General features: G+C 33.6%; 2 protein-coding genes across 3 annotated transcripts; both read left to right on the top strand.

Moving 5' to 3' along the window:
* The first annotated feature begins 47,440 nt into the window (after positions 1-47,440).
* LOC132610814 (serine/threonine-protein kinase Nek2-like) lies at positions 47,441-53,522 on the top strand. 2 transcript variants are annotated; one of them, XM_060325222.1, is made up of 15 exons: positions 47,441-47,599; positions 48,374-48,545; positions 48,695-48,761; positions 49,123-49,188; positions 49,725-49,771; positions 49,941-49,986; positions 50,102-50,182; positions 50,273-50,315; positions 50,389-50,438; positions 50,519-50,600; positions 50,685-50,734; positions 51,656-51,729; positions 51,871-51,922; positions 52,062-52,517; positions 52,684-53,522. In XM_060325222.1, the coding sequence occupies exons 2-15, from the start codon at positions 48,460-48,462 to the stop codon at positions 53,320-53,322; spliced, it is 1,839 nt and encodes a 612-aa protein (XP_060181205.1). In that variant the 5' UTR covers positions 47,441-47,599; positions 48,374-48,459; the 3' UTR covers positions 53,323-53,522. The 2 variants fall into 2 exon arrangements, with proteins under 2 accessions (XP_060181205.1, XP_060181206.1); XM_060325223.1 differs by lacking the exon at positions 47,441-47,599 and adding an exon at positions 48,078-48,208.
* Positions 53,523-54,711: 1,189 nt separating this feature from the next.
* On the top strand, positions 54,712-60,876 carry LOC132610813 (uncharacterized). The gene is made up of 3 exons (XM_060325221.1): positions 54,712-55,073; positions 58,606-59,640; positions 59,759-60,876. Exons 1-2 carry the CDS (start codon positions 54,747-54,749, stop codon positions 59,638-59,640), a joined length of 1,362 nt encoding a protein of 453 aa, XP_060181204.1. The 5' UTR covers positions 54,712-54,746; the 3' UTR covers positions 59,759-60,876.
* The last annotated feature ends 11,213 nt before the right edge of the window (positions 60,877-72,089 follow it).

The following is a 72,089-nucleotide window of genomic DNA, read 5'->3' as shown; positions in this document are numbered from 1 at the left end:
TGGACTTAAAAGTTCTATATTACTTATACGACCACGAATACTTGCGTATGCGTTTGACTAGTTTGCTTGACATCGCATCTTGGCGCCGCTGCCGGGGACTTAGTAATATTACTGTTTTTCTAATTTGGATTTTTACATTTCTATTTAAGTTTTTATTTATTTATTATTTTATTTTATTTTTAATTTAATATTTTGGATAGTTTGCTTGACATCGCATCTTGGAGTAAAAATTGGTCAAATATTGGTTGTTCCTATTTTGGTGATCCTTGTGTGATTTGTGGAGGACCCCACTTGTGGCAACACTGTCAAAATATTTTCGTGAATGGGTTGTGTGCACCTTCCTAATCTTTTGAGTGGAATATTTGTAATATATGTGGTGGTCAAGACGGTTATTGGAATAGTTGTCCTAACTCTTACTCCCCATCCTCAGGTCCCTATTATGATTCTCCTGTTATTTGTGATGGTAACAGGAGTAACGAAGTGGAGGATGCAGAAAGTCTTGCTCGGGTTAGCTATATGATGAAACAAATAGGGGATCAAATGATGGAGCATGATGCATTAATGAGTGAACTGACCGCAGAAATGTGGAAAGCCATAGAGAGGATTCGTGCCAAACTCACAGAGATGCAGGCCGAGGTTCAAACTTGTAATGATCTGCAAGTTATAGACTTAGCTAATACTCAAGAAGAACCTCAAGTAGAAGAAGAGAATGAGTTCCTGTAAAGAGATAGCTTTAAAGAAACAGAGATAATGAGTTAATCTTGGCTAACAGAACAAACTCAACAAATGAAATTTCGTGGGTTTCTCCATGATGGTCTTACAAACATGGCTACACAGCTGATAGAAGGCAGAACTGAGCTCGGACAAGAGATAGACCGATTTGGCTCAGATATCCATGGCTTTCAGGCACAAATGAATAAAAAGGTTAAGACGTCTAATGCCCAAGTACATATTACCTTGGATAGTGGCCAGAATGTGGAGAAGATAGAGGAATTCCAACCATTCGATCAGATCTTTGTTGATGATGTCAATTTTAAGGAAATGTATAAAAGTGATGAGACAATTTTAGAGTTGGGGCGTGTTGGTCCTCATTCTAAACATTTTTCTACATTATGCGTGGTCGGCGACATGGAAATCGAGCGCTCTACGCCAATGAAGAAGTGTATAGATGAGGAACAAGAGCCTCACATCCTAAAATTTTCCATACCAAAAAGACAAAACGACATTCCTCACTTAAGGACCAAGAAGTGCAAGAAGCGAGATCTATCGCTTGGTTCCTTTATTTTCACACCACCGCCCCAGAAGCATGATAGAGAATTGGATGCAAAATTAGGGGTGAAATTCATAAGTTCGAGGTGGAAGAAAAAGTTGCTTCATGTCAAGCCACGTTGAATAAGGGAAGTCTGAGTACCTGAAGTTGAAGCTGAGGAGCATCCCAGAGTTTTAAGTGTGGGGTCATACACTCCTTGATGATGAGAGCATGTTGCTAGCTAGGCCCTAGTTGGCCCCAGGGAGTATTTCGTACCTTACTTGCTTTTAATTTTTCCATCTATATGCACTGATGGCATTGCATGATTTTAAGTGTGGGGTGAAAAATACGCCCTTGGTTTTGTAATAACATTTTGACGTTGCGAATGATGATTAGTGTGCCTTAGGATATTTTTTAGTAGTTTTGAGTCTTAGTGTCGAAAAAAATTGAAAAAGGAAAAAGAAATTGCAAAAAGATTTTAGGTTCTTTATTTTTCTTTAATAACCTTTTAAGTCTCTCATTAGTAGGCGTTTATCATCCACCCCCTTTGATTTTCTTATGGCCTCAGTTTTTTCTCGAGAGGGGGCCTTTAAATCAGGCGTAGGTAAAATTTCTTTTATAGCCATAAAAAGGGCTTTTCCTGATAACAGGTGGATGAAAATCTATTTGAGGAAAAATTAGTCCTTAGCATAGGCGTATTCAAATGCTAGGTACACGGGTTAGGTGATGTATTGGCATATGAGTGATCTTCAAAAAAAAAAAAAATTGTGAAAGCATGCCTTGAAATTATATCATTTTTTTAAAGCACTTGCAAATTGTTCTTGTTTGACTCGTTATGACCCACTTGGCATTGTCGATTTTTATTATTGTTTGATTCGAGGGACAACCGGATCCCTCTTGCTTTAATTATGTGCCATGTGTGTGTGAGGTGTTTGCATTCGATCCATGTTTGGTATTGACGTCTAGAACTTGTCCTGTGTGTTCACAAAGCGAAATGAAGTTCGGTTGAGCCTAGAAAATGATAGAGGCGTTTCTTTGATTAGTCACTAAAAAGCCTAAAATGTTTATCCTATCAACTTGCAAATAGCACTCTAGTTAACCCTTTTGAGCCTTTAGCTTTTTCGTTGATAGCAGTAATTATCCTTTACTCCTTCGTTCTATAAAACTTGATTTTTGATTCAAATACTCTATGAGCACTTTAATCATTGACATATATAATGGGAGTTGGGATGTGAATGAAAAAGGTGAAGTTGTTGTTAGTTGTAATCTAGGAAGACTATGGGAGCACAGAATGAAAAGAACTAATTCACTTGTTAGTTGGGAACTGAATTTTTTTTTTGTTGAAAAAGATAGAAAAAATGTAGCAAAATGCTTCCCTTCTAATTTGTGTGACTTTTAAAAGAGTGGTGCTTAAACAAAGAAAAATGGGTGAATTGGGAGAAATTTAAAGGTTGGTTGATGTTGAATACGGGCTAATGAAGAAATTGTGCAAGAATGATAGAAGTATATGTATTAAAGTACTTAGGGAGGTTAGTCACTATTATCCGAATAATTCCTACCCGTCCCTTAGCCTACATTACAACCCTCGAAGTCCTACTTGATTCTAGGTTCGTTTTACTTGTATTAGTGGAGTGGTTACACTACGGGCAAGCCTATGGTACGTTGTACTTTACATGTGATATTCTTTGTGAGAATGAGCATAATTATTGATTTTATGTCCATTGAATAAACAGATGTGATTCTTGAGAGATATGGACTACTTTATTTTGGTGAGGGCTAGTAATAGAGTGATGAAGTTTTGATTTCTTGATCATAAGGTTGCTTACATGATTTAAAGTGGTGTCGTTGGGTCAATTGATTTTAAAAGTGAAGTGTTTTCCAGGAAGGGGGTCATTGGTGCTAAAAATGAGGGTTTTAAATCTTTGGCATGACTTTCGTAACTTGGATAATTGTTTTGGTTTTGAAATCTTTCTTTTGAGATAGTCATACTAGCTGAATCCCATTGCAGACATGTTTGAATGAGTTGAGCTAGAAGTGTAGCTTGGTGTTGGTTTGTGTTTGCTCGAGAGCGAGCAAAGTCTAAGTGGGGGGTGGTGATATTTGGCACAAATATCTATGTCTCGTGTCATTTTACATCCTATTCTTATGATTCTTATCGCTTAATCTATGATGAAATCATCGAATTTGAGCATATATCGTTATATTTCATGTGTATAGGTACGACGAAGACAACTGATGGAAAATCGGGTTAAAGTGTTTGATTTTGGAGCATATGATGATTACACGAGATGACGAGTCGAAGACCACAAGTGATGAACTAAAAGAAAAAAATTAAACTGAGGTCCCGCTTTTCATCCGCATCGCGTGAAGATAGCGGACAAAACAATCATCTGACCAAAATTCACCATTAGGCTTTTCTTCCGCATGGCGGAAGAAAAGCGGAATCATGCTTGCGCTATCCATCTGCATCGCGGAAGGAAAGCGAGTTTCTGCACAACTTTTCCGATTCAACTGGGATTAGGTTTAATTATTTTTTGTTTTAACCCTAGAGTATATATAGATGTTTTATGAGCTATAAACGTGTGCTGGGATATTCTAAGACTTGTAAGCCGCCGTTTCACTCTCTCTCTCTCTAGGTTTTTTTTTTTTTTCATCTTTTCAACCCTAGTTTCTTCATGAATTCTTGTTGTTCATTAAGAATCATGAGTAGTTAAATTTCTTAATTCTAGGGTTGTGGCGAAAGACATGATAGTTGATTTGGCGACAATTTCTGTCAATTAAATTTTCATATTTTGGGTTGCTTATTTATTCTTGATCTTAATTGTTTGATTACCTGGCCAATAGTTGAACAATATCTGTGACGTGTGAATTGAACTAGGGATAGGGAATTTGCATGCGTAATAATAATAAATAGGGCTTGTTCGATATAATCGTTTCGCTAATTAGGATAGGAATATACCCTTTAGCCTTGCTTAGTTGAATACGGAGAAGTAAATGTGTTCTTGTTACCTCCGGCGACCATAGGGATATAGGCGTTATAGTAGCATCTACAGGCTTGTGAGCAATTTGGAAGATACTCATAAAGTTATGATTAACCCGTCAACTGGTAACCCAGGAAATAAGATAGGTAGAATTGTCAGAAGATCAACTGGATTGTCGAAAGCCATGACCTTGGAACTTTGTCTCATTTGATAAATCTTAAAGTCTTTGTCAAAATACTCTCAGTCACAAAAATACCCATCACAAATTGTTTACTTTTCAGTTTTAGTTTAGTTACAACAAACACCTTAATTTTCACCTTCTTGAATAGTTTTATTCGAATTTGAATTAGTTTAACAGTAGAATCTAAGTCTCTGTGGGATCGCTATCTGGACTTAAAAGTTTTATATTACTTATACGACCACGTATACTTGCGTGTGCACTTGGGAGCAACAACTCCTGAAGTTGTAAACATTTTGAAATCTACTCTCGAAATACTAATACTCTAAACTCTACTCTTGAAGTAGTAGAATTTTTGAATTTACTCCTAATGTAATAAAACTTTAAAATTTACTCCTGAAGTAGTAAAATATCTTAAAATTACTCCCGAAATGGTAAAACTTTAAACTTTACTCCTAAAGTAGTAAAATCCTAAAACTTTACTCCAGAAGCAGAAAGAATTAATAAATATCTAAGAATTATTTTGAAGCAACGTCTTCTTGTGCTTGAGCAAAATAAAGAGCTATTGATGAACGATGTATTTCAAGCACATCTGAATTATCCTGTTTCATTCCCTGAAGTGAATGAAGAAATACCACTTCCGGAGAGATGAAATAACAAGGGATATACATGTTATTTTTTGTTGTATGAAATTAAGGCATTACAACACGTACCTGTCGTATGTAGAAACATCTTGAATAATTTTATTAAAGTATCATTTTAAAAGCAAAAGGAGGCCGAGTATGCAAATGCTTTCTACTATAACCACATTGATACATTATGGTTAGTTGTTATTGATTTCCTTAAAGGAAATAAACATTAATGTATCCCTTCCTGAAGTATGTGACTACTATGTGGTTGCTGCTTTGATACATATTATTTCAGATGTTAATGGCTAATCTCCTTGAAGGAGATATTTGAAATACTGAAGTTTAGAGCTTAACGTTTACTTTTCGTAATTAATAGTTTAAAATTTTCTATAAATTTTCATTTGATTACTGTTTTCTTTCATGACACTAGTAGAGTCTAACCGAAATTCCTTTCATATACCAGAAGTATCCAAAAAATATTTTGTAGCAAAAACTAATCATCAAGGGCTCTAGAAGAAATGTTATTTATCTACAAACATCATGAACCAGCAATGTCCAAATAATATTTAATTATGTTAAATAAATTAAAGTCTCTCAAAGATATGATATATAGTACCATTCATCCTAAATCGTAATTGTTACGATTGGAAAATAAATTGTAGTAAACCTGAAGTTTGCTAGCGAGAAAAATGATTATCATATTCATACTACAAATGATTGGAAGATTGAATAAATCATGATAGGATCACATGTCACAATAAACCAAAAATTTATGACATAAAATCTCATGCAATAGTAAAACAGAAGTTTACTAAAATAAATAACACTCGTCATGGTAAATTTGAAGTTTACGGGTACAGATAATTTTATCAATTGACAATACAATTTTGGTCGTCCTGATTTAAATCTGATGTGCTAATTGAGTATTCAAAATATATTGAAGAATTAGAAAATTCTTCAAGAATTTATTTGTGTTGCTTCTTCTACAGCATGCACGGAGCATGGTAGACTAATCGGTTCCAAATATAATAATCCTTGAAAAAAGGGAGGAACAATAATCAAAATGATCATAATAAGAAGGCAATATGCTCTTGAAGAGCCTACGACATAACACTTCATGAAATCTTATGGGAGGTTCAGGTACCTAGAAATGATGAAGTGATGAGATCTGAGTAAGTTATGTCGAATTGCGAACTGATATAAAATGATATCTCGTCGACAATATCTTTGATACAATATGGGGTGCAATATTATATAAAACTGTGAGGATCTAAGTTCTATGTCTCTTAAAGCATGCTAACGTAGAAATAATTACCAAGTGATATGATATATCTTGGTAAGCATAAACTTTATTTGATCTACAGTCCAGGAATTACTAGTTCTTGGGGAACTGGTTCATAATCCTTATATGGATTAAATCAGGTAAGGTGAATGTGATTTAATCACCTTAGTGAATATTCATGTCACGACCCATTTAGCCTAGGCCGTGCAGGCACTTACCTTTCCACCTCGGCAAGCGAACCCTCATCCCAACAACAAATCAATACATAAATTGAAGGAAATTAAGTCGCTAAAATAACAGATACGTAAGTCTCAAGATATATATAGATAAATGGTAGTAAAAAGTGCGGAAGACAATAAATAACCCCAGGGTTTAGTCTGAATAATACAAGAGCATCTCGGGAGAATAAAACAATCTGGAAGTACTGATACATAATATCTATGTCTCTGGAATAAAAGCAAGAGATCAGCCACGGGTCAGAGAAGTAGATCCGACCTGGTACTCTGCATTCATAAAAGAATGTAGCAAGTACAGGTCAGTACAAACAACAGTACTGATAGGCATCATCAGCCGACTAAGCATAATTAACACAATTTAGAAAATAAAGCAGATAAGTAAATAAACCAACGAAGCAGAGACAATATAATCGCAACCGAGTATCCGTCATCACTATGCAAGATCTAAACCCAAATATGATAAGTCTGAGTGTATCCGATCCGAACTAATCGACAAGATAGAATCATGACAATCCAATCATCACAACAGAATCATCACAACATCTCAATCAAGTCATAATGCAATGCAGTGCAATAATGGTATGAATATGATGCCATGCAAATAAGGAGTACACATGTACTCCAAACGGAAATATCGACGTCTCGGTAGATACAGCGTGACTGGCGAAGCCTAAGTGCCACCAATCCCGGATCTTTGCCAAACAGACAGACGAGACTCTGGCTAATTGCTCACAGGGGGAGTCTCACCGACACCACCCTGGGGGACTCGCGGAGTCCATGCACTAACAACGATTTCGGGATAACATCAGAATCGGCCATGCAACAATGATGCCCGGAATAGCTCATCGGATATCGGCCAACTCACACTCACTCAAGTAAAAGAGTCTATCAAATATCAATTTCACACAGTCAACGATTTCGGAATTAAACCTTGGACATCGGCCTTCTCATAATCAATCAAGTAAAAGAGTTCATCAAAATATCAGTTTCATATAATCAACGATTCCGGAATGGATCTTCGAACATCGGTCTTTTCACAATCACTCAAGTAAAAGAGTTTATCAAATATTAGTTTCGCTCAATCAATGATATCGGATTATGATCGGGTATCGGCCATGCATGATGAATATGGGAGAATGCGTGCAATGCATATGTCAGTCATTAACAATCAAGTTCAATATCACAAGTACCATAACAAGGTACGCCAACAATGTATCCCATCACAATACCAACAGTTGGTATACCAACATATATCAATAACTCAAGTACCAACAGTGGGTACGCCAATAATATATCCAAGTACAAATACCAACAACGGGTATCTCAATTCTATCCAAATCAGGACAACAAAACAAGATTCGATATCTGCCAACTACACATGGCATCAAGCCAACACAATTGAACAATCAAGCACACATAACGGGGTGGCTAGTCCCAACACACATCAGGGCCCAACCTAAAGAAATATCTATCCCAAATTCATACCCGAAAGTTCACATGTTGTCTCCGACATTATAATCTAAATATGTTATTCGCTATACGAAGTTTCACCAAAGGTAAATCATGACCTACCTGGACTGCCGAACCGCAACACCAACAAGTCACTCTTTTGCCTTGCCCTTCCTCTGAAGCTCAAAACCAAAGTAGTCCAAGCATAATCAAACTCTCTATTAGAAATCATGAAGAATGATACTCATATTGCTATGATATTAACTAGGTTCATTTTAACCCTAGAAATTGGGAAAACAGGCCCACAAGGGCAAAACGGAAAATTCGGGAGAAAAATACCAAATTAAGGACTAGGTGATCATAACCTAGCCACTAATTGTTGATTTAACTGAAGAAATGGCCTAAATCTGATTTCAAGCAAAAAACCCCAAATTGGGTATAAACCCTAAGTCTCCAAATCCGAAAGTTAATGTTAGAAGGGAAAGATATATGCTTAATAAGACTAGATTAGTCAATATCTAACATGAACATCACCAATTTATCATTAGTAATTTAGGAAATATTCTTCCAAAACCCTCTCTCAAATTCCATCTCTAAGGGATTGTTAAGGGAAGGAGAAAATCTAAGATGATTGTAATTAAGGAAGAATAAAGGATTAGGCAAGTTTTACCTCCAAGAATTTCTTCAAATTACCTCCAAGAACAGTTTCCCCAAGCTCAAATATCGAGATGAGAAATAATGAGGGTTTAGGACTTATTTAAGACACATTTAATGACAAATAACTGCTCGTCACCACTGTAACGGTACCTGGACCCCAATGGCGTCGCCCCAGCGACCACTTGGCCGATTTAACGATAATGACTAGAAGTCATTGATCACTCCAGCAACAGGGCTACCGCTCCAGCGGTGCTGCTGCCACGGTGCTGGTGCCGCCAAAGCAGGCACCTGACACCAAAAACTTAACCCAAGATTTTCTTTTGAACAGATTTTCTGGCCAATTCTCGAGGCCATCTGCTCACTTACTAGACACATAGTCCTACATAAAAACGCGCTACGAACGTGCCTGTGGCCTCAGAATTCCTAACGAAGGTCTCATTGACCGAGTCAACTCCCGGTGCCTTAATTTCAAATATCCCTGTCAAGAAATGCACCAAGTGCATTAGGAACCGAACCCTTCTAAACGACCATCCGGACCTCTCGTAATTAACGGAATTTTGAAAAAGGTTCTTTGGCCAAAAATCAACTTTGCGTCAACCATTTTTCACTTTAAACCTACATTTTCATAAAAGTTGTTTGAATCCGGCCTAGACACCTCAGAAAGCATGTCAATGGTCCCCTCAGGTCAAAAGTGAGCTAATAAATGTTGGGGAATGGGTGGAAACATCAAAAAGACTATAAGGACCAAAGGGGTCGTTACAATTCATTGACGAAGGAAACAAAGATGATCATGTTTACCTTTATCTCTTTATGATAATCAAAACCTTTGATATTATTATGCAAGTTGATGACTTGAATATTATTAGAGCTCTTGAAAATTTTTCAAAGGCAGTAGATTATCTGCTAAAAGAAGTTGAAATAAGAAATTAGATTGGTCCTGAAGTACCATATATTTATGCAATTATTGCGTTTATCTATCTTGTTATAGCTATAAGCATGATAGAATCTCTCTCTTATATAGAGATGTTGAAATAGGATCAATTTCAAACGAAAGCCTTGACATGAATGTGTAATCCTAACAACAATTGTCAAGTTTTTGGGTATGCATGGCATTCATCTGATCGACGTAAGAGTTCAGTCCAGATATGTTATCTATTCCCATGAGAGATTACTGTCATACCATGTTGTTCTACATGACAAGTAAATTATACAAAGATAAGAGCTAAAGCAAGCTAGGAATGTACTTGACGTAATTCCAACAATATTATATCGTGATGATGCAACTCTATGTAAGGAATGAAGATGCAAATACAACTCTATCTAAGGAATGAAGATGCAAATATTAACCAATTCGTCAAATGATCATTGACAGATCTGATCACAAATGCACTGCCAACCTTAAGATATGATAAGTTGGTATTCAAGATCAGAGTACATCAACTTCAAGTATTATGTGATGCTTTAATCAGATCGCGTTGTACTTTTATTTATCTTAATCAAGGTTTTATCCCATTTGGATTTTCCTGGTAAGGTTTTTAATGAGGCAGTTAGCAATGCGTATTACTAAATATGTGTACTCTTTTTCCTTCACTGGGATTTTTTTCCCATTAGGTCTTTTCTAGTAAGGTTTTAACGAGGCACATTACCTATTAATGAACATCCAAGGGGAGTGTTATAAATACACGGTATTATGGATGTCCATTCAAATACACAATTTCCTAGATAAGCTTGCAATTGGATAAACTTGCAATCAAGCATGCAGCTTGCAAGTAGCTTATGCAGGTAGGTTGCAAGCAGCTCCTTGGAAAGCCTTGTGGCAGCTTCCTCAAGCTTGCAATCAAGCAGGTAGCTTGTCAGTAACTTCTGAAAAGTCCCATAGTTGCTTCCTGAAAAGCCTCGCAGCTACTTCTTTTCTTCTATAAATAGGAAGTCAATGTACATCAATTCAAAGTTAAATAATATATTAGTTTCTCTATATATATACTTGTCTCTGATATTTAGTTTAATTTGTAGTCTTTATTTTATAACAGGATGCATTTTATTGATATGTTAAATATGTTTTTGATTTGGAAAATTTAATCATGTGTTTAGTCTAGAGTATGCTAGGTGAAATTAGGTGACATTACTTTGAGAACATGATGACTTCAGCCGCATCACATACTTATTTTAGGATCCCAAATAAGTTAGAATCTTATCATAGATTTCACTACTTTTGTATCAAAGTACATATGATGCAGGCTCATCTGGGGTAGTAACAGGTATATACAAGTTGATAAGAGCTAAAAGAAACTCCGAGTTGGATGCATGACGTAAGAGAATAACAAAAGAGTGTGGTCATAAGACTCAACCTGATAACTTTAAATTGTACGTATATGGTAATAACTCTAGTAGGTGAACTACTAAATATTCCTTGCTTAAAATTTGTGGTCGTAATTAAAACATATTCTGCAATATCTACCATAATGGCCCAAATACTAGTGTTTACTATATTTTCTTATAAAAAATAAATTTCCAGGAACTAATACTACTATAGAGGAGATAGTCAAATGACCATCAAAATTAACTTAGAATACCAAAATGGAAAGAAAGGAATATCACTATACCAAATAAACTTCTTGACAATACAGTCAGACCTCTCTATAACTACACCCACATATAACAGCACCTCTCTAACAGCTAAGATTTTGCGGAACCGATTTTTTATGCTATATTTTACTTCTCTATAACAGCAACAACCAACTTTATAGCAGTAAACTATTTGTAGAATTACCCCCCATATAACAGTTATCTTCTTTTTTTGTAATATAATAATTAACTATCTTTATAAAAATAGAATATCTATGATTACCAAGAATAAGAGTAGAAATTTTGAACAAATATTTGATCATTTAATATACTATTTATGACAAAAAATAACGATTTTCCTTCGTTATACAAAGAGTGATTAAGTTTAGAATTCGAAAATTAAAAATGAAAATTAGATTTTATTCATTTTTTTTGCCCATAAAAGCGAAGTATTATTTAAATGTCAATGCTGTGTTATAGATGTATAACAGTAAAATTTCGGACCCAACCATCCTGTTATAGATAGGTTTGGCTGTATTACAATTTCTTTTTGTCAGAGTTATCGACCTAATTAGTAATTACTGATTTAGAACCATTGTCACCCTGAATCAAGCCGATTGTTACGAATAAGAGACAAGGGAGTATTGAAGTCATAATATTATTGAGTTGAATCTCAACTAATGACTTCGTTTAATTAGGATAACATAATTACTGATTTAGAACAATTGTTACCATGAATCAAGCCGATTGTTACGACTAAAAGACAAGGGACTATTGAAGTCATAATATCATTGAGTTGAATCTCAACTAATGACTTCGTTTAATTAGGATAACATAAAAGAAAAGGTCTTATTCTAACCAAGTTGTACTTTTTAGTGTTCACACTATAGATACATTTCCATATCGTCTCCATGCAGACAAAAGTTTTCATATTCATGCATATCTATATCTATATATATATATATATATATAAAAAAAAAAAGAGGTACAAGCAATGTGGTGAAGCCAAGTGGCAAGCTTAAAACAAGACACTTGGCAATTTTAAGACAAAGTTAATGAAAATTAAGACAAATTTAATAAGATTTTAAATAAAGAATTTTTAAATTTAAATGAAAAGATAAGAAATAAAAATTTGAATTCAAAATAAGGTTCTTTATCACTTTGCTTTTATTCATTATCTTTTGTCTCAGATCATCATTTAATAATAATAGTAATAATAATAATAATAATAATAATAATAATAATAAAAAATAAAAATAAATAAAAAAATAGTAGATCTCTTGCACATGATTACATATGAATCCGAAAAATATGGTGACCAATTATCGAAGTCATAATAACACCAGCTGCCACCTTTCACATATATATGAAATTGAAAATTTTACTCAATATGTTGTTTTGATTCTTTGTAAACCAAAACGCATGCCTAAAATAAAAATAACTGAAGATTAATTATTGAATCTTGAAATAACGAATTCCACTAGAGATATGATTTTGTAAGAATCTTGCAGAAAAGAATTCCACTAAAGATGTGACATTTTATAATTTTTCAATTGAGATAACCTTATGGAGTATGTTATAAATGACATTTTGAACACCAGCATATCTTTCAACAATTATTTATCTGTGACCTCTGATTTCAACAACTTTTATTTGCAGTTTGTCATAATCTTATCAAATAGATCATTTGAATTTTAATACCCATTTCAAATTATATTTAATTATATATTTGCAGCATATATTAAGTTCACTAGAATCCAATTGAAGATAAATATCTTCTTAATTCTGTATCAGAATCCTGCTTATCTGCAATCTGAATTCAATTTTTTTTTTTAAAAAAAAAAACTTATATGAATTTAGGTTGAAGATAAATAACTTTAAATTATTTAGCTTTATCGTACTACTTTCTAATCTGAATCCGAGTTGAAACATAATTCTTTTATGAATTCAAATTTAAAATGAACATCAATTCATTTCTTTTTCATCCTTATCTATTAGGAGTAGTTGAATTTGAATTGAAAATAAATCTTTTATCTGCAAACCTACACTTTTTCGCTACTATTTAAGAAAGAATTCCGTCTTCATTCTTAAACAATTTTTTTGTGAAAACTTGCTGGAAAAATTTATTAGACTAACACGTTTGTTTATGTGATTAGGCAAGTTTTCTTTTTGTGAAGACTTGCTGACACAAGTTTATTTATGTGATTAGGCATTATGGTTTGAGTTAATGCTTTTAACAAGTCAAAATTTACTGGCCATAATGTAATATTTAGTCAAAATTTTTGTGAAATTGTTCAAATTTATTTATATTGATCGGTGCTATTGCAAAGCTATTGTGTGGTGCCCGGATTGTGATACGATATTTGTAGCAGTTACAACGAATTATATATATTGTGTTTGGTTGCAGGAACTGGCCGAAACTATCAAGAGAACAAAGAGAAAACATTACACATTGAATCAAGTATGTACAATCTTCCTTTTGATTTTGGTTTAAAATTTAGAATATTGCAGAATCTCTCCTTTATAAGGCGTATGATTATAATTACTACTTTAATGCTCATTTGTGGCTTTCATGCAAAGGTATATATTACTGTACGTAGATAATTTATTTATTTTTCATTTACAATTTGTATTTACATATAAATGGAATTTGCAGGATTTGTTTAAGATTCTGTATAAAAACAAGTCATAGAGTTAGTAAAGACTATGTTTTTAGCCCATTGAATATGCGTGGAGCTGGATTCTAGATGTTCAGTTTGTTATCAACCAAGCAATCGATCCACTAATTGGAAATTGAGATGATATTCACTTGACACGAGACTTAAGAGAATCATTCAACCAATTTTAAATGATTTTATTCTTTATTTTATATTGATAAGACTTTTGATTGTCTTTTTTCATTTGATTTTGAAAATTTTGCTTCACTAAGAAACACAATGTAAATATGAAATAATTCAATAAGATGATAGTTTGCTGAAATGACTTGAATTTTATCAAGTTAACTTTTCACGTCGTTTCAGCAAATTATCATCTTATTGAATTATTTCATATTTACATTGTGGTTATTAGTGGATGTTTTTTTATGTTATTATCTGTAAATCTCTTTTTCTTCTCAATTCAAAGCACATTGGCATGATAACATATTTTTTCCCCTTTCTATGTGAACTTTTTGCTGAATTTCCAAAACATCAGGATCTCATTGGTCATCTCATTAGAATTGTTGAAGCATTTTAACTCTTTGTATGTAAGCTGCGATGATATTGAAATGTAAGCTGATAGAAAGTATATAGAAATGTAACAATATAAGTAATTAAACCAAAAACGGAATAAAATGCATATTCAGGAAATATATTAAAAATATAGGACTTATAATTCAGATCATCATGCAAAAAAGTCGCATGGTATACCAAATTGCTGAAATTTGAATAAAAAAATTGTAAAACAAAAATACTAAAAGGTGAAAGAATTCTGTTCAATAGAGTAAAAATGTAAATAGTCCCTTTGGGGACATCCGATTAAAAAAAAAGTAAAAATGTAAATATTAATTAAAATTTTCATATAATAAGTTTTAATTCTAAAAAAAACACATAATCCTCTCTATAATAAAAACAAAAGAGAAGGAAATTCTAATTGCTTATTCCATAGAATACAAAAAATAACAAAATTATTAATTTTTTTAACAAACTAATGAAAGGCTTCTCTCTTTATAATTTTGTATAATTAAAATCACTATTAATAAATATTATCTTATTATATTATTTTAATTATAAGTAAAATACTAAAAGTGAAAACTAATAAATGGCACAGTAGAAAAAAATGTAAATGTAGGGGGATAAAATTTGGATTAGTCCACCATTGAGGATGGAATTTACGTATAAAGCATTAAAAGCAAAAGTCTATTTCAACAAAAAATAGCAATTGTCAAATAACTTTCTACGGTAATTGAGGGAATTTCAATATTATGTATAGCTGAGTGTAGCTGTTAAGGAGGTGATTGATGGTGCACTTAGTGTTTAATTACACCAAATCATATTAATTTTTAATACGATTAAGTTATAAATTAAGGAGAGAATGTATTAGTATTTAGTAATATAAGAATGTTTATGAATTGTATCATACTTTTATTAATTCGATATAAACAATCTATAAGTTTTATCATCTTTGATTTCATAGGTTTTTGCTTTGGGAAACATTGCATAGGAAAAAATTACAATTCATTTAATATGCTCAAATAAACAAGATAATAATTTTACATAAATAATTTTTTTTAATATGTATCGCGCATCGCGCTGGTACGAATACTAATGGAGAAAAAAAGTCAGAACTCTGTATAGTCAATGAGATAGTATATGATTCAAATATTGCTTTGGTAATATGTTTCATCTATAACGACAAAACCCGACAGTATCTATTTTCAGTTCCAATTAAGCATTCTTTAACATGTTTTTTATTTGGCATTTTACGTGACGGAAAATTAAAGAGGCCGAAGTCGGCAAGGGAAACCTTATATATAATATAAATAAATAGGACAAATACTAATAACGTATACGTCTCAAAGATTCATATTCCATTGTTACTCTTTAGGTCAAACTTTATAATTTATTTTTTAATTGTATCTACAATCTATTCATTGTAGTTGATATAGAAGGAGTATTTTAAATGATTCAAATTATTCACAGCAATTAAAATCTTGAACTTTCCGAATTTAACCTTTTTTCCACATCGCAGAGATATAGAAAAGGATTCACATTCGCTAAACAGTATATGATGGAACACCGGCATACACAGCGGAAGCAAATACTCATGATGAACTTGCATGTAATATAGACAACACATAATTGAGATTTTAATATCAAATATAAAATCAGTACTTATCTGTGAATCGTAACCGCGATCGCAAATCAAACCTTCAAGCATCCACGCGATCTTCCTTCAATTCCACAGCCTGCAGTCTTCTGCTATGTAACCTAACTAGCCTTTGGATAGTGCGTGTGCGTGTGGGCAAGCATTACGGCTCAAGAAAGTGTTTTTATTTTTTCTTAGGGATGAAAAGTATTCGATTTATAATCACGCTTTAGGGTGTCAACCCTAGTCCAAAACGCGTAGACTACTTTTCCTCCAAGAAATTTATTTTCCAAGTCCATTAATTAATTAGGCATAGCAGGGACCACAAAATAAATAACGAAGCGTTCGATTGCGGCATTAATTTGAAATATGAGTGAATTAATCCTACCACAATAAATTACAGATTATTCCACTAAAAAACTATAATTGCACTCCTCAATTTAATTTCCAAATCTTCGTTAAATTTTGTTTAACTCCCCATGTTAAAATTACAGATACCAATCAATTAAATTAAATTATTGAAAAAATTTAATTCAGTGACTAATTAAATCCTTTGTACTTCCGCTTAACTTATTTCATGTGACAGTTACAAAATCCACCTGTAGAGTTTTCACATGAAAACTTATAAGCATCCATAAAGGGGTATCATCAATCTCAAAGTCGAGACATGGATTCTATCAACTAATTATTATTTCACAAATGTATTTTGCCATTATCCAACCTACCAAGAATACATAGACCCGCAATTGAGTCGTATTGTTAATAAATCAAAATAATGAACAAATCATATTGATCATAATAATCATATCAAAATTAAAAGTATAAGTACATTTAATGAGCTAGAGAGATTGTTTTATATATTCAGTACAAAAATACTTATCTCTACTTGATCCGTTCAATACACACAAAATGTCCTAGCACAAGAAGTTGGAATAAGCTCATGATTCCCCTAATCAAGATAAATTATATTTTAATCTCGTGCTACAATCATCTCGATGGCTTTGTCCAATTTCCATCTTAAATTGTGAACATAAACTTTATACTTATAAGAACCGATGATGTAATCTTCCATATATAAGCCAAACTCTATACACTAAATCATCTACTATATAAGCAAAGCACACACATACTATTACATGATCTATTTAACTCTTTATTAAAATTGAATAAACAATTGTTCTATAATAAATACTATATTCAAACACAAGGTTAATAGTATATATCCCAATAATCTCCCACTTAGACTTTTAACCATGACACTTGTTAGAATATACCATATCTATACGCATGGTTAATGGTATATACCCAACAATCTCCCACTTAGACTTTTAACCATGCATCTACAAGTTACATATGTATTCCTTTTGCACGACTACCAAAAGCCTTAGCCAATAAGCTGTTTGCAAAAAAAATAACTTTCCAAGTTGTTTTGTGATGCAACTTTGTCTAGTAGTGCTTTGTCATAACTGACTGGTTCTATACTAAGATCCTGAAGGATCCTATCATGAAACTCTCTAAAAAAATGTATTTCTTTTCAGGAATCCTATCATGAAATTCTCCCAAAAGTATACACCGAACCGATCTTGGTTATTATGCTCCCACTACGACTAAGTACTACTACTATTGTAGTGACACTATCAAGCATGTTTCTTTGTTCAACATCACTCCTAGTACTTACAGGTAATGAATTTCCTTACGTCTATTAACGTTTCTCCCACTACTTAAATGCAATGCACATCAACCCTGACTCTGAATTTTTAGATGACTTTTGTTATTTGTTTGCTCAGTTCCTATAAAATAGTTTACTTCTAGGAACTTGGTTTATTAAATAGTCCTTTTCTAAAAATCTAGCAATTGTATTAACAATTACCTTATTTTCTTTTAAACAGTAAATAAGCCTCCTTTTTTTCCCTTTGGATATCTAATAAACATGCGTACATCCATTCTTGATTCTCATTTATCTGTTTTCGCTTTGAACACATGAATATGTTACAGATTTGGCTTACATCCAATCCACTGTTCTATGGGTATCAAATGTACTAACTTAGAAGGAATTAAATTAAGAATGTAATTCGCAGTTTCTAACATGTCCCAAAAAGAAAAAGCAAATATGAATAAGTCAATCATTAATCTTACCACCTTCATATGAGTCATATTTCTTTTCTCCTGCACACCAATCTATTGTAGAATACTTGGTGTATACAATTGGAATGAAATCCCTCTATCTGATAAGTAACTAATGAATTATGCAAAGAGGTACTCGCCACTACGATCAAATTGTAGTGACTTAATATATTTTCTCTGATGCTTTTCATTTTCGCCTTAAATACCTTAAAATTTTCAAAGCATTCAGACCTATATTGCATCGAATAAATATATTCATATCATGAGTAATCTTCTATGAATGTCATAGATTACTCAAAATCACCTCTTGCCTTGAAGTTTATTATACGACACAAATCAGAATTGATTAGCTTAACTTATCATTAACTTTATTTTCTTTTAAGAGAAAAGGTCTCTTAGTCATTTTTCCTTCTAAATAGGACTTACAAGTTGGTAGTGCCTCTACTTTCGATGAACCTTAAACGTTCACCTTTGACCAACTTCGAAATCCTATCTAGATTAAAATGTCCTAGACACAAGTGCCATAGATAAGCTCATTTAATTCTCGGAAAAAAAAAACTTATTAGACAGATTAACATTATTCAGTTCAGAAGAGATATTAATTTAATGTGTCCATGCATCAATGTACCACAAGAGATAAAATGTTAATCAAACTCGATAACACAAGAGTTACAAGAAAAATAAACTAACTATACATCTCTTGTTTGGTTAGAAATTGAAAATAATTTTTTTCTAACAGAAGGTACATATAATGCATTCTTTAAATTAATGTCTTATCTCTATCAGAAGAAATTCCTGACTAGTAGCAAATGGGCTGGATAAAGTATATTGAGAATTTGAAATATAATCATTAAATAGATCATTAGTTATGTAGTAAGAATAATAAAATTCAAAACACACATCACACATACAACCATGCATAATGAATAGATAGATTCAATAGGGAAATTTAACTATTCATGCAAACTATGTGAGTCATGCCAGATAATTCACCCCATAAATTAAATTAAAACCGGACCAACTTAGATGGAGAGCAAACTGCTAATTTAAGTTAGGTAAATATCACTTTTAATAAACTCTAGTTCCATTGAACCAGCGTGTAACTCAGTTGGAGAGTGAAGACATACTATCAATTAACTAGGGACTAAAACATAGTAATTAACCATAATACATCTATCCAATGGGGAAGAAGACCTATGTCATCATATAAACCACTATAATATACAATGTGTTAATTCTTTGGTAAGATACACGACACCAATTTACAATTAATTGTCCTTTCAATCAATACACCTGAGAATTCAAGATACTATGTTTCTCTCTTTCGGGTGAAAACCTCAATATCTCCTCTCATGAATTAATTAAGTGTTACTAGTAGCTAAAGATAAACCTTCTATCAGTAGATAAAATATCACCACTAGTATACCCTTATTCATGAACAATTTTTACAATACATTAAGAAAATTTCAATGACTCAAATAAATAAACCATATTAATGAATCCTATTTATTAATCATAACTCTCAATTCATGTGTCAATATAATCTCACATATATAAACCTATCAAGTTTTACCATGATTTGAAATTAAGAAACCACTTTAACAACATTATTTATTAATCATAAAGTTGTACAATATCATATATAAGAAGATAACAGTACCCATATAATTAATCATTATATATAACAGGTGTGAACTGAATTGGCACACAACTAAGCAGAAACACAACTTAAATTGCTCACTTGCCATATTATAAAATATAAATATGACCCATGATAGTTCAATTCCTTTTTTAAACATATACATATGCATGTATACCTAATGATTTGAACACCAAACTACTCTCTGGCAGCCACGGCTCTAAAGGTTACTTGGTTAACAAAGCAGAATCCTCTCCTTATTGGCGGCTGTACTCAAATTGTTTCTCCCTTTTAAAAATCATTACACTGTCTTCCTTCTAGCCGCCGCCGCTAAATCACCAAGAGATAAGGACACAGATGATTCATCGTTGAAACCAACCTAAACGCCGTCACCATAAAAACGAGAGAACACAACTATTCTGTGGGTGTGTGTTTTTTTCTTAAACATGAATCATACGTATAGTCACACCTATATACATTTTTTTTCTTTTACACCTATATACATGACTCATCTAGGTTATCCATTTAGATGCAAGATGGTTCTTGATACAAATTGATGGAATACAGATATACACAGCGGAAGCAAATACCCATGATCGAACTTGCATGTAATATAGACAACACATAATTGAGATTAATATCAAACATAAAATCAGTACTTATCTCTTGAAGCGTGACCGCGTCCGCAAATCAAACCTTCAAGCATCCACGCGATCTTCCTTCAGTTCCACGGTCTGCAGTCCTCTGCTATGTAACCTAACTAGCCTTTGGACAGTGCTTGTGCGTGTGGGCAAGCATTACAGCTAAAGAAAGTGTTTTTATTTTTTCTTAGGGATGAAAAGTATTCTATTTATAATCACGCTTTAGGGTGTCAACCCTAGTCCAAAACATGTAGACTACTTTTCCTCCAAGAAACTTATTTTCCAAGTCCATTAATTAATTAGGCATAGCAGGGACCACAAATTTAACGAGGCTTTCAATTGTGACATTAATTTGAAATATGAGTGAATTAATCCTACCACAATAAATTACGGATTATTCCACTAAAAACCTGTAATTGCACTCCTCAGTTTAATTTCCAAATCTTTGGTTAAATCTGATTTAATTCTCCATGTTAATATTGCAATACCAATCAATTAAAGTAAATTACTGACAATTTAATTCATTGACTAATTAGATCCTTTATACTTTCGCTTAACTTATTTAATGTGACGGATACAAAATACACCTGCAGGGTTTTCGCATGAAAAATTATAAGCATCCATAAGGGGCATCATAAATCTCAAAGTCGAGACATAGATTTTATCAATTAATTATTATTTCACAAATGTATTTTGCCATTATCCAATTTACCAGGAATACATAGACCAGCAATTGAGTCGTACCTTTTAATAAATCAAAATTATGAACAAATCACATTGATCATAATAATCATATCAAGATTAAGAGTATAAGTACATTTAATGAGCTAGAGAGGTTGTTTTATATATTCAGTACAAAAACACTCATCTCTACTTGGTTCGTTCAATACACACAAAATGTACTAGCACAAGGAGTTGGAATAAGCTTATTCCCATAATCAAGATAAATCATATTTTAATCTCGTGCTACAATCATCCTAATGGCTTTGTCCAGTTTTCATTTTAAATTGTGAACATAAACTTTATACTTATAAAAACCGATGATTTAATTTTCCTTGTATAAGCTAAACTCTAACTAAATCATCTATTATATAAGCAACGGACACACATAATAGTACATGATCTATTTAACTCTTTATTAAAATTGAATAAATAATTATTCTATAATAAATATTATATCCAAACACATGATTAATAGTATATGTCCCAACAGTATAATGGTCATGAAACTTTAATTCGACTTAGTGACATTTCATTTTTAATTTTTTGCCTTTGACCTGTTCACCACTAAATATACCTTAAAACCCAAAAAAAAATTGTATCAAGTTAAGGGGGAGGATGTCAAAACCTTACCCATAAAAAAAAGTAGATAGACCTGCTCACAAAGAGCTACAAGACAGCAAAAAACAGAGATTAGACTAAAAAATAGTAACTGAAATTGGACGGAAATGAATTACTTATATGCTGTTGATGTTTGTATCAAATTACATATCAACTTATCATGCAGGTTAATTAAGTGATGAAAATTTATATATATATATATATATATATATATATATATATATATATATATATATATATATATATATATATGGCCCGTGTTAAGTCCGGGCTCAAAATTGGTATTAAGTATATAATTTTTTCCCGCTCTTTGTATGTTAAGTTTAAGTATATCCACAATATAAGTGTTGCAGAGATACAAATGCTAAAATAGATGTGAGGTCATATAAGATTAGATCAAAATGACCGCAACATTGAGGATAAAACGAGAGGAGATCACATGAGATTGTTTGATCATGTCTTGTCTAGACCTACACATGCACCCGTTCATATGTGTGAAAATATGGTGGTTGAAGGTGTATAATTGAACAAGGATGAGATAGACCTAAGATCATATGGAAGAAAGTTGTCTCGAAAGACAAAAAAAAAATCGTGGAATCAATGTAGACTTAACTAAAGATAGGTACAATGCATAAATAAGATATATACACACACAAATACATCGACAATTAAAAAGCCACTTACAGATGCTTTACATGTAATCATTTCGGATAATGTACGCTTGCATACTTTGTATTACTGTGAAGGCTGGCATAGAGTTTGGCAATGCTATTTTCCAAATATCATCTTTTCTACAAGCTCCTAAAAACTACTCCCTCTGGTCACATCTAAGTGATTTTTTATTAAAATTTTGTCCAGAACAATGATCTTTAAGAAATCAAATAGGTAACAATGATTAAACAAATTTCTAAGAAGTCTTAGGGAGAGATAAGTGATCTTCAAGTAAAATAACTCACTTAACTGATGTTGCTATTTTTGTTTTTAATTGGTGTGCCGAATCTTTAAAACAAAAATAAATATTTAATGAAGAGAAAAAATAAACATTTAATGAAAAAAGATTATATCTCAAAATATATATAAAAGAAAAGGTAAAATAATTTTTAAAAAAACACTTTTAATTAATATTTTTTAAGAGGTTTGTAAAAAAGAAACACCACTAACAATTTGAGTATATACAACACTCATTTTGTGGACCCAAAATCCATCGGAAAATATCCTCACAAGTCATAAGTACTGTCATTTTTAGAATAGCCACGTAATCAATGTCTTACTCTTTTTTTTAACCCGCATCTTCCGGCTATCAAAACAATATCAAGCTTAGATTTTTCTTTTACCTATTTGTTGCTATAATAGGCTGGTCCGTTGGTGAGAGAAAACATTCCATCAACAAGACAACAACCATCTATGTGGCAATCAAAAAATCATGCGCCTGCAAATTAGGAGTGAGGCATACAGTGAAAAGTTAATGGGTCCCATATTTTTATAATCTAAACAGGCGTTTGGTTATAAAAATAAAAAATAAAAATTATTTTTTTAGAAATTAGAGTTGGAGTTGTGTTTGGTCATAATTTTTGAAATTGTAGTTTTTAGTTGAAAGCCGTTGTTTTGGTTGTGAAAAAAGTGAAATTTTAAAAAAATATATATTATTTTTGAAATTCCAAAACACGAACTTTAAGTTGTATTTGAAATTCTTATGGCCAAATGATGACTCCGGAGAAAAGTGAAAAAAATTTCGAAAATAAATGAATAATTCTTGAGGCCAAACGGGTCCTAAGTTGCTCTGTATTCCTAGAGACATAAGAGGACTGTTGACTTTTAGCTAACTATTCAAAGACTTGGTTTATAACTCCAAAAATAGCAACTTTAGGAAATACCAAAAGTAACCCATGAGGACGACAAAAAGAGCAGATCCTCACTTATATTAATTAGCACTTCCTCCGTTTACTTTTACTTGTTCAGTATTTCAAAAATAAATTTTCACTTTTACTTGTCACTTTTAGCATATCAAAATAAGATAATTTATTTTTTCCTGTTTTACCCACAGTATTAATTACTATCTATATATATTGTGTTTATCAATATGTTGTAACATCTAGTATGGATAAACTTTTTGTGATACAATTATATAAATGAAGAAAATAGTCATGAAGTAGTTTGTTTGATTTTGCTCTTCGTGTTGACAAATATTCTAATTTACAAAACCAAAACACGGCGGCAATGTTGCTAATAAAGCCTTGATATTTTGCCGAACGTCTCAAACATAATCACGTCTATTATTTTTCCAAAATAAACATAGAAAGAAGCAACAAAAGGAAAGAAAGAGAGGAGTAGAAATTTGGAAAAAAAAAATGGCTGTGAAAACAAGTTCAAACCCAAGATTAAGCCATGCATATTCTTTCAAATATTTGAAAAAAAATCAATATTTGTCTATCAAAGTGGTTCCTCTTTTCAGCTTCAACTTAAAATAGTAAATTTGAAGTTTTGATAACAAGTTTAAGAATTTTTCAAGTTTTACAAGTTTCACTCAAAAAACATCTTAGGTATTTTTATCTAGCTAGGAAAACAACTTCAATTTTCTAATACCCTTTTTCAACTTCAAATATTACTCATTTCAAATCTCAACCAACTCATGCATGTCCATACACCTACCAAGTTTCCAACAGAAAACTTTAGCTTCTTTTCCCAAGTAAATTGATCACTAGATAGAATTTTTTAACTTCAGTTTCAAATACTCATTTAATTACTTGCTTGCTCAACTTTCATCCAAAATCATGGTCAAACGATAAGCCTCATAATATATCCACACGTGTTTCATGAATTCCATGAATTGATGATTACTATTTTAAAAGGTCTAGAGAGGCAACTGGCTTTTTTTTCTTCAGTGGATTGTGCCCCATATGTCCCTTAAAATCATAGTGGAACTAATCACACATTACCTGGTGGTCCTCAAAATATATAGAGAGAGAGAAAAAATGAAGAAGTGCTGGCCAGGGCCATCACAAAATTTGCAGGTTGTGATTCATCCGCTCTTCTGAGCCACAGAAGCACCTTATCATGGTGTTATCCTTTAATTGTTACATTGTCGTTGGACATCGACTGTGCCCTTAAGATGTTTTATGTTGCACTCAATACTCATTGATACGCTATTGCATAAGTCCCTTTCCTTCCTAGCTAACTTCCATATCATTCACGGTAGCCTTCTTTTAGCTGCTTTTTTTTCCACTTAAATCTTGTTCAAGAATCTAATGACATGTGGCGTTAATGATCATGGCTGGAACTAGGATTTGAGCTTTATGAATTTGAAATTTTATTAACTCATAAGCTCATAACATATTATTTGTACTTATTCAGTATCGCTTTAATTCAGATGTACATGATCTGTACTAATGAAGATATTGGGTTCAGTTGAACTCGCTTGTTAGACCGGCCACCTTGTTTCAGGAACCTACTATGTATCATCATATTCAGGATTTTTTGTGACAATAATGAGATTTTGATACTAATAAATAGTATTCAAATTATACATAATACGATGTGAAGATAATATATAGTTATTTCTGCCCTCGCATGGAGATATAATTATTAAGGTGGGATTTTTTAATAATTGGTTAAATCATATAGATGTTGACATAATATAATATAGATTGTAATGAACATTTTTCTCTGTATAATAAAAGATATCACCAGTAGTACGAATTATTGATTGAAGACTTTCATTAAACCTTAAATGTCCGTCATCGGTACTAATTATAAATATGGGAGAAATGAATATAGTAATAGTTTAATCAGAGTACTGAAACAACAGCTTTCTTCTTTTGCATACTACCACGCATGTGTGTATCAACGTTTCATTATCGAATCGCTAATAATGCCTTCCTAAAGAGGCAAAGATAAAGATCATGTCAAGATCAATCTTTCTCAAAATAGAATAAGTTTACATTAATTTAGTGATGTTGCAACAGCAAACTGAATGAAGTGCTAATTCTCAACTTATAATTATATTTTGGCACCCTTCCTGTCCCAAAACGCTTTGTTCTATGTTTACATTCATACTCACAAAGTGCAGTATATGAAGAGGAAGATAATAAAAACTGTTTATGTTTAGGCAAAGTTGCATGATTTTGTTTTACAAAAAATAGTTTTTTTTTTTTTTTGAGATAGTTAGGTAAAGTTAAATGACCTTTTACAAAAATATAATATAATATTTTAATGCAAACAAAATAAAAGCTGAGTGATCATTAGTAAAAAATTATCTCCAAGCATCACAGCATACTCTTTTAAGTCTTCAAATTGACCACGGGGAAAAACCAAAAAGAAGTCAATAGTGTTCGCAACCATGTGAATCCATTAACTGATAGACTCTTGTAAGTGAAGGTTGATTTAAATAAGATTAAATTATTTATTATGACCTATTTCAGAATTAATATTTCCACAGGTTAGAGCTTTAGGTTACAACTGAGAGTCTCACTCGTAAAATTGGAACAGAAATCATGTTTCTTTTTCCATTCATACGTCCAGAACTTCCCGTTCGAAAAGCCCAAGAGCAAAGACGACCCAACTTGGTGAAGCTCGTGATTTTAATTTTGGGAAAAGGACAGAATTGATCCCACCCGCTAGCCCAAGTTCCTCCAAACCCAAAATGTAGCCATTAAACAAATCTCATCCGTTAGGCAAAATTTAAATAAAGCAATTTTCAAATAAAAACCCCAACGCAAAAAACTCTGAGGAGGCGATGATTACCTTCGTCAATCACTCTTAAACATGGAAACCTCAACCTATATAACACCTAAACAACAACCTATATATACATTTTTACTACATATACACTTATTATACATTCTCTAAGTACATATACACTTATTACCCACTTGTTACACATTTTCTAACTGCATATACAATTATTATACGCTTATTATACATTCTCTGACTACATATACACTTATTACACACTTGTTACACATTTTCTAACTGACTACATATACACTTATTACACACTTGTTACACATTTTCTAACTGCATATACACTTATTATACATTTATTATACACTTGTTTAAACAAAAAGAAGGCGTAACTGCCTATAACAGGATACACTTATTATACATTTCTGACTACATATATATACACTTATTATATGCTTAGTATACACTAATTACAATACAAACTGTATCATTATTGTATAATATGTGTATAATAAATGTATAATTTATGATACAAACTGTATCAATTTTTAAACACTAATGATACTTATTCTATACACATAATCTAGGGATACATATTCTATACACATACTCTAGCAATACATCTTCTATCCACTTTTCCGGCGATTTTTCTCCTATAACCCGTACATGTGTATAAATAGTGTACAATAACTGTATCATTAGTATGTAAACATTGTGCATTAATTATACACTAATGATACACATATTATACACAAATTATACATATTCTAGGGATACATATATTTTATGAAGATTTGATCTTTTCAGCATTTTGAGAGAAGAAGTGTATTGAGGATAGCAATCAGAATCACCAAGTCTTGCTGCACTTGGATATGCCGGTGTTTCAATTTTCAAATTTGCCATTTTGCCCTACTTTTTCGGTTTTCACTCTGCCATTTCCTTTTTTTCTTCAAGCCTACCTGTGTCGAAGAGAAAGAGATGAAGATGGAGGAGGAGCAACGATGGGGCTTTTGTGTTGCTGGCTAAAAGTGTCTTTATTTTGGGATTAATGATCATTTCGGGTCATTAGTTTCAGATTGGGTCATTTTAGAGTTTTTTTTGGCACAACATACCATGTCTTTTTCCCTTTAATTTTTTCAACCTTTTGTTCCTCTTTTACATTTTACTAATATACATATTCTTATTCTACAATTCTATCTTCCATTAAGCAACATACAAATTTTCACATAATTTATACAAATATCGTTTATAAGAAAAATAAGTAATGACCAAATATTATTTTGCAATATATATTGAATTTAAGTTGGGAAATTAAATCTACTTATCCAACAAACCAAATAATCGTCTGTGTTAGCGTATAAAAGTAAAAGGGAAATTGTCACACCCAGTATACAAAACCCAACAACTATTGAAATATTTTTTTTTTTGCAAAAATTAGGCTTAGCCCTACGTGTTTTACTACCAACCAACCTGATTCCTTTGATTTTTAATTATCCCATCACCTCAAAATTCACCGAATTTTTTCACTACTACCACAAAAATCCTCTCAATTGGTCAGTAGCATAACCAAAACATCAATATCGAGACCACAATCAAACTAGGATCCGTACTCCTTCCGTTCCAATTTATGTAAAGATATTTGATTGTGCACATAATTTAAGATGAAAGAAAAAGTTTAGAAAAGTGTGATCTAAAATAAGCATAGATACCTGTGTGTAGGGGTTTACAAAGCAAACCGACAAATCGCACCAAACCGATAAACCGAGAAAAAAACCCGACTAATGGTTTGGTTTGGCGTTGAAAAAAAAAAACCCGATCATAATTGATTTAGTTTGGTTTTAGCAAAAAAAGCTAAACCAACCCCAACATTACGTGTATTCTATTTTTAAAATATTTTATATATAAAAATATTTATTTGTAATGTAATTTGTAAATATTTCCTAAATTTTTTCATAGTTTTTTGTCTTTTATCATATTATTTTAAGTTTGAACTTAGAATTTTGAATGTCAATAAGTTTTATATCCCATGGATGTTAATAACTCAAATAAAGTCCAAATCAAAACCAACTCAACCCTAATGCTAACAAAAAAAATTCAATTCTAACAGTAGGAATGACAGTAATGTTGGATATCTATTCTTTAGTTTTGCATAATTGGTTTAGAGCGTAAAAATACATAGCTTAATTTTTTTCTTTTTCATGTAATTAATATTTATTAGCCGTACTTATTTTAGCATTACTTAGTATTTAGATTAAATTATTTTCTTTATGGCTTATTAATTAGCAATACTTATTTTAACCAATTTTATTATCTTTTTTGTTTAATATTTTAATACAATGTCATCACCCATCTCACATTTTGTGTTATTTTCTCGAGAAACACCTTAGTTATATAGTTGTATCTTACTAGGACTAAAGATATATTTGAAGTGTAAAAGTCATATGTTTTGTATGAAGACTTTTTCGGAAAAAAAACCCAAAAAACCAAATAACCCGAGAAAACCCGAAGTTGAAAAATGCGAATTTTATTGGTTTGGTTTATAAATTTAAAAACCCGACTCATTTGGTTTGGTTTGATAGTTGAAAATTCCGAACGAACCTGATTCATGTACACCCCTACCTGTGTGGCTATAAATCATCCCATTAAGGGTAAAATGAGAAGTTTAAAGCGAAACTATTACTAAATATAAAAAGGTGTCATTCTTTTTTGGACTGACTAAAAAGGAAAGAATGTCACATAAATTGAAACAGAGGGAGTAGTAATTTTTTGAGTAGGTGTGGCTGAGATTCATTGAAAACACCTAGACGAAACTATTTACAAATATTGAGAAATATTAGAGGTGATTTGGATTGGTTTGGAGTCAAATTTCACATTTGAAATCGATCTGGACATCACCTCGACATGTATATCACCTAAGTATATGATTATATATCAGACACATATTTTCATGAATATACACAAGTATACATGAGATCCACAGATATACAGGGAAGATGTACACTGAATATAACAGGATATATACATGAAGATATACACAGATATAAAATTACAATAACTACCAAAATCAAACCAAAACCACTTCAAATCTTCCCCATGTGAGTTTAAATTACAAATTTAGCTTCTGAAAGATGCTCTAAGTTATTGCACCAACATCCGTTTGATTTAATAACACTTTTTGAAATTAAAAATTCAAACAATTAACCTCTAAACTTCAATCTGATGCTGTTTCCTCCTTTGTTACTTCGCTGGTGTTGCGTTCTTGCGATTTTTTTTCTTTTCGTTGGTATGCACTGTTTTGTAGCTAGTAAAGGGTCGGTTTAGGAAGTTGACAGGTTAAAAAAAAAGGTTAACGTTTATTTTTTTTCTCTTGAAAACTGGCTTTCAAATTTGTAAAACTCATTTTCAAATTCTAACCAAAAAATTATCCTAATATATAACCAAACAATGTTTTTGAAATAATTTTAATATATATATAATGGGTCCCGATTTACGAGTAGCGAAATTAGTGCTAATGGTGACTGATTGGTACCTGCTAATTTACCGTATGTTAAAAAATAAACATGGCAATGTGTTTTCTTCTACTACGAAATATTTACACAATAATCAGATCCAACATACATGTAATATATAACACGAGACTAATAGTATTGATGGAGAAATCTACCTAAAGATAACAGTAAGAGCGATGTGTTATTTCAGAATTTTTCTGTAAAAAGAGCTTTCAAGGAAATATATAGTTATGTCAGTCAAAGTGTAATTTCATAGCCTCGAATTTGAAGTTTGGATGGCCAAAATCAAAATTCCTGACCTTTGAATCTGAAGTCAGGCTCTGCCAAAGTCTAATATGAATTTGAACTACATCAAACTTTTAACTTGAGGTTTGAAGTTCGGTTTGGGCAGAGCCTAACTTCAAACTCACAATTAAAACTTCAGAAGCAATTATCTAAAGTTAATTTTTAGGCGGTTAAATTTGAAAAAGTATAAACTTAAACTATTCTTTAAATAGAGAACATAAAAAACGACTATTTGTGCACTTCACCTGTATCTTAGTTGAAGACCCACGTTATCATAACCTTATTGGGAGATTTGCACAAGTAGAATGATTTGAGGCAATTGTTTATATGGCCCTTTTTCCAAAGAAAGTTTTGTTAGAATAGCCTTGGTGCTACACAATTGGAAGAAGAGTCCACTTGTTCATAAGTTTTGTCGCGCAGAATAAAATTTGATGCTTTTATTATTCTACTTATCTTGTAATAAAATTGTTTACAAATTTTTCAGATAGACAAATCTTCCCTTGTAGGCAAGCTTTGCCAAGTAGGAATAACTTGATACATTTCTTTCTACCTATTTTGTTAAATTGTTTACAAGTTTTATCGGATAGAAAAATTTTACCTTGTTAATAAGTTTTGTTGGACAAGACAGAATGTGATACTATCTTCATTCTTCTTATTTTATTAAATTATTCACCTATTTTATCGGGTTATCAAATCTTGTTTTGTCGAATAGGTAAAACTTGACACTATCTTTATCCTAGTATATTGTAAACAAGTTTTGTCGAATGTGTAGATCTTGCACGTGTTAGTTTGATTGATCACAAATTTTATCGAATGACCAAAACTCAGTCTTCATTTTACCTATCTTATTAGTACATTATTCAATTGTTCACAAGTTTTGCAAGCAAAATACTTTTATCTATCCTTGAATTAAGAATCTTGTCTTTTCAATATGACACAATTTGTCCTCCATAAAGCAGGCCGCTTTTATTTGTCTTTTCAATTTTGACCTCTGCCTTTGTTACTATGTTTTAGAACGTAAAACAATGAGGATTCAAATTAATTATCTATATTTGATCCTGTAAGTTGAGCTTTCCTTTGCTGGGCAATTTTATTTGCATGAGGGTGTTCAAAATTCAACAAATTACCATATTGAAAAATTATATAAGAGTCTACGGATGATATAGATATACACATGATGAGGAGGAAGATGAGGAAGGAGAAGAAGAGCGTGCAGATAGAAACATCATCAAACACGGATCTAATATTTGCAAAAAAAATCTAAAAAGGAAAACATATAAATAGTGGTGTAAAAATAGAGACATGCAGTGTCATTTCCTTGTCTTATTTTGGTCTTTAGAGCCCAAAGGAAAATGTTAAGAGAAAATAACATGTTTTGTCAGGGTTTTAAATTTTGACACATAATTAGCATAACTTTTAAAACTCTTCAAAAATAGCACATCTTATTACTTTATTGGCATATTTACAAACGGTAATTTATTCCACTAAACTAGGGATTCACATTAAAATTTATCCCACTAAATGAGGGATTACATTTATTCTTTTACCCATTATCTTTATTTTGTTCTCATTTCTCTTTCCCCTAAGTGAGACGCCTCATTATTTTTATTTCTCCCTCTTCTTCAATTGATACACCATTTTGCTATTCTTATCAGGTTCTTGTAGTTCAAGGCTCTGCTATTACTCTATCATGGATTGATCATAGTTTACTTGCGAGATGGAAAATGTCTTTTTCCCTTCCTTTCCTTTTACTTGAGGGAAGATTAATTAAATTAAGTTGTTTCAGTTAGTTTTGCTTCAAAGAGTTGATCTTCTCTGTCTAATGAATGGGAGTTCGCTTTAAAATCGTCTGTCCTGCATCCACCCTCGAGTATATGCTTCAACAATAATCACAAAAGGATAGATTAGAAACCTCTCCTACAATACCTGCCTTGAGGATACATTTATGTGGTACTAATAAAGTCTTGGAAAGATGTTACGTTTCAACGTGACAAAGTCAAATTATTCATATATTTTTGTACCAATTTATGGGAATGTATTCATGGTATAAATTTGTTATATCGAAAGTATTTTTAATTTTTTTTATCACATATAAATTTATATATGTAATATATGCATGGTATAAAACTTAATATCTAAAATATACCATGTATTTTTATGGTATAAATTTTTTATATCTAAGATATATAACGCATTATATGGTATAAATTTTGTACTTTTTATGATTTGTTTATTAAATACTATAAATATTTATTCATATTATATGTATGATATAATTTTCTTAGCATACCACGTATAATTAGGAAAGTCGGTTTACTAAATGGAGAGGAAGTGGGAACTAATTGCCGTGAGAGGAGGTCTCTTTTGAGAAAAAAATCGGAAGATAAGTTGCTTTGTTAGTGCCCGTATACTTCTAATGGAGGGTAATTTCATATGGTATCTAACTCTAACTGCTACGGAATGTTAACTAAATAATTCTGCTAACATTTTTTAAATATTTTTGTATAGTCACGTTTTTTCCCAAATGTTAAAACAACAACTGTTACTAGCCCACAAGCTCCGATTCAATCATGACGTAGAAATAGTATTTTACTGGTCACTCATCGGTTATCATTTTAAAAAGTAGTCACTATCACAGAATTTCAAATTTCACAGATAAAATATCATAACAATGTTATGAAGTTTTACCTATAAAATCTAAAACTCCATAACTGTAATTATTTTTTAATTAATTCAGCCTGAATTGGTGGGCAACAATGTGAAGGGATCATAGTCAGGGACACACTAATAAGTCTTCTGGGGTCTACTAAAATGGCATCTAAACTTTGGTGGTTGTCACGTTACGTTATAGAAGATCTTCAAGTGACTGATATCATTCCAATTTCAAACCTTTTTTTTGTCAGCAACATTGAAAAATATACAAAATATATATACCCATGTCCTTGAATATTACGAGACGGCCACTTCATTGCACGGAACAAGATCAGAGACATCTCGGACATAAATCCAAAAGTTTAATACATCTCCCATAGTTTTGAGATTACTAAATTATTTTGTACAGATACGAGAAGGTAATTGAAGTCAGATTAATTAATATGTGACAACATGCGCGATGATGAGTGAAGTCAGACTTAAATATGTGACAAAATAGGAGATGATAATTGAAATCAGACTTAAATATGTAACAAAGTATGGTCACACTGAGATTAAGAATAACCAAACTTAACTAACTTAGGTTAATTATAAGTTATTCCTTCCGTTCACTTTTACTTGTCCGCAATGAATTTTGTACTTCCTTAAAATATATATATATATATTACTATAGTACGCATGCCTATTAGCATTTTAAAAAATCTTGTGAATGATTTTGGAAATTAGTAATTAATGTTAAGAGTAAAATAAGAAAAAAATATTGCCTTCCTCTTAATATGCTATAATGAAAATTAAAAAATTATTTTTAATAGAGTGGACAAATAAAAGTTAAAATACGAGTACTTAATTTTATCCTCTTTTAATTTGCTATAAATTATATTCCCAATGCTATTTGCTTTATTGGTAGAACTCAAGTTCACATACAAACGCGTAAGATGTTAAGCATTTGGTTTCCATCAAATATGCGATACATGTTTCTTCATTGAAAATGTTCCCTTTATGCTGAACGAGTCATTCCCTTTTGGCCATAAATGATACTCCCCCGGATAACGGTCCACTTTACTTGTCGTCCTTATTAAAATAAAATGGTTCAAAATAGTTGTTATTATTTTAAAAAAATCAAGATATAAATGACTACATTCTTCCCATGTTGCCCTTAGATTATTCTTAGAATAATTAATATTTATTAATTAGCTTATTCTTAGAATAATTAATATTGATTAATTAGCATAGAAAACCTAAGTGAAGAGAGATTAAAGAGAGAATATTTATTGAAAAGAGATTAACATTCTAAGTGATTAAAGAGCAACTCTCATAAATAAGAATATAATAGTCAAACACATAACTTCTAAAGGGACGTGTATACAAAAAAGGTGATAAGTAAAGTGTACCGGACGGAATATTTAATATTTGGGATACGACTTGTAAAATAGTAAAAAGTTTTTTTAGGAGTATTTTAAGTGAAACAATAATTTTCGCTCATAAATTTTAATTTTTTTATTTTCAATTTAAATCTATGTGCAAATACAATTTCAAACTTTAATTTGAAATACTTTTTCACCTACACGTGAAAGGAGGGTACGTTCTAGTCTAGGTGTATATGGCCAAACTTTTTTGTAAGGACCCGTTTGGCCATAAGAATTATTCATTTTTTTTCACTTTTTCAAAAATTAGTGTTTGGCCATGAAAATTTCAAATACAACTTGAAGTTATATTTGGAATTTTTAAAACAAGAAAAACATGTTTTTTAAGTTTTTCACTTTTTTCACAACTAAAACAAGTGCATTTCAACAAAAAAAAAAAAAAGATTTGCAAAAATTATGGCCAAACACAACTCCAACTCCAACTCCAACGTCCTTCGGGATGGCTCAGTTGGTTTGGAGGGTGGTTATCCACACGGATGACCCGGGATCGATCCCCCCTCAATGCCTTCTGAGTCGAGACTGTCGCATAGGGCTTGCCTAGTGCGGTTTACATCCCCAGTGTGGTTTGCAGGCTATTACACAGCGGGGGGGTTTACCCAGTGCGCACAAAGTGCTCACCACAGAGTGCTCACCCGAAGGGCAGAGGCTATGGCAGAGGTTGTAACGGCTGCGGGTTATCATGGGGTTTCAAAAAAAAAAAAAAAAAAAACTCCAACTGCAAAATTCCAAAAAAAAAAGAATCATTTTTGGTTTGTATGGCTAAACTTTTTTTGTAAGAATTGGAGAAATATATGTGAAATGAAAGAAAATAATTGGAATGGTTGACAGCTATATTTTACCAATAAAATATGATAGATTACATCTTACTAACCTGCCTTCACATCTTTACCAACTTGCTTTTCTATCCAAAAAAAGTTCTATCCAAGGGAAAAGCAATTTCTAAAAAGCATCTCCATCTTAAATCTAACTCCTTTTTACCACAAAGCAAGATGCAAATTGTAATAATCATGTAGTCGAGTAGACACTAAACCTTTTTAATATATCAAGCCGGAGCGCATATACGTGGAGCTAAAAGGATTCATTTGAACTCTTTTGATAAAAAATTATACTGTATATATAAAATTAAAATTTTATTTTGTGTGTATCTATTAATGAAGGCGTGGGATATCCAATTTGATCCACCATGAGAGGAGGAATTGAGCGGATCCTACTGTTTGTGTGGATCTTGATGTGTCTTATGTTTTCACAAAGTTCATTTCTCCAATTTATGACTAATGAAAAGAGGAGCTGGCATGTGGCTCCTCATTTCCAATTTAGGGATTTTGGATCTGTGAACCCTCTTTGTGGTGGCAATAAAACACTTCAATTCAGTCAAAAAAAAAAAAAAAAAAAAAAAAAAAAAAAAAACCTAACATCAAACAAAAGCTTAGTTCGATGGTAAAGGGGAACTCTCTTAGCAACAACCCTACCTTCGCCACCAATCACAAGACGAATCTGTCTTATTGTTTTCTTTTTATAAGAAATGAATCAATGATTTCTTGGCACAATTACAACAAAAAATGACTTCACTTATAAATGGAAGTCAATTTTCTTATAATTATCTTAATTTGCAATTTCATAGTTCTTAATTCAATTAAAGTTAGATATTATTAATAATCTTTAGTACTTAAAAGTTTCATTAATATTGTCATATATATCATCATCATCATCAATCAGAACCGAAAATATTTTGCTATCTTAGTATATGTAGATTTTCCATCAAAATTGAAAAGTATTTGTCAACTACATTACCAATTCGCCAATAGAAAACCTCTCTTTTTTCACTCTTAGCGCAACATAAAATATAATCATGATAATTACAAGGCATACACCCAAAATAATCAAAGGGAAAAAGACAAATTAACAATAGGTTTCAAAATTCTAAGAAGATCATATTGTCAATTCGTTGGATTCTTGATTTGTCTTAGAAAAAACAAAACACTTCTATGTTCTGTTGCAATGTTTCACGTGTGACATTAATATAACAGGCTCGCCTAAGAAAATTCCTCTTGAATATGGTTGAAATCACAATATTCTTCGACTGGGTTGATTTGGTTTCAGTTCTATACATCCATTTATTTTATCTCAGCCTGGGCAGGGCATGAGTGCATCAAACTCATCCCAAAGTTCTTTCAGCCTAGAGAAGTAATCACTCACCGACAATACTCCTTGATCCATTCTAACAATTTCTCTGTGTAAATGAAGGATTCTAGACCCATTCACTTTATCGAACCTCTCCTTAAGATCTAACCATACTCTGTGAGCATTTGAGGCATATATTATGCTACTTAACAACTCCATTCCTAACAACACTCATAATCCACGATAATACCACTGCATTTACCTTCTCTCATTGTTCATGCAACGACTCATTAAACTTATCTTTCGTGTATCTCACATCAACAAACCCTAACTTGCTTTTACCTTTCAAACCTAGAATCATAGAACGACTCCACAAGGCATAGTTCTCAGATCCAATCAATTGAAGAGAAATTAGAGAGCTACCTGAAGTATCGTTTGGTTACAAGTAAAGTGAATGATTATGTCCAATCTCCATCGTTTGACTTTCCAAACTAGTATTAGCAGTGTTTCCATTGTTAGCATTCGATTCACCTTCAACCGCCATTAGAGAGGCTCAACAAACTTCAACAACTTTCGATTACACTTGTTTCAACAATTATTTTCCACAATCGAACTCTCGATAGATTCAACAATCTTCAGCAACTTTCAATTAAACTTGTTTCAACAATTATTTCATACAATCAAACTTTCGATTCGTTTGCATCTGCGAATTCATCTATCACCGACTCAATTGAATCGAAGTTTCTTCTGCTTCGACTATTACCAAATTATCAGTGTGAATTCGATTAGATAGGCTCTGATACCATGATAACAATCTAACAAGCTCAAATGTAAGAGAAGCTAAGCTACAATGAAGAGAGATCGAGGGGAGAGAGAGAGAGAGAGAGAGCAGTTATGGAGGAAAAATATCTACTTCATTTGAAATGAAAAAATGAAACTCTCTTACAGATAATACACATGGACACTATATTTATACACTTCCATTCCACTAGTGACAGCTGTAATGAGCTGTCGCTCTAACTGCCTCATAATTAACTTCTTAACCAGCTTAACTAACTCCTAATTAGTTGACCAGTTGACCAGCCACATCAGCTTGACCTTCTAACTCAACATTGTCGATTAATCATATTAATGTTTCGTTACTTGTTATTATTAAATAAAACAATATCGATATTCAAGTTATAAAATGATCCGAACCTAATTGGTCAAAATTATGCAAAACTACTTCCCCTATACTTAGTTGATGCGAAATAATTTGAGTGGACATAGAGGGTGCATTGGTACAAAGGGAAATATATATTTTTTTTTTCTGGAAGATACTTTTTTAGTAAGCACAAATAGATTATCTCAAAAGTATTTATAGGTAATCTAGATTTCGCTCTGATGGGGGGTGGAGAGTCGAGGGTAGGTGGTCAAGGGGTGACGGGGGTGGGGGCTAATTGGTGGAAGGCGTTAGGAGGTCGAGACAATCAACTTGGAATGCTGGAAATTGTTTCTCCTATTCGACCTAGGGAAATCATTTTTCTAATTTAAGAAACTTGTTTTCCTAAAATAAAATATTTTCAAAATATTTTGACCAACCAAATATGAAAAAATTGGAAAACATTCTATAGGAAATATTTTCCTCCATACCAAACACACCCAGACTTTCAAATTTCGATCGAATGATATTACCTATATCATCTGACATAGGAAGACAACAACATTAAATTAATATCGTAACTTTATAGAGAAAAATATCACTTCAAAATCCAGCTTTGGTTAGAATTGGAACCTTTATAATTCATAAAACTCCTATTTTGTTAAGGAAACGATGTCATACACATTGTAGTGTCTTAAATGAAAATATTATAGATGAGGAGAGAAGAATTGATAGGAGTAACAAAAGACTAGAAATTAACCAACAATAAAAGAACAACATTCTCACCAAAAAGGGAAAAAGTAAAATCAATGTCAAGATGCCATTGCTGGTCTAGTACTTAAAATGTCTATGCTACTTTGCCCAATGAATTTACAAATTTCAGTGCACCAAAAAACGAAATTACAAAGAAAGATAAAGTCATTTGCACCTTTTTTACATAATCTCAAGAAAGAACAAACAAAGCAATACAGAAATAGTGTTTCCTACTAGGTGCCTGCACTTGTTTTTTAAGACACTTGTTTTACGAATCCGGAGCCTAAAGGACATATTTTTGCACCTAAAAAATCAAAGGGGTTGGTATTTTCACAATAAACCAAAAGGGGTTTATCGTGGACTGTCTCACGTTTTGCAGCTCCTTTTAACGGAGCATTGTAACGTCTGTCTTCAACAAAATTAAAAAAAAAAAAAATACTAAGGTAAATCGTGGACCAGCCCACATTTTGCGAAAAAATGATTTGGGGAAAACGTGGACCAGTCCACGATTTGCCTCAATTTGTTTTTGGCTAAAACGTGGCGTTGTCCATGTCTCCAAACTTCTTGTACCCCTATTTGCATGTAGATGCATTTCTGCATTAATGAAAATATCGTTAAGGTTGTTTAAATTGCCTGCTTTTTATTTTTATTTTGATTCTATTGTATTTTTCTATTATAGTGACGAATTGGCAAGAAAAAAAGGACCGTGAAAATTAAACTAACGTCTACAGTCAAAGCTCTCTATAATTGTCATTCGTCATAACAACATTTCACCACTATAACGACTTGATTTTCTCCGCAACTGATTTTTTATGTTATATTTTACTTCTCTATAATAGCATTTTGCCTATAACTGCAATGGAATTCATTATAGCAGTACACTCTTTGTAAAATTACCTCTCTATAATAGCCACACTCAAATATTGTGTAATAATATTTTGTAAGAAATATATTATCTATAAAATAAAATATTAAAATATTTATGATTATCATCATTAATGTCATGTACATAGTAAATTTCAAGTACGAATATCTAATTTTTTTTAATTATACTATTATGTTCTTAAACAGCCTTCAAGGGGAAGTTATTTTCCCTTTTGCTGAAAGTTTGATAAAAAATCTTCGTCAGTTCAAACGTTATATTATTACTAAGAGACTGGAATTTATGAAACAATCTACAATTTTAGAGCTCTTACATCAAATTTGAAAATTTAAATTTTCAATTAATTTTTAATGCATATGTTCCTTAGATTTTAATTCTTTATCGGTATGGTATAACTAGTTATGGATTTCTTAGTAATTTATCAGTATTTTCAAATTTTAATTAATGAAATATGAAAATCAATTGGAATTTTAAAATTAACAAGTATTTTTTGTTTCATTTATCCTGGCCAAATCAAGGATTTGGGGCTTCTTGCTACGCTACAACACTATAGAAATCTATTTTGATTACTAATATATATGAATAGAAAGATAGATCCATCCATCTATCCTATCCGGTTTCGATTTTGATATCTAAAAAAATACTAGCATAAAAAGTTAAAAAAAAATTGCGTAGTTTTGTTTATAACAACTAAATGAAATCTAACATCAAATGCCAGTATACATACAACACCTTACTATAGCAGTCATGAAGTTTTCGGACAAACGCTACCATTATAGAGAGGTTTGATTGTATTATGAACCCACAGGTGAGAAACTTGAGGAGGTAATTATTGTATTTATGATGAAATCTTGTCTAAAACTTAGAAAAGTTCATTTCATATTAAAAGTGCGTATAACATAACATGTTAATACAGCTTGACCTTCTAACTTTTTTTCCATCGGGATCTTGTAAAATTCATAAAGTTGATGCTTTCATTTAGCTCTTGTTTCCTCAAGTTGGAGAGAACAAAAAACGCTCAGTGGACAAAAGAAAAAAGAGAACAAGACAATAAAATAAACGGAATATAATGGACAGCAACACGTTTTAGCCAAAAAAAATTGAGGCAAATCGTTTTTCGCAAAACGTGGGCTATTCCACGATTTTCAAAAAAAAAAAACATCTTTGCAAAACGTGGACTGGTCCATGATTTAGTAATTTTTTTTTTTGTTGAAGACAGACGTTAAAATGCTCCGTTAAAAGGAGCTACAAAACGTGGGGCAGTCCACGATAAACCCCTATTGGTTTATCTTGGAAATGCCAACCCCCTTTGGTCTTTTGGGTGCAAAAATATGCCCCTTAGGCTCCGGTAGGGGTGTACATGGACCGGGTTGGTTCGGATTTTTTAAACACCAAACCAAACCAATTGCGTCGGCTTTTTAAATTTATACACCAAACCAAACCAATAAAATTCGGGTTTTTCAACCTCGGGTTTTCTCGGGTTATTCGGTTTTCTCGGATTTTTCAGGGTTTTTTTTTCGGAATAGTCTTGATACAATACATATAACTTTTACTTCAAATATTTCTGTCCTATTAAGATACAACTATATAATTAAGGTGTTTCTTAAGAAAATAACACAAAATGTGAGAAGAGTGATAACATTGTATTAAAATATTCAACAAAAACTAATAAAATCGGTTAAAATAAATATTGCTAATTAACAAGCCATAAAGAAAATGACCATAATCTAAAAATACTAAGTCATGCTAAAATAAGCACGGCTAATAAGTACTAGTTACATGAAAAAGAAAAAAAAAACTTAAGTTATGTATTTTCACTCTCTAAACTAATTATGCAAAACTAAAGAATAGATATCCAACATTATTGTCATTCCTAGTGGTAAATTGAATTTCTTTTGTTAGTGTTAGTGTTGAACTGGTTTTGGTTTGAACTTTATTTGAGTTACAAATATCCATAGGATTTAAAACTTATTGACATTCAAAATTCTAAGTTCAAGCTTGAATAATATGATAATAGATAAAAAAACTATGAAAAAATAAAAGAAATATCTATAAATTCCATTACAAATAAATATTTTTATGTATAAAATATTTTAAAAATTGAATACATGTAATGTCGGGTTGGTTTGGTTCGGTTTGACTTTTTTTAGTTAAAACCAAACCAATTATGATCGGGTTTTTTTTCTCAACACCAAACCAAGTCAAACCAAACCACTAGTCGGGTTTTTTTCTCGGTTTGACTCGGTTTATTGGTTTGGTGCGGTTTATCGGTTTACTTTGTACACCCCTAGGCTCCGGACTCCTTGTTTTACTACAGCGTTTTCAATTTTCCCTTTTTCACATAACTGGAATAGGGAATTATGATTCTTTAGACTCTGAAGTGTGAATCATAAATTTTCTTACTCCTTAAAGTTATTGATAAAGATGCCTTAATCATGATAAAAAGAATTCTTATTTACAATTAATATTTGAGACATATTGTAATAATGGGTTCGAATTATAACCTTCTTGATAAAATGATTGTTTCAGGACTGTTTTTCGTAATTTCCTTCGTCACCTTAATTATTTGATGAGCTAGCCATGAACGAAAAAATATTTATGCGTCCTTTGATTTGTGGACAAAGTTATGCAGAATGTGATGCATAATTAGAAATACATAAATTAGTAATTACTGTACCATATAGTTGTCACAAAGACTCTATCTATCATTATGAAAGTTGTTGTGAAGAGAACCTTGTGCTAGTTGATAACGTCTAAATACACTCCTCAAAGAGAAAGTGTACACGGTCGTATGCAATATATTTATCCAACTATGAGTCAGGGTCGATCCCACAGGGAACAATATGCTAGGCGATTAAGAAAGTAAGGAACTTTCACCAACTACGCTAAAGCCAAACGATAGATAATATTTTGATTTTTGTTTGAGAAAATTATAACTAATGCAAAAATGTAAACTAACCTAGAAAGCGAGTAAAATGATCAATGGCCACAAGCATGGATAATAGGAGATTACACTCAAATAACGATCCAACGTATTTTACAACTAAGAGTGGGTTTGTGTTGATAGATAATGATATCTAAAATCTCATTGAAAGTCTTCCAACCAAATCAATGAATTTCACTCTAAGCTTTTCCAAGCCTTAGAGTGTGATATTAGGCACAATCAATTTAATCTCAAGTAACTATCCTCTTCCGAGCTCAAGTTATTAGATGAGTTTAATGACCCAAATTCTTGTTAATTAATCTTTCCCAACCTAGATTTCCTCTTCCGAGCTCAATCTAAGTAAATGGGTGAGTCCTAGGGTTAGCTAATCCCTTTGGAAACATTCAAGAACGAGATTAATTAAACCAACAAAGACCCACTTCAATAGCAATAAGAATCATTCAATACATAAGCAAAACAAGAGTTTTAATCCAAACTTTAATCCTAGAATACTTCCGTAAACAAGGTTCAAGTATAGAAATGAAAACTACACACTTAGATATACAATACAAAGCAAGGGATTGAAGAAATGAATTAAAGGTTTAAGAAATACTCAACCAAATCTTCAAATCTTTAACCCCAAAGTGTGGTGTAAAACTAGTCTCCAAACTTGATGAAAAACTGCCAAAGATAATCTATTACAAACCCTAAAAGAGTATTTATATTATTCCAAAAACGGGAACAAAATCTGGACCATAATACCCTCTTGCACAACATGCTATTCGCATGTTGTGCCAAAACCGTAGCATGTGGTGACATTTTCTCTGTCACCACATGCTGCACCACATGCTGCTCGCATGTGCAACATGCTGCGCCATATGCTGCACTCTGCGAGTAGCATATGGTGCCATTTTCACTGGCAGCAAATGCTGCAGCAGATGCTGCTAGCATGTTCAACATGCTGCACCACATGCTATTAGCATGTGGTGCCAGAAACATGAATTTGTTCTATTTTTGCTCTATTTTGGTCCGTTTTGTTCCGTTATGCTCTCCGGGCATCTTTTCCTACAAAACAATATAAAAACACAAAAAATAACAACAAAAGTGCTTAAAGAGTCACAAAAACTTAAGGAATTAGCATCGAATATCGCGTAATTTCACGACTCATCACTAGTGAAGATTGCTACCAATAGTTAGGAAATCACAAATACAAAAAACATTATTGTATTTGCAACATTTTAGATGGGTGTAAGAATCTATGTCTATCCCCAACTTCCTTCCAATTAAATCACATCTCTACGGGGAGTCGTCACAAGGAGAAATAGACATACAGTGGTTCGATAAGCCAATGAGCGGAAGTTGGCCATAAACTTCATCTCTCTAGATCAGTGGGTATTTTGTCAAAGCTGAATTACGCGTGCATTTTTGCTAAAACAAAATGAAATTGCTAATTACATTAATATAAAATATAAAATGTATACATAAAAGTATATAATTTATTCTTAATTTTAAAGTAAATAAAAAATAAAAAGATGAACCAAAGTTATTTTGGTCTTTTGGCATTTCATCCCCAAACTAATCTATATATATATATATATATATATATATATATATATATATATATATATATATATATAATATTAAAGCTGGGAATGAACAATCCCGTGTGGCATCTCTCTATGACCACCAAATGCATTTATCTTTTATCTCCTTTTTTTGACATTTTCCCCAACATTTTTGTAATTAACTATATTTAAAAGCCCATATAAAAACAATAAAGAATAAACAATTGTAGTAGTAATCAATTAAATAAATGAAGAGGCATAGCACGACGTTAACACCATTAATCACTTCCTTAAAACTTTCTCTATTCCTCCTTAAAGATATTACTATATTACAATTACACCATTACTCTATTAATACATATGACTCAATTAAGTTACAAATTTATTGATTACTATAACTACTAAAGCATATCTTCTCCGCGCTGCAAGAATTTTTTTTGGTTCTTCTTCCTTGATTATTTCATCCCCTTATGTTTGAAACTCTACAAAGAAAACTTATTTCTTTCTTTTTCCCATGTTTTTCGTTTTTTTCTCCATTATTGATGTTTTTCCGTTGTTAGTACTTTATGCTTATATATATATATATATATATATATATATATATATATATATATATATATATATATATGTATTTTGGTTGTTTAGGGAGGGAAAGATAGGAGTATTGGGCATTATTTGTAGAAAGAGCTAATGGTAATGCCGAGCACAACATTTACGAAGAGGTAGCTGATACCGACGACATGATCAACGAAGAGAACATCAACGGAAACAACATACGAGATCCTCTTGATCACACATTAAATAGAGTTAATGCAGTAACGGCGAAACGGTTTCTGACAGTAAAAATCAAGGAATTAAATGATAATCATTAACTCAACAATTAATGATGGCCGTTAGATACACACAACGGGAAAGGCACCAGATAGGACCAAATACCTATAAATAGTACTTACACTTGTATACCAAGGGCATCGAATACTTATTATTGATTACTTTATGCTTATTATTATTATTATTATTATTATTATGATGATTCTCTTATGATCAAGTTCTTGTTCATTCTAGGCAAAGGAGAAATTAATTATTGCTATTCATCACAATTGGCATAAGTTTGCTCTTTCTCTTTATTTATTTATTTATTCTTTATCAACCTTTAATAATTAGCTTGTGTATTTTTTAAACCATTTTTATCAAATTACTACCAACTGTGATTAACCTTATTTAACTTTTAATTCAAGTTTAACTATTTGAGAAAAGTACGATTTTTGACTCAAACAAGTATGCTATCAATTATCAATATATGCATCTTTTGTTACTCTTTTCTTTTACTCTGTTACAGGATTTGTAGTTATAGTGTGAAGTCAAATGTAATAATTTCACATTTTGTTTAGCATAAAAATATCCTATTTTTTGGATATTAGGAATGATTGTACTAAATTTATATTTGATTTACAGACTAAAAGAAAAAGAATTGAGTAAGTATCATTATATTCCTGCTCTCAAGGCATATGACACCTTGAGAAAATGTGATTATTTTTTCTCATCTCGAAATAATTAATATAATTTGTGTGCATAAGCCACAATAATAAATTTAAAGACAAGACTTTATAAAAGGACCAGCTATAGACATTTCGATAAAGTTTGAATAGGTTGTCTCAAAAAAATAATTTCTTCAAATACGTTATATTCTCTGTGTGATTGCGGCTATGTACCTTTCGATTTTTTTTTTTCTGAATTCTATCCACTGATCAATTTATAGTTGACCTATTTTTTCCTGACGTCTATCTACTGATCAATTTATAAATAAAGTGATAGGTATATTGTATTGATAGTAGAAATTAGTCAAGATAGAAAGTGATTTTCAGAATGTTTCATAAGATTTGTAAAAGCTGGAAGGAGAATTGATTTCATTACTAAGGAAAAGGATAACAATTTCTGAAAGATATGACTATATGAGCAAGCAAATGAAAGAAAAAGGTAAAAAGAAGCTATAATATTTAGATGAAAAGAGTAATTTAGAACTATAATTGGTGCTACTTGAACCACACAAATATTTCAGTGTTATTTTTATTTGATGAACAAGGTCGATAATTGCATTTTGATGTTCCGAGCTCTCAAAATTTAAAAGGCTACTTGATTTAATTATTTTTTTATCACAAGGAGGATACAAACAAAACAAATTAGAAGTATGAACAATGAAAGACAAATCTGAAAAAGTCATGTGAAATTATAAAAGCAAGATCGTTAGTAATAACAAGAACTTCCGAGAAACATTAGAGTGCATTCGTTGATGTACTTTATTGACATGTGACCTTCATAAACTAAAATAAAACAAAGAGATAGAAAAAGAAGATAACCATTTATAATTAAGATTATTTAAGAAGTTTTTTTTGATGTTTCATATAATACATATATCATGATAAATATAAGGTATTGTTAACCATGAGATTTAGTTTTGGAATTTTCCACGAGGTTGGTAGAAGGAGAAAGGTAAATTGACTTGATTATTTTAAGGAAGGATCATAATAATTACTGAAGGAGTTAAATAAGCAAAGATAAATAATTGAAAAAAAGAGCATAAAAAGGTGAGAATTGGAAATAATTTTGGGATGTATATAAAGAAGAGGTAGAATTACAGAAAAGGAAAATTATTAAGATGAAAAATAATAGGAAAAAGAACAGAAAAGGAAAGGTAGATAAACAAGAAAAAGAACAAAAAAGAAAAGAGGGAAATTTCAAAATGTCAAGAAATAAATAGGTGTATGATCAAATGATTTGTTTTCTTTTTCTTAATTAAGTTCCTAAAATTGTGGAAAAAAAACCAACTTAAAAATATCTACCAGAAATCTTTAGAAAATAATTAAGATGGGAATGTTTAAATTGTCAGTTTTTATTACACCAATGTCATGTGATTCTTGTCGCATAGATGGGTGGGTCAAAACTAAGGAGAGTCAAGCGTTCGATATTGTAATGTTGAGGTCCCTTTTTTTTTTTTTTTTTTTTTTTTTCTTTTCCCATTTGGTAGTAATCTTGAAAAATAAGTAGAATAATAGATAGTATTACAAATAGAGAATGGAAAAGGAAAAAAAAAAAAGAAAAAAAGAGAAGAAGATAAAATCAATCAATGAGTTAAGATTGATTTTTTCATTAACAATAGTTATCTACCATATTTTGATTTTCTTTCGCGCGGACAAATTCAATAGTCACTATATATTCTTATTGCTAATGCCACAAACAAAATGTCAATCAAACATGTTACTATAAAATACTCATTCGTTCATTTTTACTTATTCACTAAACTACAAAGAAAAATGCTCGCTTTTTACTTGTAAAAATCAAGAGATAATTTATTATTTTTTCTATTTTACCCTCATTATTAAATACTATTCCATAATTATCTTCAGTTCATTTCATCATGAATGAGATGACTTATACTAATATCAATAATTAAGGATGATATAATAAAATTATTATTTTATTTATTAATTTTTAAAAGGTGTATCAAGTCAAGGAGATATCAGGTACTGTACTGTATTACGTAATTTCCTAATACAGATAACCAAAAAAGACCCCTAAACTTTAGAGTTTGTTCAGCCCCATGAGTTGCTTGTGGTGGGACACAATTTTGATTTTAAAAAAACAAAGGCGCTTTTTGAAGAAAGAAAACAACAAATGTCATTTGAAAGGCGGACACATCATCGCTTTTTGCTTAGTTTACAATTCTTTTAACGCTCTGTTCACTTGAATTAAATATAATAATAATAATTCAACAACAACTCGTCTCATCTCTCCATAGAAAATGAATTCTACCATTTCCTCTTTCATCTCCAATTCTTTTTAGTTTCAGGTACGTAATCATATTTGATTTTCAATTCTTTGTTCCAGATAAATAAATGCTCTTCGATTAGGTTTATTTGTTTTTTACTAACATTTTCAAACGCGTTTTCCCGCTAATTGATTTGCCGGTCTGTTTAAGAGCTTTTCAAATATTATACAAAGGCACATAAGTTCTTGGATTACGTTTCGTATGTATGTACTGTACTCAAGGATCGAGAAATTGTATTTATTGATTTACATTGAATAACCTACACTCCTGATAGAGATTTTCAATGATTAGTTGTGTGTACAAATTTGACTAGTAATACTTCCATTTCCAATTTATTTGTCTGGTTTTGACTTACACGGAGTCTAAGAAATTAAACAAGACTTTTGAGTATTGTGGTCTTAAACAGGACATGTGTTAATTACAGATTTGTCAAAAAAAAAGGAAAGAGTCATTCTTTTGAAACGGACTAAAAAGGAAAGTAAGACAAACAAATTGAAACTGAGGGTAGTATGTTCTTCCTACCTTGTTGAAAAAAACTGGGGAATGGGAGGGTTGGCTGTGAAGGGTTTAGACATCTCTTTCATTTCCAAATGATATATAATAGTCGTATTGTCTTTAGATATACAAGAGGTTTGCAGATATTTGCTGTTGCTTTCGTCCTGTAATGACTAATGAAAAATATTCTGGACTGAAGTGGTGTTGTTAACTTTTGCTGTTGAGTGTTTTAGAAAAGTCGTACGTTTTCAACAAAAGTCTAATTGATGCATTTTCTGTCGATGTACAAAATGTTTGCAGATTTGCTATGGTATTTAAACCGTGAAAGAATTATTTCTGGATTGAAATCTGTTCGATAAAGCAGAAGTGGTCCTATAGCTCTTAAGATGGAGAATTATGAGGTTTTGGAGCAGATTGGGAAAGGTTCTTTTGGCTCCGCACTACTTGTAAGGCATAAACAAGAAAAGAAGAAGTAAGGAGACGTGCAACGTTTTCTCAATCCATCTTTCATAATTTGATCTTTGTCATGATATTCAGTTTATGTCATGAATTATTTGTTGCAGTATTCTGTTTACTTTGATTTCTGATTGTTCTCTTTTTTTTTTTTTCTTTTCCTCGAAGATATGTTATGAAAAAGATTCGCTTAGCTCGCCAGACAGAGAGAACACGCAGATCCGCCCACCAGGAGGTCAGCCTCTTACATTTTTATCTTTTCTGGAGATCTCACGAAGAAGACATCTGTGTATCTTGGTATATAGATAAGAGATTTCAGAAGCACTAAAGGATTCACCATAATTGTCTTAAATTGTTAAGAAGTTATGCCATGAACTGCACATTTTACTGATACAATGAAAGTTGTGTGCATTTGGATTAAATATTTACGGAACTCTTTGATTTAGTAAAGGCCACAAAGTAATGAAAAGGCTTTTGCTAATAAAGTGAAGTAATCATCATTTTCCTTGAAGACGTGATACTTGCTTATCTAAAATGCACCTCTGGAGGTGCAGGTTTGTGTGTTCAATTTCTGAACTGGGTTCTTTATTTTTCAGATGGAGCTGATCTCAAGAGTACGAAGTCCATTTGTGGTGGAATACAAAGATTCATGGGTGGAGAAGGTCTGTGCATACTTTTGTCCTTTCACAATTTCACTTCAAACACATATAAGGAATCCACGTCCATGTGATAACTTGTCTACTCATGCCATTTACTTCTGGATGCTCACAATGTGAACAACATCAAAGTTTATTTAGTGGAAGTTTACAAATTGTAAAGAACGACAAAAGGTTGCCTATCTAGGCTGAACGTTTAACTACGTTAGAACTAAAATTGTTGTTCAAGTGAATACTCAGCTCTCGTGCATTGTTATTGTTCTAGTGATTTAGATTTGAATATGCATTTACATATCTAAAGGTAATAGAGGTTTAGTGATTTAACTATTCAACTCGATAGTTAATTTGGATTTTACTGGGCAGAAGGTGTTGTTACAATTCCAACTTTAGCAAGTATATGTAAACACCTATACAAGGAGTGGTACATAAATTGTCTGGGACACGACTAAACCTTTGAGTTGTTCATAATGCTGTATATCTGTTGAAGAATTATTTATTCAGTCTACCATGCCATTGACCATGTGAAAAAACCCTATTTTCAGGGATGCTACGTGTGCATTATTATAGGGTATTGTGAAGCTGGTGATATGTAAGTCATCTTTCCTTTTCCTATGAACTGTTTTCAGAATATTGGACCTTAGGCCTGAGGGCCTAAATTCCATCTTCAAAAAAAAAAAAAGGGCCTGAGGGCCTAAATCTGGTTGCTTATATTTTTCTGACCTACATATTGTCTAATCACCTCTTCATTCCTTATACAGGGCAGAAGCTATTAAGAGAACCAATGGTGTTCTTTTCCCTGAGGAGGTTGTTATTAAATTTACATTTCCTTCTGACTCATACACTCCTGCCTCCACCAAATTTACTTCCTAATATTGAGACCATTTCATTTCCTAAAATCTAAATACTGACTGATAAGCAGAAGCTCTGTAAGTGGCTAGTTCAACTGTTGATGGCACTTGATCACTTGCATACAAACCATATAATTCACCGTGATGTCAAGGTGAGTTGCATATCTCTTCTATGTTATTCCGTAAAGTTATTCTTTCTCAATTTCATAGATTTGTTTGCTGATTTAACTTTTTTGCTTCAGTGTACAAATATTTTTCTGACTAAGGAGCACGATATACGTCTAGGTAATCCCCAAACCTCATAATCTGAAGTTGGTTATGATTGACTCTGAGTATTTATTTCAAGAGTTGTTTTCAGGTGATTTTGGTCTTGCTAAAGTACTCTCTTCCGATGATCTAGCTTCCTCTGTAAGTAACTTGTCTGTGAATATTCTGTATTTGTGTTTGTTGTTTTGCTTAATCTGGTGATAAGGCATATTGGCTGTCAGGTTGTGGGCACTCCAACTTATATGTGTCCCGAGCTTCTTGCTGATATACCTTATGGTTGCAAATCAGACATCTGGTCTTTGGGTAAGTTTTTACCTTTCCTTGCTTCAGACGGCACCACTTTTTGTTTTAGATGCATGCTGTTTTGCTGACCGTTCGCATATCCAGGTTGCTGCATGTATGAAATGACTTCTCACAAGCCGGCCTTCAAAGCATTTGTAAGTCATGAAATAGTACTTTCCAGACAACGAAATTCTGGTACTATCATGAGCTATAGAATCAATTACCGAATCATAGCCTCATAGGTACAACCGACAGTTTTAGGGAATATACTGGCAGCTCAGATGGTATATTTGTCTTTTGAAATAGTATACTAGCAATGTTTTAATTTTTAGTCTATGGGCTGTTTGTGTATACTTGATATACACTTCCCTGCAAAAAGTGAGAGCTGGAGTGGTAATTCAAAGATGCAGTTAGAGCAATTGTAGATTTGGTTGAAAATGGGTGTAAGTGCGAGGAGTGAAGCTAGAGTTGACATTTCCAATTAAAAGTGGTGCTACTGTCAGAGGTGCTCTGGCTTCCTGCTGGTTCTTTGACGAGGCTATTTATGTTGATGTTAGTCCAAGTCTTATGTTGGGCTTATGAGAAGAAAAGACCACACACATATGTTTGGTACTGTTGTGTTCTCTTTATGGATGTGCGGGTGTTCGGAGCTAACAAAGATACAGTGCCAAACTATGGAACCCTTATGTGGCATTTTGTGCTTATCATCTTGATACTGGTAATAAGTTCCAAATTAATTCTGTTGCTTTTTTGTGCATTTCTAGAACCAGTTTTGTAAAATATCTTCCTATGACTGTTTCCATGGGCTGATGCACAGAGTAGCCCTTCATTACTAGATCTATGAGCGAGACCAACTGTACTTACATAGTTACACTTAGGTGTATAACTTTGCTCTACCTTTAACTAGTGGATGTAGTTCTTTCTTATGACTGTGACATTCATCAGCTATTGTTTTCCCTTTCTTTTTGTTTTTATTAGATTTTGGCTTCTCATCATGAAATCAATTGATGGTTTACCTGCGACATGTTTAGCTTCAGTTTTAATACTTTAAATGACCTCCAGTGTTTTGAATGCAGGATATGCAAGGTCTAATTAACAAAATTAACAAATGTATAGTTGCTCCACTTCCCACCATGTATTCTAGTGCACTGTGAGTAAATTATTGTCTGCACTTTTGAGGCTACCCATTTTAGTGCTTATTTCATCAAATTGCTGTTCTTTTGTGCTACAATTGGATTAATATATCTTTGTTATTCTGTTGCTAAACTTTAATTGCTTTGTTCCTTGTCAGTCGTGGCCTTATTAAGAGTATGCTAAGGAGAAACCCAGAACTCAGGCCAAGTGTATGTATCCATCACTTACTCGAAGTTTACTACTATTTACTTTCTATGTGCATATTCGAGCTTCATGAAGAACCAAGGATGCTAACTGCTTGGCACATCGACTCTTTTCACTTTAATTCTCTTCCAACTGTTGTTCCAGGCTGCAGACTTACTCCGACATCCCCATCTTCAGCCCTATGTGTTAAAAATCCTTCTGAATGCTGACAGCCCAAGACAGCACAAGTTCCCAGTCCAATTTTCTAATTCAACATATGGAAAGAAAAAAAGATTGTCTGAGCCCAGAAATGCTCCGGTTTTTAATGAAAGAGAGCAGAGGCGATTGTCCAGTGATAGGGGCTTGAATCCTAGTATTTCTGGAATGGACACTCCCTGTTTTTCCCGGGGAGCAAAAGATCTAATGAGTTCTTTGAAGAAGAACTTTTCAGAGCCATCTGTTGAAAGTGCTCCTTATGACCTTGGTGTAAAAGGTTCTGCTGTCTCAAAGTTGTCGGATGCTGTCAAAACTGTGCGATTCAATCAAAACAGAAATTCCACACCTCACAGGAGACAGAGCACTCCATTAAAGATGTCCAATGCTGGTTCTACTCGTGAAGTGGTAAGTTTCTGATTGAATAATATCATAAAGAACTTCAATGTAAAATTCAAAACAAATGCATGTGAATCCATACAGGACTTCCTGATAATATATCGTTGAGCTTAAACTTGTAGGTTTTCAAGGCTTGAATTTACATTTTGACGTAAATATTTACACATATATGCAGCTTCCAGTGACGCATACACCAACACCAGTTAGCCAACCTTCCAAGTCAACACGTCGAGCATCTCTTCCTTTATCAAGGAGAGCTGGGAAGTTGGAATCACCTTACAAACACAATGTTGGTCTTATAAACCAAGTGGAGTCTCCAAATGTTTCTGTGAATGCTCCAAGAATTGACAAGATGGTTGATCCCTTGGCTTCTTCAGAAGACCCTCTTTTACCCATCCAGAGAGCTTCACCGAAATCTGTTCAGTTGTCTTCCCCATCACCACACTATAGTGACTGGTCGTTCACAAAAGACAAGTGTACAGTACAGGTAGTTGACAGAACCTTTCCCAAGCCGCCTTTAGTTGACCCTATTCACGGAGTTGCACAGATTGGAAGTGAATGTTCAGAACATAATACAACAACTGGTGCCTCAAGCCGGTCATCTTCAGATTCTCGTCCCCGGAGGTTTGACACTTCTTCTTACCAGCAACGTGCGGAAGCCTTAGAAGGATTACTTGAGTTCAGTGCGACACTATTGCAGCAAGAGCGTTTAGAAGAGCTTACAGTGTTACTGAAGCCATTTGGGCCAGAAAAAGTTTCTCCAAGGGAAACTGCTATCTGGCTGACTAAGAGTTTCAAGGAGAAGGGAACGTAATGTAACCTTTGATCTTTCCTGCTTTACATGAACTGATGATGCATGGATTTTCAAAAGAGAAAAAAATCACAATGCATAAAGGAGAACTATACAATCATTAATATCCTGTTCATGAGAAGCAGAAAGGGGGATTGCTTTTCAATTGATTGTTTGGGTCTTTGTTGAAATGTGATGCTAAATGAATATGTCCATTAGAATAAGGGATGAGTAATGACTTACATGGGAGTGTGAGGCTAGTGGGTTTGTCTCCAATGGCACAGGAGATATAAGTTTGATGTAACGGGTCTTTAAACTTACCTCCTACCCACAACCTTCCGGATTTAACAAAAGCAAAATAATGAAAAGGTAAGGTAAACCTGGTGCTCTAATTTAACGAAATTAGGACATTCAAGCGATTGAAAAAAATACTGGAAAAATCTAGTGGACCATTGAAAGTAATGTCATAAAAAATTGTGTTTCTATTTAGAAATTTCATCCAATGATTTTGTTTTTATCTTAGAACCTTAGGAAAGTAAGGAGAATTCTAAATTGGAAAATCGAAATAACTTTTACTTGTGGATCATTCATCTACTTAACCTAATGGAAGTTACTTCCTCACAAACCCAGTTTCCTCACAAACCCAGTTTGCTTCTCAAAACTTGTACCAATGAGTTCTATTCAATTGGAAGGACAACTTAAAAGGGTCATTTTGTACGCAGCCTAAGTTATCTCGTGATCATAGTCTTGAAATTATTATTGCTGGACTAATTTATTTCACTAGGAGATCAGCTACAAAATTTATTTTGTACACGGCGGGGGTTCTGTTTTTCTCTTAATGGGAGTTTTGGGGATCAGACATGGTAAGCATAGCTACCCCCTATATGACGGCGGTCAAAAAGGGAGATAAGATAATATCAAGTTTTATGAGATAAGATAAGATATCCGGGATTAAGTTGGGGTTAATAATATACTCTGTTTGTTGGGATAAATTTATACCTTATATCACCGGAGTATAAAATTAACCTCAAATTTAATCTTGGGAATGGGATATTGACTTATCCCACGTACCAAACGACCCCTTTAACCTTTTGTTTGTTCGTAACAGAAGGACGTTCGATGACATATATTTTAGGGAAAAGGGTCAAATATACCCCTCTCTTTTAGTTTATTAGTCAACTCTACCATTCGTTAATGAAAATGGTCAAATATACCCCTCCAGTTAATAAAATGTACACTTGTACCCTTAAGTGGATGTAAATCTCCAATTCAATTAAAATTAATCATTTAATTAAAAATACCCATGTCCCAAAAGTTGACTCGCTCCGATCCATCAATAAATAACTCCATCCATTTAAGAGTACAAGTATATACTTTATTAATTGAAGGGGTATATTTGAACACGGAGGACAAAGTTAATTAATAAACTAAAGTAGAGGGGGGTATATATGAACATTTTCCTCACTTTGGAAAATTGCAACATTGCGACAGCTAACAGCCAGCTGAAGAAGAAAAGAAAAGAGATGGAAGGAGAAGTAGTACAACTGTACGAGCTTCCCTACTCTGATTTAATGCAACTGTCTTCAGACAAATCTTTATTAGCAGAATCAAATGACTCAATTACCAGAAATGTAATGGAAAACCTAGGGCCAGATGGACCAGGACTTGTGGCAATCACAGGTGTTCCAGAAGCTTCCAATCTCCGTGGAACTCTTCTGCCTTTAGCTCCAAAACTTGCTCTTCTCAATAATGATCATCGCAACCGCCTTCTTAAGGTCAACATCTCTTCCTCTTTTTTTTTTCTCTTTAATATTAAAAAATACTAATGCAGGCTTAGCTAGGAATATAATGCAAGCAACAAAGAACAACAACATACCCAATGTAGTCTCATAAGTGGAGTCTAAGATGTACGCAGAACTTAACCTTTATTGGGTAGAGAAGTTGTTTCCAAAAGACAAGAATATAATGCAATGAAATTATAAAAAAAGTCTTACTTATTTTCTAGTATTTGGTAAGTAAGCAAAAAATATTATCCAAATAATATTTGTGTGTAATCTAGGGAAACACTATGGGGGATGGGGCGGGGGTAGGGGTGTGGGATGGTGAGATGGTTCACTCCTTTGCTCCGATTGGAGCTTCTCCTCTTCTACTAGAGAGATTTCGATAGAAATTTCTTGAAGTCTTAGAAAAGAATCCATGGCTACACTCGTTTTTTTTCCGACTTCTAAGTTCCTCTCCGTCTCCCTTTGCCAAATAGAGACTTCAAGAAGCTTCTATTTATAGGCCTTGGAGGCGCTTAACTCTTTCTTATTATTCGAAATAATTGTTGTCTTAGTTTCAAAACATGTTTCAACCCCGGCTTTTCATGAATATGGAACCCCATCCACTAGATTTTAGTGTGCTGAATAATTCTCTTCGTACTCCAATCCGTACGAAAGGCCCCCTTTCTTTTGGCGGGTATCGCCACGTGGCTTAATCCCGGATCACTCCTTAAGGAATAGGACACAATAATATAGCGCACATCAGAGAAGAGAGTACCCCCTTTATTATAAGACAGGCCCCCCGCGTCCTTTCTTAAGAGATGGAGCAATCGTCACTCGACAGCTCAAAGCTGACCGGTACAACCTGCGTGCTTGCCTACTCGTCTTTCACCGGCCTATTTGTACCCAGCTACAATCTCTTCCCTTATAAAAGAAAAAAGGGCCCCTCGGCCAATCGTCACTCGACAGCTCGAAAGCGGATCAGTACAAAACCATGTGATCTGTACTTGTTTACGTACTGCCCCTTAGGCCTAGGGCTTCGTCGTACCCTGCTTACTCCTCTTTCACTTTCACTGGCTTCTACTTGTCTTTTTTTTATTGGCTTATTTAGAAAATGGTATCAGCATTTGAGACGACTCTCCCCGGCCAATCCTCAGTCGTCCGTCCTTGCTTAGGAGAAAACCGAACCACTATCTCTTGATTGATCTGTTTTTTTCTACCTTTACAGCTCGCTCTGTAAGTTCACTAGCAATACACCAATACAGCACTAGCACTAGCTATAGCAGTAACTAGTACAATGAGTCAGGGGTCGGGTGAATTCCATAATATACGCCTGTTGGCATTCCAGCCTTCCTTCTCCTTTCAGGGAGAGCTAATGCGGGTATTTTGGGTTGTAGGTAATAAAACCTACTATTCCGCTATGAGGGAAAGGAGTGAAAAGCTATGTGAAGTAAAAGAGGAAAGGGTCGCCGACTGCTACTAAGAACCTAACAGAACTTTTCACTTAGATGACACCTGGAATGTATTTTTTTTGCTAATTGAATGAACAAAAGCGAGTTATAGTATTAACAAAAAACCCCTTTCTATTCAATATCTCTATGGGGTAAAAAAGGAGTTAAGAAAAAGTCTTGTTTATTAACATTTCAACATAATTCAAGTACTGATTTTTTTTTTTTGAATTCACATTTGATTTTCATTCACAATTCCAATTATATCCTGTCTCTGTAAGGTGAGAGTGGAATTTCTCCTTTATTTTGTCCTTTCCATTCACTCGGATTTCTTCCGTTTCATCGATTTTGTCCGGATCCCACCTTTCTTCCGAAAAAAGGGAAGGAGAAGGATCTTCTTCAGTGGATCCCTCTTGTTCCTGTTTAGTCCCCTTCATTTCGGAAGCTCTTTCTATTTCTACATCTCTTTCTTCCTCACTTTCCACCCTTTCTTCTGTTTTTGAGGCTTCTTTCAGTTTCTTAGTAAGAATGGGTGAGGGTATTCTGCCTAAATAGTAGACACAGGTAATAAATAAGAGAATACTAAAGATCCGAGCCATAGAATTTCTCAATTCTAACACAAGGTACTTATTAGATCGAATAGAATGATTTTGCCGTATCCAGACTAATACCAATCCAAGCCATTTCATGAATAAAATGTGACCAATTAACCAACCAAGAAAACCACTTGTTACAAATAAGATCTTGTTGTTGCATCGAAAGAGATAAATGTTGACTAATCTGGCTAACATTGAACTTGGTAAAATGAAATGGTTGAATAATGGAAAAATGAGATTATTCAGGAATACACATTGAATGCTGAGATTACGCATTGAATTTCTGGTAGTAGATCCATAATCAAAAAAGTCTTTGTGATTGTTCCAGAAGAAATGAAACAAAAGATATGGTAGAGCTAGGACAGTTATTGTATGAGGTCTACCCAATGCTAGATGCAGAGGCGCATAATAATTATTGCTTCAAGTCAATTTGCCTTGCTAATGCGAGCTTGCCCTCTATTATTACTGTACAGAGCGGGGAAGAAGCACTACTGAAGGTCATTACTGTGTTGGATCAACTACTTCAATTGGAGCATTCTGGTAAGCTTGATCCTCGGGTTAAGGTAGCTGCCAAGGAATGAATCAAAGACCTAAGGACGTTTCCAATACCACTGCTCCCGCTGAAACAATTGTAGCTCTTACGCAAGCTATTTCTTTTGCACTTGAAGACATAAATAGTCGAACATTTTGGATCTTAACGCTTGTCCTTCGCTCTGGATTCCTTGCCCCCGCCCTTGCTTAAGGATTCTCGCCCTTCTTAGCTCTCTTCTTCCATCGGCTCTTCTTTCATCTGGAAGAATGGGTCCTCTCCTGTTGGCGAATCTCCTTGCTATTGTTGTTTCAAATATATATATATATATCCCATTCCTGCCTGTCCTGCGGCACATGCGGTACCAACTCTTGTTCTTGATGTGGCTCTTTCGGAAGTTGCGGAAGATAGTATAGATGCTCCTCTTCTTTCTGCGGCAGTTGTGGATGCGCTTTACTTCTTAGTATCCCAGTGCAGCTGTCTTGTTTCAGCTATGGTCTTATATAGAGAAGGAGTGTGAAAGCTAGCTCTTGAAAGCAGTGCGAGTTAGGCCCGAATCCAATCAATAATTAGTAGGGGTTGGCACTTGGCTATATATATTTACTGATAATATAATTTAATGGGTATCTAATATTTAAATACTTTACCCCACTTTGATTTACGCATATTCGTCTATATATCCCAAATTGTTTTGCCATATTAGTGCTTGAGAGTGAAGAAATGGTAATTGTTAGAAATGCTGTTTTTATAAAGCATGTGCTGGTTCTTGTATGCGGTTGTTTTTATTCCCTTTGTTTATAAAATGTTAGTACTTGATCAAAAAAATAAAGCGTTTGAAATGTGACTGTCGCATTGTAAAATGTGGATCAATATGCAAAGCTCTAAAATTTACTTTGGAAAAGAACAAGGATGGTAGCTAGGTTGCATAATTTGCGCTATTGCTTAATACTCTCAATACAATCATTGACCAACAGGAACACAATCTGGGAAGTGATGTTTCTTTGAAGAATCCGAATAGAAATGTCTCCTCTTTTTCCATGCAATTGAAATATGAGCAGTGCTTTGAAAGAAGTGACTGTCTGGTTGATGATGTAGAATTTGGTAATCGGGATAATGAAGAGGTTGATCAGGATGAGTTTAAGAAATTAGGTTGCACCTTTAAGGAGCTAGGATATTGCATGATGGACCTAGGGCTTCGTCTTGCACAAATATGTGATAAGGTCATTGGGGGTCAAGAGCTGCAACAGAGCTTACTAGAGTCTGGCACAGCTAAAGGGCGTCTAATCCATTACCATTCCGCTGTTGACAATGATATTGTTAGAGAAGCTGCTAAAAGAAATGGACAGGCTAAAGCAAAAAATGGAAAAGTCAATAAGAATGAGGTATCGAAAGACCAATCAAATGGTTATGGTCTATGGCAGCAGTGGCATTATGATTATGGTATTTTCACTCTCTTAACAGTTCCTATGTTTCTGTTGTCCTCTCACCAAGAAACACCAGCAGCTATAAATAACAATTCACCGGTTTCTTCTGAGCATGAATTCCCCTCGCCCTGTGGGCACACATATCTTCAAATATTTGATCCCAAAAAGAATCAGGTCTTCATGGTGAAGGCACCTTCAGAGAGTCTCATTCTGCAGGTTGGAGAAGCAGCTGATATATTATCTAAGGGGAAGCTACGAGCAACACTTCATTGTGTTTGTAGACCACCAAAGGTCAATAACTTGAGCAGGGAAACATTTGTTGTCTTCTTGCAGCCAGCATGGAGCAAAAAATTCTCTCTTTTGGATTACCCACTTGAACTTTTAGCTTTAAGTGGTCAGCAGTGCGGGGTATGTACTAAAGGGACTGAACAGTCTACGCACGTGTCGAAGGAATTAAGTCATGATATTCAAAAGATTGTTCCACCACTTTTATCGAGGATGAAAGATGGGATGACATTTGCAGAATTTTCTCGTGAAACTACGAAACTATACTATGGTGGTAAAGGCTTACAGTCCAACGGATAGGTGAGTAGTCATCATTCTTTTGCTTTCTCTTTTTCAGTTTTTATATCTAACTTTTTTGCGTACCTACAGATAATTTCAGTATGTAATAGCGTATTTCTAATTTTTATCTTGGAATCAGGCTTTCTGTGGATATCTTTATATGCCCGGAGGTGCCATCCAGCTGGACAATGTTAAACTGGTGTTTACGAAGGGTCAATTTCTCTGTCTCAGAGATAACGCTAGGTAAAGAAGTGACATGCACTTATACTGTGAATTCATTTCCCATTGAGGTATACATCTGAGGAAGAAAAATGAGACATGTCCTGTTAGATGTGATTTTGGTAAAAGCAAAATTAAAAACTTTATTAGAGTATGAATTTACCAGGTAATTGAAATGCTTGTTATGGTTCACTTTCTATGGCAACAAAGAACTTTGTGTTTGGAACTTCTTCAACAGCCCGGTTGTGTGTCAATGGTTCAATGTGCCCCAGGCAGAAAAAAAGTACTCTCTGCAACTGTGCACCATGCTTAAGCATGACTGCTGGAAAACATATCTTGTGACTTGTACTTGGATGCCTTTGCCTCCCTGAACTTTGGATTTCTCAGATCTACCTTAAAATTATATGTCCTAGTCATAGATTTTCTTCTGCTGGTACTTGCAGATGGCCAAAAGGTAGGCATAATGGAGTTTATGGGCTTGGGCCTCATCCACATGCTCTACAGGTACATTTGATTAGCCCAAAGGCTCTCGTGGCTTTGGACTTGCACCAGAACTGGCTAATTTCCCTGTTATCTTCATCATGTCTAAATAATGGTAACATGTTTTTAAAGAAGAAGATCAAATAAGTAAAAGCATTTCATTGTTACCATTTACAATAGAAATATTGGAATATTCAGAAGTACAATGATTAAATTTCTTAAAGATGTGCTAATATAAAAATGATATACTTGAAATGGGAAACCACAGCTCTTCTTGGAAGGAGAATGTGGACGATCAGTACCTTGTTCAGATTCCTGATACTGCCCACCAAGTCAGCAATGGTCTCTTTCTCTTCTTCCTTTCTTCGCATGCTTTTTCATTACTTGACCTTGTATTTGCTTTCTTACATTGTCGAAAGTTGCTTTTGTGAATTTGAATTGATGAAAGGAAATGGGACCTTTTTGAGGCCAGTAATCCATTGTTTTTCAGCTGGCTCCTTCACATCTTTAAATTCCTTGACTTCTCTCCTCAATAAAATCTTATATCTTTGTGGCGTTGATTGTATTGTTTCATTTGATATCTTTTAATGAACTTTTCACTTCGCTTTTAAGTTACTTTATCTATGCAAATTTAATTTGTTCCATACATACGGTATTTGTTTACAGTTTCATCAACATAAACATGTTCTATATGTTAGTACATTGTTTAGCCCTCCACTTTGTAGCCAAATCCCTTTTACATACCCCTGTTTCAGGGGCAACCGTTTAAACACCAAAGTTTGCCCGGGTCACTCGTGTGTTTTACACACAAAAGAGCAGCTTTGAACAATTAATTTTTTTAAAAGAAATTCTCTCAGCCGTTCTCTCTCACATCTCCCTCTCTCCCTTTATCGTCTTCGTCATCAACACCACCACCACTGGTAATTTGAAAATGGTGATTCTGATCTGGTTTCAGTTCCTTTCCCTCTCTTTTTTTTTTGTTTTTTGTTTTTTTTGTTTTGTGTGTGTGTGTTAGGACAGTGGTTGAGTGGTGGGCTGTCGGGTGAGGTGGTTTCAGATTGGAAATGGGGATCCCGGCGAGGAGTTTGGGGAGGAAGATGCACTAGTTGGCTTGGGGATCCATTGTAGTTCATGAGAGCAACCCAGCAGAAGTTGTTCAAGTTTGGCTTTTGATCACCAAAGGAAAGAACAAAAATAGTTTCAAGACTCTTTTAACTTTCAGCATGTCCAGTTCACTGGTGATATTTCCTTCAGGAACTAATAGTTAGTTCGAAATCAGAACCATTAAGTTACCCATTTTAATAGGTTACACGTGTAACTACTACTATTGGAAAATATATCTAACTAATCTGATCCTTTTTCATTCTGGACTTGGTCCGACTTTCTTGCTGTATCAACTGGTTTCATCAAAGAACACTTTCACTAAAGATACAGGCAACAAACACAACAATGTAGTTCAACAAGTCACTAAAATTCGTAATCTACCAGTTAAAATCAGAGCAAATGAATAATATGTACAGATAGATAGAAGTGAAAATACGAGAAAAAACATACAATTTGATTTCGAAAGAGAAAGAAGTGAGAAGTATGCTGCATGGGGTAGTGGTGGCACATTGACAGCCATGACGATGGGAAAGACGAAAAAGATGGGTATATTTGTAATTTTAAGTGTTCTCTAAAGTTGATGACACGGTCATGACCCTATTGGTGTGTGACGTACACATGTTTTTAGAAACTGGTCAAGCATAAAGGTTGTATGTCTAAGACACACTCGGGAAAACATTTGGCGTGTAAAAAGTTTCCTGTGAAAGATGGGTGCGTGATAGAGATTTTTCTACAAGCTTGGGAGGTAAAGTATGTATTAAGCCTTCTGTATTCATGTTAATTTACATGAATACAGCTTTACACATGTTTTGCCCCGATTTTGTCTTTAGTTCAGCAGAGAACTTCTATCCTGGAGTGCTATCAATCAATCGACTAAAATGGAATAACAATCTTTTTCATGTTTCTGGAAAAAAAGTTTAAGTTTACAATCATTACTAGTTGAATGCTTTTGTGGGCACATGCTGCCCATTTCAATAACATAAGGACTAAGATGAGCTAATGATTCCACTAGTTGATTGATTGGATTTTGCCTTGTAGTTTGTACCTATTGGAGAGCATATTACTTCTACTATTTCGATCAACCTACTCTATATAGCCCTTGTCTTTTTGACTTCCGGATTGTCTTTATTTCAGAGTGGAGCGGCTTTGTCTATCTCATAATTGAGTCACATATTCCCAATATAGGATCTTGAAGATGGTTGAAATGCACGTTTCTTATTTTCTTTCTTTGAATTATTCGATCTGATTTGTTATTCATGTAATTACAGGAATATTTCGTCATCCAAAATAAATCACGACTATTGTTAGCTGCACCTTAACTTAGAAAATATGCGTTTAATTCTTTTTTCAAAGTGAACTATGAATAGACTTGTCAAATGAATGATTTGTAATTTGAGCATAAAAATGATCTAGTGAAACGAACTGAGTCATAACCCAACTTTTCCTGTACTAGACTTTACTCCAAATTCTTATTAATTGATTATTATACCATACGACAGATGGATTCAGAGCTATCGCGAACATAATTAGATATTCTGACGAAATGCTTGAAGCGAATGGAAGATTGTATTACTAAAGAGTGTCTCCTGGTCTCAATTTTATTGTCAAAAATTGTGTGCTCTAGAAAACACTTGTTGACAATTAAAACTGAAGATGTCTGCAGGGGAATGATGACATTTGAGGTCAAACTTGAAATTTTGGTTTGGTACATAGGCAAACGAGAAAAATGAGTAAGCAAAAGAATTCAACGAGGAGCCGTATGAGGTGAAAATCTCATGTACGGTTTTGTACAGTGGCAATGATTTGTTTTACAATTGATCTTAATCCGATCAGCTACCTGCCATTGGCTGTTCCAAAAAGACACATCTTCTTTAGAAAACCAGCCCAAGTTTATGGATTAGAAATGCAAAAATTGGTCCACCTGTCCAATTAAAAACGAGCTGGATAGCTGATTTAATTAGACCAGATCAAATAAGGATCATATCCATCTAGAACCTACTATTAAAAATGCGATAAAATATGATCCAAAATAGAGACACGGCGCCACTGAGGGATTTCAAAAGAAATAAAAGGTCTAATAAAGCTGGCTGAATCTTTTTCATTTAAAATCATAAATATCTACAACCTTATAACTTTATCACCTGAAATTCCCTTAGTGTGGTTAATTTTGTTCAATTAAGATGATCCTTGACCAGATTTTGATAATTGTACAAGACTTTAGTGACTCTACTAACCTTAGAAACAGGCGAACATTATGCAGTTCGCTTCCCACTAGATGCATAACTAAAGAGTGTTTATAAGACCGTTTGACCAGCTTATAAACTAACCAAACATCCACTAATATTTCTCCATATTAAAAAAGCCATGAATAATATGAATATTCAAGTTATCCGTCACTCATCCCATTTTTTGTCGTATTAAATATGCATAAGTGGAATGGTTTATCCGTTTTGTGTAACCTATAGTCGATTCGATTGCATGTTTTGTTGTTTACTCGGCCCTAAGACTACTCAGTTTGTTGATTTTGTTTTTAATGCATCTTAAAGTAACGTCGTTTGAGGTCACATTTGTTTAAATGGTGACACTATGATGCCCTTTGTGTTGAAGTTTCAGAAATCCTCTCTAATACCACATATTTAAACCCAATTCCTAAATCTACTTAAGAAAACAATTTCCAATTTGCCAACCACTTTTGGAAAAGAGGGGAGCTGATTTATGCCTATACAAAGAAATGATAGTCATAGGAGTGGAGCTAACTTGAGAAGTACAGGTTCGGCATAAGTTAATAACTTTTATTCAAACCTTATATACTTGTTAAAGAGTTTTACTGAATATGTACATATAGTAATCTTCAAAAACTATAAACTTCAAATTATGAATTCGGCTCTACAGGCCACATAGTTTGATTTTGACCCATACAAATTCATCAATTTCGAATTCACACCCTTTTGGTGTTAAAAAATGTCAACAATCCCGAAGAGAAAATGAAAGAGAAAGGACAGTGCTGTTTCATCATTGGGATTTTCAGACAAAGGGAATAAAGGGCTCTTCTTTAAATCCACTGAAGGCTCAGAGATAGTAATGGTCCCTAACTCCCCAAAATAAAGACATCCACACAACTCTCTTTTAAAATTTCAAAAGCTGATTTTTTTTCTTCAGTTTGCTATAATAGTTTTCAGTTCTACTGATATTCGAAGATGGTAAAAGCAAAAGAATTAAAAAGAAAAGAAAAGGGCAAATATGACAGATGATCTGAAAAGAAAAAAAAAATGATGACGTCTGTTATATAGCACGCCTAAATAATCCCCACTAGTATTGGGTACAAACTTCACACAGCTTTCTTCAGAATTATTTTTGTATGGATCCTAAAATAAAAAACATGCAACAACTCTTGACGTTGAGAATACCTGAGACAAAAAATTAAACAAGAGACACAATTAAGAAGAATTCTGCAAAAAAAAACAGTGCTTTCAAAACAACCTTATAGGTTTGTCATTTTGTATGTAGCAGTTATGCCCGACAATTCTTCTTGTTTTGCCTTAAGGTATGGTGTCAAAACTGGAATGTAAAATAAGATAAACAGTGACCAATCATCCAATTTCCCAAACTTAATTCAATGGTACTTCAAGAGGGTGCATGAGTTATCAGTGTCGATTTACGGACAGCTGCAGATTTAGAGCTTTGACAACAATTTGTCCAAACTTAGATTGGTCAATTTCGAATTTAGGGTCAAATGCATTTAGAATATGTGCGCTATATATGTGGTGTTAAGTCAGCCTAAAAGTACTTTTAATATAATGTAATGTTATTTGGTATGGGTCAAATTTGTATGGTTTTCTTTAAAAGATCTCACACCATTAAGGATCTTATTACCTTCTATATAGTTTCTCAATTATTTCAACTACCAAATATGAGAATATTATGGTCATCTACGAAGAGTTGAGTCAACGGAGAATTAAACTGCCCGCGAATAGACAACTTGACACATTCTATGAATATTGAATTATAGAGATCTAGAATGACCCGTACAGACGTAACCAGAGTGACCGGCTAAAGGATAACTTAGATAACGACCAGGTGCATGTAGAGATTTTAGGGATTCCATTTACCCATTAACTTCCACGATCGTCGCCCAGTAGCAGCTAAAAGCCTGAAACGTGCGGAAATTAGGGAGTGTTTCTCTTCAACAACATTCATCATCTCATCTAGGAATATCAATAAGAATTTCTCTCTTTTACTAATTTGTCCATTATTTGTTGTGGATCATTTAACTCGTTATTTCACTGTTTCATCAACGATATAAAAGGATTAACATTATTTGGATTAACCACGTTGTTTTTACCTTATTCAAATAAGTTCAAATGGTTGACCTAATAATCAAACTTTAGGTTAAGCAATTTCCACTCCCAACAATCTCCCCATCAAACTAAGTTTCATGTATTCAATCACGATGACCTGTAGGATCTCCCCTTCAATTAAGTTTCACATGGATCAGACCATCACCACCATTCACGAGTCAATTTTTGAGTTTCACTATGTGTCACCTACATGACCAAGCATTTATGGTCACCAAAGCCCACAAGTTGTGGGCCACATGTCACGCCATGAACCATAGTCTGGGCGTAACACGACACTCGGTGCATTGCTGCATGTGACCGAGCGAACCACATGGCTTGTAGAATCAACATGGGTACGAACTGATGCGAAATACACTTTAAAACATGTATAGTCTAAAGTCATCATAATAATAATGAAAATATTGTTTAATCATGATGCGGAAATAGTCTGAAAGTATATAATAAATGCTAAGCCAATACTAGCTATACGACTCTGAATATCTGACATGACATGACTGAACTAGTCTATGAAACCTCTGACATGAGTCTGACTGCTACACTATTTACTGGAACAAGGCCCCCAGCATACCTTAACTGCATAACTAACATGAAAGAGAAATAAAGATAACACCCCGAATGGAATGGGGCTAACCAATAGCTGATACGAGCAATAGTCCTAACGAGCAGATCCGTCGTCCTGCAAGTCAATCCCTACATTGTGAAATGCAGGCCCCAGACAATAAAAGGGGATATCAGTACACTGGAAATATTGTACTGGTATGTAAAACAATTGAATGAAATAAACATGACACATGAAATAGTAGAACTGAGACCGGAACTGAATCTGTGAGCTGAACATGAACATGAATATCATCTAACATGAATAAAATATTTCAAGTCTGTAAAGATATAAAGATATCTGTGGGAGTGCATTAGTATAACTGATATGTAACCACCACGTAAGTACGTGGTGTCTGATCTCTGCCCGATCAGCTAAGCCATTGTCACGACCCAACTAGTGGGCCATGACGGGTACCCGGAGCTGGCTACCGAGCACCACTCATCATGCTATCTATCATACTCAACCTGGACATATAGCATTTTCAAGATGATACTTGCAATGAAATAATCACTAAACATCTCCCAACACATATGTATATATATATATATAAGCCCACAAAGCTACAAAAATAATATACAAAATATACACTGAGGTGATCACGAGACATATACTACCCCACATATGTATCTACGAGCCTCTACTGGAATACTGAGACATAAGGATGGGACATGACCCCTCCATGTCCAAATATATACACAAAAGAATATACCGATAGCGGCAACTCCGGAGTAGTAGAGTGCTCCTGGTATGCTGATATGACTCCTAAGGATTGGCACTGTCTCCCTGTCTACCTGTGGGCATGAACACAGCGTCCATAAAAGAAAAAAGACGTAAGTACGAACAATGTACTGAGTATGTAAGTCATATATGATAACATGATAAGGAAATATAGAAAACATAAGAAGAAAGTATAACTACAATTGCTTGCCCCTTGAGGCGGAATCATGCATGCTCATTTTTACCTTTAAAACATATCACACATACATACATAAGTTGTCTGAATCAAATAACACCATTAGCCCGCGTCCGGGTTAATCATTTCGCGCCGCCTACTAGTGGTGTCTGCCCATGCCATATAAACACGGTGTAATAAGCCGCCCGCCTTAGCGGTGCTGCCCGGCCATCTAGGCACGATGTAATCATCATCATACACTCAACATGAAACATGCATAAGAGCTCAAGTAAAAGCTGTAACTCTATCGGAGTGACGTAAGGTCGGTAGCCTCCGATTATCTTATGAAACCATCATAATCATCATGTCTCGCCTTGAAGGAACTAGCATTATGAGGTGAGACTATCAACAATGAATAACAGTCAAGGAAATCATACATCAAGATCATTAATCTCATAATATCATCCTTTCATAAGCTTAGAATCCCTATGACTAAAATCATTATTATCATAGCTCATCTCTTATCTTTATCTCATGAGAATATCTTAATAATCATGGACTCGTAATTTCCGGAATTTAAGAAATTCATGGAAAGATAGAAGATATTATGTGATGGAAGTCGTGCGTTAGAAAGAAGGGCTAGCCTTACATACCTTTATGTCTCTTTAACTCTATCGACTAAATGGTCTCCTTCCAAGCTCGCGATACATTCAAGAGAAGTCGTACCATGGTTAAGCCATTGGAAACATGCCTAAGTTAAAGCTAAAGCGACTAAACAAAAAACTAACGAAAATTGGGCAGCATTTCCTTTGTTTCTATAACTTTTCCTAATTAATAAAACAACTCCCAAACATCATAGTAACACCCATAATATCACAATCAATGGATTTCTCAAGTTAAACATTACTGACTTCTCAAATTCACCCTTCAAATCACCCATGGTTGACTACAATACAATCACCATTATTCCTTCTTCACATAATACTTCCTCAACGTCATTAGCATCATTCATGACAAGATTATTCTCACCTTATACCAAGAATTATGATTCACATTAATTTACTACTCAAAATACCTTTATTTTCCACATTCAAGCTCATATTAAACATTCTTATCTAATCCAAGTCTTTCAACCACTCAACACCTTTAATAATATGAAATAATTGTAAAGCTCACCTTTGATTATGTAGAAATGATCTTTGGAGGAAGATACTTCACTTGAGAACAACAACAACTTCAATTCCAAAGAGAATTCCAAGCTTCCATTAACCTTAGTGAACACCCATACACTTGTTACACTTGATTCTTGGTGTTTGATCTTTGATTTACCTTGGATTTATGTTGGTATGGTATGGAGAAGGTTCTAGAGCTCTCTTGAGGTGTGGAGGAAATGAGAAATCTAAAAAATAAGAACAAGGGTCGCCTATTTATAACTGAAATGGGAAGGTTCCAGTGAAACGGTTCGACGAGCAGGTCGACGACCAGTCACTATGTCGACGGCCCGTCGACACTGACTGGTGTCTGCAGAATTTCCTGATTCAGTTCTGATTTCGTCGATTTGATTCGTTCAGCTTCTAACTCCATAATTTACCCAGAATACCTACTGATACATTTGTACACCGAATACAACAATTAATGTCCCCAAATTCGGGCACGGGTCTCCATTCTCAAGACATACTCAACTAGGAAATCGTTAGTTCTATTATGACGAAGACGAGGGGCGTAACAGCCATCCCATACCTTGCCGGGGTACAAGACATAAACATGACATGAATAGATCCAATATCCCACAATGGGTAAACATGAAGGAATCGTCCTAACTGGGTTGAGCGATCCTTATCCTACGCTGGCATACATAGTTTTAGGTATTAAACCTTCTCGGTAATCTATGAAACTCTCAAAATATGAACATGGATAGAGTTGGCTTAGAAGCCCATGAATTACATGAACATGACTTGTAACATGGTACATAAGTATGGTTTAACATACTACTACTACTACTACTACTACTACTAATAATAATAATAATAATAATAATAATTATTATTATTATTATTATTATTATTATTATATATATATATATATATATATATATATATATATATATATATATATATATATATAACTTGTCTGAAACATGAAAGCATGTAGGATTTTCGTGGAATTGATCATAATTGTTAATAACTTGCATTTAAGAACCCATGGAATGCAACATCTGGGTTTTCATGGATTACGGACAGATTCTCAATAATCAAAAGGGAATATTAATAACACAATAACGAACTATTAATACAAACATGGTATATCATGGTACATGTACTTAGGTTATCATGATCATATCTAGAACCCTAGTTTGGTGAACTTTCTTATAATCATGGAAGAGCATGGCGTCAGAAAGAATAATGATGTTCTCACACGTAGATAGAAACCCTACATTCTTGTAACACTCCAAAACTTGTATAAAAGTCTGAACTTTGAGAAGAAGTCCAAAAGCCTTAGTCTTGAATCCTTAGTGATGGGTTTTCTTGAAAACCCTAGGTTAAGAATAATGAATTATTATTTAAAAATCATGGATATAGGTTAGAATTCACTTGAAAAGCTTGTAATAGACTTACCTTAGCGTATGAGATTGATGGCAGGAGAAACACTTCGTTCTAGGGCTTGAGAATATGAAAAATAAGAAAAGGAAGTGAAGTCTCGTATTTACACTATAGTTGAGCCGAGAAAATGTACGGGCACCATGTACAGCCCGTACATGAATGTACGGCCCGTACAATGGGTCATACCTGGAATGGAAAATTCCAGTAACTTCTAATTATTTCTGATGAGGTACGGGCACCAAGTGCGACTTGTACTTAGTATGGCCCGTACAATGTGGCTATACCTGGAATGCCAAATATCAGAGACCTCGAATTTTTCCTTGTGAGGTACGTCCATAAAGTACGGCCCGTACATGAATGTATGGCCCATACATGAATGTACGACCCGTACAAATGACGTAAAACGTCAATTTAACGATCTGAGGCTAATTTTCAATCCCAACACTTCCCATCTTGGTTTCTAAGTCCCTGAATCATGAATAAGCTTAGTTAGGAGGTACGAGGTGTTACACCACAACTAGTTTCTTTTTGTGTGCATACCTCTCTAGTCTCTAAGCTATCTTTGGCATGGTAATGTAATGGCCCGTTTGGCCGTTATGAGCGTTCTTTCTCTCTCTGAAGTACCCCTTGTTTGGATTCGCAACGGTAGCATTTTACGTGTGGGATTAGCGGGTAAGGGTGACCTATAACCGATTTGGAAAGAAATAAATCCACTTAGGATTTTCTGAACATGTGCCTTGCACCTACGATTGGTAGGCCGCCTCGGCGAGCTCGCATCTGCTAGAAATCTGAGGAATTAATGAATCCATAGTTGTGAAATACTTTTCGCAGAGACGGTATCGCATAGGCGGGCTGTGGCTCACGGAAGCAAAAATCGCTGAACATATCAGATGTTTATTTCTCCACTTCGGGATTGGACCTCATTTTCACCTCCAAAATATTCCTAGAGCTGATTTTAGAGTGATTTCAGAGACTTCCATGATTTTGGCTTGGACCTCACTTTGTTCGGATGCGTTCCAAAAAGGGAGAGGCTCAAAATGGATGTTCGTGGCTCCTGTTCGGCTTCAAGGTAGGTTACGGTCTACTTTCGCATAGACTCCGATTAGTGAATCATATGTAGATAGATAACATTGACGGCGAAAACATGATAGGCCTTCGAACATGGCGTGAAGGTTGATTCTAATTAGGTTGGTTCTGTTAGCTGTTATGCGGGCTTGTCGCCATACTTGTAATTGTCTGTGTTTAGAATTGACGTATTTATGCTGGGTTATGGTCTTATCATTCTTGATTAGGGCAGTAATATGTGCTGGTTCCATAAAACATGTTGAGTTGTGGTTTGTGAATTTACGCTTGACTTATGGATAGGGAGGTATTGGTACAGTGATGTGTGATCAAGTTCTGTATTCTTGATATGTGTTATGAATTCAATTAGGGGAATTGTGATGACTGACTCTGCGCTGATTTACTTTCTGTCCCTGGATTAACTCCCATTCCCCCTGTTATTGTGCAATGATTGAATTGATTTCATGCATGGAATTGCATCTGATCTCATTATTTCATGATATAACCGTGGTTCTAATATGATTATGAAACTGGAAATGATGAAGAGTGAGAGAATGTAGCCTTCGAGGTTTCTATCGGAGAGCGTAAAAGAGAGATGAGAGTTCGCGATCCGAGGTTGTTACAGGAGCAGAATGTGTGCTCGTGATCCGAGGTCATTTACCGGAGCGAGAGAGTGCTTGTTGAGCGAGGTGTCTTATCGAGACGAGGTGCACATGGATTTCGTGGATCCTCCATGGGTCATGTCTATGAGACTTTATCCTTAGCATGTGGGTACGGTACTAAAGGGTGACCAGTGCATTGCATTTACATTGCATATCATTACATTCCATTTCACATGTTGGTATCACATTTATTATCGATTCTTGTATGTGATATTGAATTGTTGCTTGTGGTGAGGATTCCGTATCTATTTGACAAACTTGTGGATTACATGGCTCCACATAGGCTTATAACTTGAGGTTTAGGAGACCTATAATCATTATTGATGTTGAGTGTCTGTATGAACTGCGCATCTGCTCTATCTGTCAATTGTTGTCGACCTATGATACCTACGAGTACGTGTGTTTGTATTCATGCTGCAACCCTCTTTCGGGGTGTAGAGTTGTTCCAGTTTGATGTTTGAGATATCGAGGTAGATTCCGAGATTTCACAGA

This window comes from Lycium barbarum, chromosome 9 (assembly GCF_019175385.1).
Source record: "Lycium barbarum isolate Lr01 chromosome 9, ASM1917538v2, whole genome shotgun sequence".
NCBI classification, from domain to species: Eukaryota; Viridiplantae; Streptophyta; class Magnoliopsida; order Solanales; family Solanaceae; genus Lycium; species Lycium barbarum.
The sequence above is the reverse complement of the archived record's forward strand: the minus strand, read 5'-3'. Positions and strand labels throughout refer to the sequence as shown.

Coding starts and splice junctions, on each gene's coding strand:
- LOC132610814 (XM_060325222.1), top strand. CDS start 48,460: ATGGAGAATTATGAGGTTTTGGAGCAGATTGGGAAAGGTTCTTTTGGC. Junction 50,316..50,388: donor GGAGCACGATATACGTCTAG/GTAATCCCCAAA, acceptor AGTTGTTTTCAG/GTGATTTTGGTCTTGCTAAA. Junction 52,518..52,683: donor CTGGTTCTACTCGTGAAGTG/GTAAGTTTCTGA, acceptor ACATATATGCAG/CTTCCAGTGACGCATACACC.
- LOC132610813 (XM_060325221.1), top strand. CDS start 54,747: ATGAACATTTTCCTCACTTTGGAAAATTGCAACATTGCGACAGCTAAC. Junction 55,074..58,605: donor ATCGCAACCGCCTTCTTAAG/GTCAACATCTCT, acceptor ATTGACCAACAG/GAACACAATCTGGGAAGTGA.